Source organism: Gossypium arboreum, chromosome 3 (genome assembly GCF_025698485.1).
Source record: "Gossypium arboreum isolate Shixiya-1 chromosome 3, ASM2569848v2, whole genome shotgun sequence".
NCBI lineage: Eukaryota > Viridiplantae > Streptophyta > Magnoliopsida > Malvales > Malvaceae > Gossypium > Gossypium arboreum.
In genome coordinates, this window is record NC_069072.1 from 105,270,216 (window position 1) to 105,342,304 (window position 72,089).

General features: G+C 36.4%; 2 non-coding genes across 2 annotated transcripts; both read left to right on the top strand.

The window, feature by feature from the left end:
- The first annotated feature begins 6,660 nt into the window (after positions 1-6,660).
- LOC128291382 (small nucleolar RNA R71) lies at positions 6,661-6,767 on the top strand. Its single transcript, XR_008281156.1, has one exon. It is a non-coding gene; the product is annotated as a small nucleolar RNA R71 (small nucleolar RNA).
- Positions 6,768-17,374: 10,607 nt separating this feature from the next.
- On the top strand, positions 17,375-17,480 carry LOC128290711 (small nucleolar RNA R71). Its single transcript, XR_008280499.1, has one exon. It is a non-coding gene; the product is annotated as a small nucleolar RNA R71 (small nucleolar RNA).
- The last annotated feature ends 54,609 nt before the right edge of the window (positions 17,481-72,089 follow it).

Sequence of the window (72,089 nt, forward strand, 5' to 3'; positions counted from 1 at the left end):
AATCAATTTTCCCAAAAGAAATTCCCCAATTTTTTTTTCTATGCGTTCTTAGTCTAGTTAATTAGTTTAATAAACAACCTCTCTCTATTTCTAGGTTAGATAATAAAAAGATAGTTATTACTAGTACTTTTGGTTCCCTTGGGTACGATATCCCGGTCATGCCATTACTATACTATTGTTCGATAGGTGCGCTTGCCTGTTCGTCATGATAATAGTTAGTCTAGGTTTGACCTTCATTAAAAATATTTATTGCTTGCTACGAATCACACAATCACCACCTCAGGTGTTTAAATAGGCTTTAGACTACCTAAGAGCCCCTAAAATTGGTCTTTTCTGAATAGGGTTATACTTGGGCTTGGCAGGGACACGCCCGTGTGCGATTACTCCAACCCGTGGTCAAGGCTGTTGAATAGGCATGGGTGTGTAGTATACCCGTGTAAGTCGTGCTTCAATCCTGCCAAAGGGACACGGCCGTGTGACACGCCCGTATGAGAAAGTCCAGGCCGTGTTGCTTTCCCACCTGGGTCTATTTTCTCCATTTTCGGCCTATTTCTCACTTTTTTTACTCTCCTATGCTCTCTTAAGTGTAAAACATGAAATTAAAGGATTAGGAGCATCGAATTCACCAAATCTAAGGAGAAACCATTCAGAAATAGGCTAAGCATGGGATAAAAATATGTACAAATTACGGTTTATCAAATACCCCCACACTTAAGCATTTGCTTGTCCTCAAGCAAAATTCCTCAACTCATAATCAAAATAAATTCTTCTCAATTTATAATCCCTATCAATAATATCTCAAAATAATCCATAAGTACTAATACATTGAAAATTCAACTAAAAGTACATCAAAGTTTCAAACATTCCAAGTTGAGCATTTTATCACGAAAACATAGGTGTCTCCCCTCATCTAAGTGATTACCTTTGATCAAAATATCATAGAGTTTAACATCCTCACTAATGATTCACTCAAATCACTCAAGGTGTTTAAGGGCATCAATAAAAGCACTCATTAGTCAATATGAAAAGTTATTACCATAGGCTTGCTTTAAAATTAAATCTCCACCACTATAAATTGAGCTGATACATCAATCAAAGAGGTCTTTTTAGAGGGTTGTAACCTGACTTTGGTTAGGGGGTGTGGTCACAAGCTGAAAGAAGATGTTAGAATCGAGATTGAATTGAAAAATTACCTAGATAGAAATAGAACTAGTCATCAGTTGAATACAAGTGAGCTTCTTCTCAGAATATGGAATTAACACTTAGGCTCAAAAATGACGAATTACTACTAATATGTATGTAAGTATTTTTTTTAAGAACAAGTCAAATATTTAGAAGAACAAAACATAACTAAGCAATTTGTTCAAATCAAATCTCAACCAAAATAAGGATCAAATTAGGGGATTTCAACAATAATGGGTTATGGGTTAATATTGAGGGCAAATCAATTAATGGCTTTGCTAGGCTCAAAAGGGGTTCACTAAGGGTTAATTATGGAGGTAGGCTTTTGTGGAGTGAGTGGGTTAAACCTAAGTGCCTTTATCATCTTGACATATCAAATCAAATGGTGTGGTCTTGACATGCATAATCAAGCAAGTTTTAGAATAACAAATCAAAACTGACGTATTCATAGTTAAAGTGAGCATGAAAGGAATAAAATATGCTCTAAAGGCTTAAGATCTCACAAAAATTATGGCCTTTTGATGTTCAAGCTTGTGAATTTCAACTCAAGATAATACCCAAACTTAGGGAAACAACCTAAAAGTTTTTAATTCTTCAAAAATCAACTTATCATGCTTGATTCCCTAATGTCTTAAAGTTTAAACAATCAATGCATAATTACCTATATTTTAATTCAAGACATATCAATAAAAATCATAAATTAATCAAAATTCATTCTAATAGTGATATGAGTAATCCACGTGAGAATAAGACAAAATTTAGGGATTTCTAATGATGATATAAAAGACCCCCCACACTTAAGATGTACATTGCCCTGAATGTATAAAGAAAGATATATTGACAAAGATAGATTTATATTCATAAGATGGGGAGAGAAGTGAAACTTCCTGAATGATGAATGAACTCCTTGTATTGGAGTCATAGAGAATAAACAGCCAAAGCCATGATGAGGGTGGAGGAGGATACTCTAGTGGTGGTAGAGGTTGGGTTCCACAAATGCTGCGCCAAAAGAATATTATATCTCATGTTGGCTATGGTCGTGGTCGAGCAGGACATGGTAGTCGTGGAGAACCTTTCCTAGTGGAGTTCCAAGTTCCTAAGTAATAGTGAGCTTTGGAGCTCTTTATAACTGTGATAGAATCAGGAACTTTTTTAGGAAATACATAAAGAAGAATAATTACTCGTAATGAAATAGTCGAAATTAAAATTTGTAAAATAATAATTATAAAACCTAATACAAAAAAGCTTAAAAAAATAAAAAGTAGTAAAAATAGAATAAAAGTAACAACATAAAATAATAAATAAAAGTTTTTAAACATCTTCATCGCTAGATGGTTCGCGAGGTGGGGGTGGTGATGAGATGTGGAAGTGCTGACAAATCTGCTGTAGAGTAGCATCAATGTTATCGAAGTGCTGAAAACACTGCTGCTTGAATTGAGTAAGGCACTCAGATGGTGGGTCCTCATGACATGGAGGGACATCATCAGTAATATCCTCTGGATCCTCCTCTTCGGTGGACTGGACGAGGTGGTACTAAAGAGGGTAGGTGCAACATCGTTTCTCGATCATCCTCATACTTAGTATGCTCGAGATGCCCTGTGGGGACATCTGGCCGATGAGAGTGAGGGAGGATGATTGGGCTACTGTGTTGAAGAACCGAAAGTGCCAAGCTAGTCGTGTCACATAGGGCCTGGTAGACTCCGTCTGGTGGCGAATGGCAAGGGAAATAAAGTAGGCGAGGTTGATGACGTGCCCATTCGCCATACTCCATAAGAAATAGGCATTGTGAGTGGTGACGACGTCGGTGCTCTCTCGTCTCCCTATCAGAGTGTGAGCCAAGATGGCGTGTAGATACCACAAGGATGGAGGGAGAGCCGATACCTTGGAGCAGCTAGGGTCGTAGGTGGCCGAGGCTAGGACGAGGTCCCTCTAGCATTTTGAGGGGGAGTAGTGGATGTGGCGATAGAGGGTGTTGAGTTCATTATCGTCCATGGATTCCTCCATGTATAGCCCTAGTGCAATCCCGAACTCGGGTATGCTCAACTGGTGTACTAGACCACCAAGTCGGAACTAGACCGTTCCAAGATCGTCGAAGTTTGTCATGACGGTCTGAAGATGGAACGTCAAACAGAGTTCCAATGTAAACTCTAGATACGTCAGCTCGACGATCTCAAAAAAGAGCCCCCACAGGTCAGTAATTAGGAGGGCTCAGACTGCGTCTGCCAATTGAATCTATTCGAGCGCAGCCCGATCAATGCAGCGGCCCACACCTAGGGGTCGGGCCCATAATATCTGATATAATTCCTTTTGGGGTCCCAAGGGAACCTGAAAGAATGAGTGCTTAATCTCCTTGGTAGGACTCGAGGGTGACGCTACTCCTTTCCTCTTCTTCAAGGCGGGAACAGCGGTATTCTTCCCAAATGAGGATGACATTGTACCTGCATTGAAAAATCAAAGTTCAACCAATATGCCCCAAGAATAGTATGGAAAATCAAGGCTAAATATCAATATTTTATGAGATTTACGTACGAGATGATACAAACTAAAACCACTAAATATATCAAGTTAGAGGATTATGGAAATATTGAATGAATGCATATGGGTAAGCATAAATTTCATGGAAACAAGGAAAAATGAAAGAGTATAGCATAATGTAATAACTAAAATGACAAAAAATTTTATTAAACAAGCATGAGTATTTTAATATTCTAACTATGAATATTCATTCAAAATAGTTCAATATAGCAGAGGAATCATGAAATAAACAAATATTTAAAGAAAATAGAGAGAAAAGAGTAAACAAACGCAAAAGGAAGAAGCTTGGGGCGTCAGAATCGGTGTTGTAGGCGGCGCACGGGCGTGGGGGTAGGGCGTGTGAAGTTGCAGCGGCTAGGGTTAGGATTTTTTTTGGGGAGGGAGATGATGAATAGTGAGGGGTTTATATAGATTTTTAGGGCACACGGCCGTGGGACACGCCCGTGTGGCCTAATTTTTGCCCGTGTTTTGCAAATTTTAAATTTGGGCGCGTCTGACATTTGGCCCACACCCGTGTTCTTTGGGTGTGTGGGTGCACACGACCGTCTCGCACGGCCGTGTCTTGTTCCGTTCGCTTCTCCCATGCCCGTGTTCATTTTGACAGTGTTGATCGCAGGTAGATGGCACTGGCTTGTCTCATGCCCGTGTTACATTCTTAGTTTCAACCACAATTTCGAGGCACGGGTGTGTCTCATGCCCGTGCTATTTTGGCAGTTTTGCCCACGACTATGTCGCACGGTCGTGGAAAGTTATAGCATCCCGTGTTAGGGAAAAATCTTTCCCTATTTTCACATAGCCTAATGCACGCCCGTGTGCGTGGCTGTGTGGTCTTTTGAAAATCTGCGTTCCATGATTCGGTTAGTATGTTAGATGTTAAAAACTAAAACTTTAAAGAAATTAACACTGTTAGCACTCGGGTTGCCTTCCAAGAAGCACTTATTTATAGTCTAAGCTCGACTTACCTCTCTTCTGCATGGTCAAGATGGTGCAAGGAGTTTACACTCCTCATCCCTGCTATCAACTTTATCAACATAAGGTTTAAGATGGGTATTATTTACCTTAAATGTGCCAAATTTGGGATGAATTACCTCGTCTGTACCATATGGGAAAATACTGAGTACCGTAAGGGGAATTTCTTCATTAGGATCAGGAGTGGCAATGCGAGGATCTGCTACATCTAGTAGTACTTTGTCTCCAACCTTAAGTTGATTTGGTGAGGTATTGAGCTTGTCCTAGCTCGATTTCGGTTTATCGAGTGTTCTCGATTTCTGCATCTGCCATTCATCTAGCTCCTCAATTTGTAACCTTCGTTCTTCATAGGTAGGTCCTTTGTTGTTGTTTGGACACAACTCATATGTATTCTTCGAAACTGTTTCCTGCATAGAGGGTGTCACCACATGATCAATACTAGTAGAATAATTTATACCACCACCTTCAATTTTTGATGTGTTACTCGAATTACGAGCTTGAAGGGTGATTGTTTCGTCTCCCACATGAAGTGTGAGTTCACCTGTACCAACATCAATAATGGTTCTAACAGTCGCTAAAAAGGGTCATCCTAAAATTAAAGGTGCGTTACTATCCTCTTCCATGTGTAGAACAACAAAGTCTACTGGGTATATAAAGTTATCGATCTTAACAAGAACATCTTCAATGATACCCTTAGGAAATCTAATGGTTTTATCAGCCAATTGAATGCTCATCCTAATTTGTTTGGGTTTCCCAAGACCTAGCTGTTTAAACATTTTGTAAGACATAACATTAATGCTTGCCCCTAAGTCAACCAATGCATGATGAACATCTAAACTGCCAATTAAACAATGAATCGTAAAACTCCCCGGATCCTTCAATTTGTTGGGTAGCTTATTTTGTAATATGGCTGAGCAAACTGCATTCAACTCCACATGCGACGCCTCATCCAACTTTCGTTTATTTGTTAAAAGCTCCTTTAAAAACTTAACTGCATTTGGTGTCTGTGAAAGGGCTTCAATAAACAGTAAGTTAATATGTAGTTTTTTTAAAAGTTTAAGGAATTTACCAAATTGTTCGTCTGATTGGTCTTTCCTTGTCGCATTGGGGTATGACACACGATGTTTATATTCTGTACTCATCGACTTTAGGTCATTTTGGCCTACCTCATTCTTACCTTTGCTTACCACCGTTTCTGGCCTTGGTTTTGCAACTAATCCTTTCTCATCTTGAATGGCAATCGCGTTGAGTTGCTCCATTGGGTTAGATTTAGTGTTGCTTGGCAGGCTTCCTGATGGTCTTTCAAATATAAATTTAGCAAGCTGACCTATATGAGTTTCTAGCCCTTGGATTGACGCTTGTTTATTTTTAAGTGCTGTCTCGGTATTCTGAAAATGAGTTTCTGACACTGAGATGAATTTTGTTAGCATCTCTTCAAGGTTCAGTTTTTTCTCTTGTTGGTAGGGTGGTTGTTGGAAGCCTGGTGGTGGTGGTTTCTGATTCCCTTGGCCTCCCCATGAAAAATTTGGGTGGTTCCTCCAACCTGCATTGTAAGTATTGTTATAAGGATTGTTTTAAGATCGAGGATTGTTACCCATGTAATTTAACTGCTTGTTCTCCATGTTGTGGCCATAAGGTGGATATTCTGAATTGCTTGATCCACCTCCACTTGCTTTGCACTGCATTACTGGGTAAACCTGTGAAGAACCAAGAAAACCATCAATTTTCTAATTCAAGAGTTCTACCTGATTAGAGAGCATGGTGACTGAATCAACGTTATAAACGCCGGCTATTTTCGTTGGCTTTGTCCTCATGACTTGCCACTGATAGTTATTTAGTGACATCTCCTCTATAAATTCATAGGCATCTTCAGGTGTCTTATTATTGATGGTTCTGCCAGTAGCTGCATTAACCATCTGCCGAGTCGAAGGATTCAGGCCATTATGAAAGGTTTGAACCTGTAACCAGAATGGTAACCCATGGTGAGGGCATCTTCTCAAGAGGTACTTATATCTCTCCCATGCATCGTAGAGTGTTTCTAAATCCATCTGCACAAAAGAAAAGATATCATTTCGTAATTTGGTTTTTCTAGCCAGCGAAAAATATTTTAATAAAAACTTTTTGGTCATTTGTTCCCAAGTAGTGATTGATCCTCGTGGCAATGAATTCAACCACTGTTTAGCCTTATTCCTCAATGAAAAGGGAAACAACCAAAGGCGAATGGCGTCATCAGAAATGCCATTGATTTTAAAAGTGTCGCAAAACTCTAAGAAATTTTCCAAGTGAGCGTTGGGACCCTCGTCCTGCAAACCATCAAACTGAACAAATTGCTGTATCATTTAAATTGTGTTAGGTTTCAGCTCAAAAGTATTTGTAGCTACAACAGGTCTAACTATGCTCAATTCAGTTCCTATTGAAGAAGCTTTTGTATAATCATACATAGTGCACGGAGCAGGATTTTGATTAACAGCAATCGCAGGAGGTAGCAGATTTTCTTGGTTTTCAGCCATCTCCTTGGTTGTGGTTGAAGTATCGTCCTCTTGCTCTTCCTCTGTGTATCGTAAGCTTTGCCTTATTTCTCTTTGGTTTTTTCGAATTGTGCGATCGAGCTCACTATCAAACAGTAACGGTCCTGACGGGTTTCTTCTGGTCATAAACTAGAAACACCTGTCAGAAAAAAATAAATGAAGAATTAGAAAAGAAAATAAAAATTTAAATTGCAGTAAAAGTAAAATGGCTAAAGTAATAAAAATCGAGTGTTCCTAATATCCTAGTTCCCCGGAAACGGTGCCAAAAACTTGGTACGTGATATTCGTGATAGGTTTTAAAGATTTATGAAAGAATCATTCTGGAGACTAACTTATTATCACGATTAAGGCAAGTGTACCTATCGAACAGTAGTATAGTTCAGCAAGACCAGATTGTCAAACCCAAAGGAACTACGAGTACTAGTATTTACTTCCTTTTTATTATCTAGCCTAAAAATTAAGAGGTTTGGTTATCTAAACTAATTACTAACTAAGAATGCACAGAAAGAAAATTTCGGAAAATACTTTTGGGAAAATTCGATTGATTAAGACAATACCTAAGGAAAAATCCACCTAGACTTCACTTATTATTTGACTCTGAATCAGACGATTTATTCATTTGACTTGATTCGTAGAAATCCCTAAGTTATATTATTATCTCTCTCGAGACTAACAACGTCTAACCCTAGGTTGAATAATTGAAATCTCTTTCTAATTAACACCCTAGAATTGCATTAACTCGATCTATGGATTCCCTTATTAGGTTTCACCCTAATTCAACAAAATCTTATCACCCTATCTCTAGGCGTGCAATCAACTCCACTTAATTATGACAAATTTACTCTTAGACAGGGTCTATTCCTCCTCTGAATAAGAGCTTAACTTGTATCAATATCCTAGAATATCAAAACAAGAATTAAAAACACATAATTAAGAACAAGTCAAATATTTATCATACAATTCAGATAATAATAACAAGATCAGTCTTAGGTTGCATTCCCCTTAGGTATTTAGGGGGTTTAGTTCATACTTATGAAAGAAAACATCTCAAAAGCATAAAGATAACAAAACATAAGAAAACCAAAAACTCCTGAAGGAACTTGAAGGGAGATCATCAGTCTTGATGATGAATTCGGCTTCTAGGATGGATCAATCGGCTTTCCTTGAGTAATTTATTGTTTCCTACTCTGCGTCCCCCTTCTAAGTGCCTCATCAGGTGTTTAAATAGGCTTTAGAATGCCTAAGAGCCCTTAAAATTGGCCTTTTCCAAATAGGGTTATACTTGGGCTTGGCAGGGACACGCCCGTGTGACACACCCGTGTGTGATTACTCCAGGTCGTGGTCAAGGCTGTTGAACGGGCGTGTAGTATACCCGTGTAAGTCGTGCTTCAATCCTGCTAAAGGGACACGGCCGTGTGACACACCCTTGTGAGAAAGTCCAGGCCATGTTGCATTCCCACATGGGTCTATTTTCTCCGTTTTCGGCCCGTTTCTCGCTCTTTTTACTCTCCTATGCTCTCCTAAGTGTAATACATGAAATTAAGATTAGGAGCATCGAATTCACCAAATCTAAGGAGAAACCATTCATAAATAGGCTAAGCATGGGATAAAAATATGTATAAATCACGGTTTATCATAGATGAAATGAACTAAATACATTTAACTCCCTGCTTGTTTTGAGGACAATTTTCCTTAACTTGAAGTGGCGGTTAGACTATTATGCAATTTTCTCTTGGAGAATCTTATCATCTTTTGACTATTTCCTACGTTTCCTCGGATGTCCCGCCATATTAGCGAACTCTTTATTTCCTGTACTTGCATTCTTCCTTTCATTTATTCCTAGTGTTGGATTCTTCTTTTCATCATGTGCTTATAAGGTAGTCTTTCAACCTACCCTCCTAACAACCCTTTTAGTTATGGCCTTATTGGCAAACCTCCCACCTCTTATTAGTTATTGACAAACTTTTTTTCTTACCGTAGTGCTAAAGGACTTGTTGAGGTTCCATATGTTGGGCTAACTAATAAAGACCCACGTCACCCTGGCAGAACAAGTTCCACTTCTGTTGAATAGTGGTCAGATTACTTCCTTATAATCCTCCTTATTCACGATACCTTACTTTTAAGTGTAACATACTTGTTTGCTGTGCACTGCTTTGGCCTTCAGTACCTAGTAGAACATCATCTGTGTGATCATCTGTGTTCACGATTTCCCTCATATGCTGGTTCCCTATGGAACTAGACATTTGGATAGTGCTTTATCAATAGTTTACCTCTTGAAGAGGAATAGTATTGAAAAACATATCTGCCACTTGATGTATCCCTCTTTGAAACCCTCTCTGTCAATGGTTCTAACTAACCCCTCTCTTCCTTATAGACTAACTAACGTACTTTATGTTTAATTCCTAGCTTATAGGGTTTCTTTAAGCACCCTCTAGCAGTTTTTAATGGTGGATCCTTATATACGATCCTTGGTTAAACCATCTTTTGTCAACTGTACACTAGGTACCACTGTTGTGTCATTTCCCATGGCTATTTCTTACTGGGTTACCTTCTATATGCCTTACTAACTTTCAGAACTACTATTCTAGTAGTATTTTCCCAGTTCCATTACGTTTCCAATTCATTGGTGGATTCTTTCTGATCCTGATTTTGTGTGATAAGTTTTATAAATATATAATGAATTGTTCTTGAAACTTAACTATTATCACGATAAATGCAAGTGTACTTATCGAACAGTAGTATAGCTTTAGCAAGACTGGATTGTTGAACCCAAAGGAACTAAAAGTACTAGTAATGACTGTCTTTATATTATCTAGCCTAAGAATAATGGGGTTTGTTTTAACTAACTAATTAACTAAACTAAGAATTCATAGAAAATAGAATTGGGGAATTACTTTTGAAAAACTCGATTGAATTAAGACAATACATAAGGAAAAATCCATCTAGACTTCACTTGTTATTTGACTTTGAATCAAACGATTTATTCATTTGACTTGTTCCGTAGAGATCCCTAAGTTATATTATTATCCCTCTCGAGACTAACAACGTCTAACCCTAGGTTGAATAATTGAAATCTCTTTCTAATTAACTCCCTAGGGTTGCATTAACTCGATCTATGGATCACCTTATTAGGTTTCACCCTAATCCGGCAAAATCTTGTCACTCTATCTCTAGACGCGCAACCAACTCCGCTTAATTATGACAAATGTACTCTTAGACAGGGTCTATTCCTCCTCTGAATAAGAGCTTAACTTGAATCAATATCCTGGAATATCAAGACAAGAATTAAGAACACATAATTAAGAACAAGCCAAATATTTATCATACAATTCAGAAAATAATAACAAGATTCGTCTTAGGTTTCATTCCCCTTAGGTATTTAGGGGATTTAGTTCATAACTAAAAAGGAAAACATCTCAGAAGAATAATGAATACAAAATATAAAGAAAACCCAAAACTCCTGAAGGGAAATTGAGGGGAGATCTTCAGTCTTGATGATGAATCCGGCTTCTTAGATACATCAATCGACTTTCTTCGAGTAATTCCTTCCTTTCTCCCTGTGCCTCCCCATCTCTCTTCCTTTAGGACATATTTATAGGCTTTAGAATGCCTAAAAGCCCTCAAAATTAGCCTTTTCCGAATTGGACTCAACTTGGGCTCGGTAGGGACACGCCCGTGTGACACGTCCATGTGCGATTACATGAGCCCGTGCTCAAGCCTGTTAGAATGGCACGGGCGTGTGTTCTACCCGTGTGAATCGTGCTTCAATTCTGCCAAATTGACTCAGCCGTGTGGTCTGCCCGTGTGAGAAAGTCCAGGCTGTGTTAATTTCGTACGTTGGCCCATTTTCTCCGTTTTTTTGGCCCGTTTCTCATTCCTTTCGCTCTCCTATGCTCAGCTAAGTATAAAACATGAAATTAAGGCATTAGGAGCATCGAATTCACCAATTCTAAGGAAAAATCATCCATAAAATGTGTTAAGCATGGGGTAAAAATATTTATAAATTATGGTTTATCAAATACCCCCACACTTAAGCATTTGCTTGTCCTCAAGCAAAATTCTCAACTCATAATCAAAATAAATTCTTCTCAACTTATAATCTCTATAAAAAATTTATCAAACTAATTCATGAGTAGTCATACAATGAGAATTCAACTAAAAGAACATTAGAGCTTCAAACATTCCAAGTTGAGTATTTAATCATGCAAAACTTAGGCATCTCCCCTTATCTAAGTGGTTACCTTGATTCGAAATCCCACGGAGTTTAACACCCTCACTAAAGATTCACTCAAATCACTCAAAGTGTTTAAGGACAATGAAAGTAGCACTTATCAGTCAATATGAAAAGTTATTACCATAGGCTTACATGAAAATCAAATCTCCACCACTATAAATTGAGATGATACATCAATAAAAAGGTCTTTAGAGGGTTGTAACGAGGCTTGGTTAGAGGTTGTGGTCACAAGCTGAAAGAAAAAGTTAGAATCGAGATTGAATTGAAAAATTACTTAACTAGAAAAATTTTTAATCATTATTTGCATACAACAGAGCTTTTTCTTAGAATATGGAATTTAAGTACCTAAGCTCAAAAACAAAAGATTACTACAAATATATGTACACCTTTTTTTTTTAAGAACATGTCAAATAACATAGACTAACTATTAAGAACAAGAAATAACTAAGCATTTTATTCAACTCAAATCTCAACAAAAATAGGGATCAAAATAATTGATGGGGTTTCAACAATAATGGGTTAAGGGTTAATATTAAGGGTAATACAAGAAATGGCTTGTTAGCTCAACGGGGTTTACTAAGGGTTAACCGTGGAGGTAGGCTTTTCATGGCATGAGTGGGTTAATCCTAAGTGCCTCTATCATCTTGACATGTCAAATCAAATAGTGTGGTCTTGACATCCATAATCAAGCAAGTTCTAGAATAACAGTTCAATACTGACGCACTCATAATGAAAGTGAGCATGAAAGAATTAATAAATGCTCTTGAAGGCTCAAGATCTCACAAAAATTATGGCTTTTTGATGTTTAAACTTGTGAATTCTAATTCAAGATAATACTTAGACTTGGGGAAACAACCTAAAATTTTAAACTCTTAAAAATCAACGTATCATGCTTGTTTCCCTAATTTCTTAAAGTTTAAACCATCAATGCATGAATGCCTATGTTTTAATTCAAGATATATCAATAAAAATCATAAATCAATCAAAATTTATCCTAAACATGATATGAGAGCTTTTCAAGAGAACAAGGCAATCATTCAGGGATTTTTCTGATATTGAAATGAATACCCCTCCACACTTAAGATGTACATTGCCCTCAATGTACAAAGATAGATATATATATAAAAGAATATAAAAATAAGATAGGGAGAGAGGTGAAACTTCCTGAGTGATGAATGAATTTTCTTGAATTGGAGTTTTGGAGAATAATCGGTGTGAAGGTGGAGGACGATACTCCGGCGGTGGTAGAGGTTCATTAGTCCATAAGTCCTGCGCCAAAAGAATATTATATTTGAAGTTGGTTATAGTCGTGGTCGAACAGGACATGACAGTCGTGGAGAACTTTCCCTAGTGGAGTTTCGAGTCCTTGAGAAATAGTGAGCTTTGGAGCTCTTTATAACTGTGATAGAATTAGGAAATCTTTTAGGAAATATATAAGGAAGAGTAAGTACTCAATATGAATTAGCCAAAATTAAAATTTGTAAAATAATAATTATAAGTCCTAATAAAAATAAAGTTAAAGAAAAATAAAAAGTAGTCTTAAAATAAAATAAAAGTAAAAACATAAAATAACAAATAAAAGTTTTTAAACATCTTCATCGCTAGATGGTTCGCGAGGTGGGGGTGGCGATGAGATGTGGAGGTGCTGACAAATCTGCTGTAGTGTAGAATTAATGTGATCGAAGCGCTGAAAACATTGTTGCTCGAATCGAGTTAGGTGCTTAGAGATATCAGCGTATGAAGCCGCCACATGAACTGGACGAGAGGGTGGTGGTGGCTGAGACGGTGGGTCCTCGTGACGTAAAGGGACATCATCAATAATGTCCTCGGGAGCCTCCTCCTCGGTGGATTAGGCAAAACGATACTGAGGAGGGTTGGTTCCTCGGCGCTTCTCGATCATCCTCATACTAAGCATGCTCGAGATGCCTTGTGGGGACATCTGGCCAATAAGAGTAAGGGAGGATGATTGGGCTGCTGTGTTGAGGAGCCCGAAGTGTCCTGCCAGTCGAGTCACGTAGGGGCCAATGGAGATGACCCTCCTCCGATGCCGTTTGTCTAGTGGCGAATGGCGAGGGCAATAAAGTAGGCGAGGTCGAGTACATGCCCGTTCGCCATGCTCCATAGAAAGTAGGCGTCATGAGTGTTGACAATGCTGGTGCTCTCTCGACGTCCTGTAAAAGTATGTGCCAAAATAGCGTGTAGGTACCTCAATGAGGGAGAGAGAGCTGATGCCTTGGAGCGGCTCAGGTCGTAGGTGGCTGAACCGGGGACCAAAGCGTACCAGCACTTCAAGGGAGAGTAGTGGATGTGGCGATGGAGAGTGTCAAGGTTGTTTTCATCCATGAACTCCTCTGTGTACAGGCCCAAAGTTATGCCGAACTCAGGCACACTCAACTGGTTAACTAAACCGCCGAGACGGAACTAGACTATTCCAGGATCATCAAAGTTGGTCATGACGTCTTGAACATGGAATGTCGAGCAAAGTTCAAGTGTGAGTTCAAGGTACGTCGGCTTGATGATCGCAAAGAAGAGGTCCCATGGATCGGTTGTCAGGAGTGCTCGTACATCGTCAGCCAACTAGATTAGTTCAAGCGCTATCCAGTCAATGTAGTAGCCCACACCTAAAGGTAGGGCCCGTAGGATTTGGGATAGCTCTTCCTGATTGCCGGGTGGAAATTAGAGGTATGGGTGGCGAATTTTCGCGGTAAGACCCGAGGAAGATAACGTTCCCTTCCTTTTCTTCAAAGTAGGGATAGCGGCTTTCTTTCCTCATGAAGATGACCTGATGTACCTGTAATGGAAATTGAAGTGAAATGTGAATACTTTCCATGGGGCTTACATATTAACCTATACTATAATAGCCGAAGTAAATGTGCCAAATAACCCTTATGAGAATAAGTAATGGAGATATCTAAAGAATGAATTTGTGTGGGATTAATAACATGAAACCCATAGAAACAATAACCATGAATGAATGTAGCCTAATATACTGACTAAGAAAATAAAAAGGAATTACCAAAATAAAACTTAAAAATATACATTTATCTACTTAACTATGAATGTGCAAGTAAAATAGTCAAATGGAGCATAGAAATCAGGAAATGAGTAACAACTTCAACATGAAAAGGATGAAAACTACTCTAGATACGAAGTTTGAGTTATAAAAAGATGAAAATACCATGAAAAGTGCAGATTACTATGATAAATAGAATTAGAAATCAGTAAAATAAAAGAGAAAAGAGTAAACAAACGCTAGAAAGAGGAGAATGAGCATCAAAAATAGGGTTGGAAGCGGCGCACGGGCATGTTAGGGAGGTCGTGTGGACTTGCAACGGCTAGGCTTAGGGATTTTGGGTGAGGGAGATGATGAATAGTGAAGGGTATTTATAGATTTTGGGACACACGGCCAGGGAACACGCCCATGTGATTTGCGAACTTTGAATTTGGGCACGTCTGACAATTGGCCCATGCCCATATTCCTTGGGCGTGTGGGTGCACACGGCCGTGTCGCACGGCCGTGTCTGTTTTCGTTCGCTTCTCTCATGCCCATAGATGTAGGCCAACGCCCTTGTTAATCTAACAGGTTCGACTACAGTTGCTTGGCATAGGCGTGTTGCACGCCCGTGTTAATTTGTTAGGTTTGGCCATGGTTTCAAGGCACGAGCGTGTCGCAAGCCCGTGTTGTTTTGGCAGGTTCGCCCATGGCCATGTCACACGGCCGTGGCTATTTATCGTAGCCCGTGCTGGGGAAAATATTTGCCTTGTTTCCACACGGCCTAAGGCACGCCCGTGTTCTAGGCCGTGTCTGTGTGGGAAACCTGTATTCAAGAGCTCCATTAGTAATTTAGGTGTTAAACACTAAAATTTAAAGAAGTTAATACAGTTAGTGCTCGGGTTGCCTCCCGAGAAGTGCTTATTTATAGTCTAAGCTCGACTTACCTCTCCATTGAATGGTCATGGTGCTTCGAAGAGTTTATACTCTTCATTCCTGCTATCATTCTTATCAAAATAAGGTTTTAGACGGGTGTTGTTTACCTTAAAAGTACTGAACTTGGAATGACTTACCTCAACTGTACGGAATGGGAAAATGCCAAGTACCGTCAGAGGGATTTCTTTATTCAGTTTGGTAGTGACAATGTGAGGATCTGCGGCATCTAATAAAACTTTATCTCCAACCTTAAGTTGATTTGGAAAGGTATTGAGCTCATCCTGGCATAGTTTTGGTTTATCTTGTGTTCTCAGTTTATGTGTCCGCCATTCATCTAGCTCCTCGATTTGTAGCCTTCGTTCTTCATAAATAGGTCCTCTACTATTGCTTGAGAATGGCTCATGTACTTCTTTTAGACTCATTTCCTGCAAAGTAGGTTGCACCATATTGTCAGTTTTAGTAGAATGGTTTAGACGATCACCTTCAATTTCCGATATGTTGCCAGAATTGTGAGCTTGAAGGGTGATTGTTTCGTCTCCCACAAGAAGTGTGAGCTCACCTGTGCCAACATCAATACTCGTTTTAGTGGTTGCTAAAAAGGGCCTTCTTAAAATCAAAGGAGTGTTGCTATCCTCCTCTACGTCTAGAACAACGAAGTTAACGGGAAATATAAATTTATCGATTTTAACTAGCACATCTTCAATAATACCCCTAGGAAATCTTATAGTTTTATCTGTTAATTGAATGCTCATCCTAGTCTGTTTGGGTTTCCCAAGACCTAGTTGTTTAAACATTTTGTAAGGCATGACGTTAATACTAGCCCCTAAATCAGCTAGTGCATTAGTAACATCTAAACTACCAATTAAGCAAGGAATTGTAAAACTCCCTAGATCTTTTAATTTGTTGGGTAGCTTATTCTGCAGAATACCTGAGCAAACTGCGTTTAGCTTCACATGTGAAGGCTCATCCAACTTCTGCTTATTTTCTAAAAGCTCCTTTAAAAATTTCATTGCGTTTGGCATCTGTGATAGAGCTTCAATAAACTGTAAGTTAATGTGTAATTTTTTTAAGAGTTTAAGGAATTTACCAAATTATTCATCTGAGCGGTCTTTCCTTGTCGCGTTGGGGTATGGCATACGAGGTTTATATTTGACATTCACTGATTTGTTTTTATTATGACCTACCTCACCTTGACCTCTGCTCACCACAATTTCTTGCCTCGGTTCTGGCTCAGGTGTGACTAACCCTTCCTCATCTTGACTAGTAATCGCGTTGAGTTGCTCCCTTGGGTTAGATTCTGTGTTACTTGGCAAGCTACCTTGTGGTCGTTCAGAAATCAACTTGGCAAGCTGTCCAATTTGAGTTTCGAGCCCTTGGATCGATGCTTGTTGATTCTTAAGTGCTGTCTCTGTATTCTAAAAATGAGTTTCTGACACTGATATAAACTTTGAGAGCATCTCTTCAAGGTTCGGCTTCTTTTCCTGTTGGTTGGGTGGTTGCTAGTAGCCTGGAAATGGTATCTGATTTCCTTAGCCTCCCCATGAGAAATTTGGGTGGTTCCTCCAGCCTGTATTGTAAGTGTTACTATATGGATTGTTTTGAGGTCGAGGATTATTACCCAAGTAATTTAATTGTTCGTTCTCCATGTTGTGGCTATAGGATTGATATTCTGAATTGCTTGATCCACCTCTACTGACTTCACAGTGCATTAATGGATGAACCTGCGAAGAACCAAGTAAAGCATCACTCTTTTTATTTAGAAGTTCTACCTAGTTTGACAATATAGTAACCGAATCGACGTTATAAACGCCTGCTGTTTTAGTTGGCTTAGTCCTCATGACTTGCCACTGATAGTTATTTAGTGACATCTCTTCAATAAATTTGTAAGCCTCTTCAGGTGTTTTGTTATTGATGGTTCCTCCAATTGTTGCATCAATCATCTGTCTTGTCAAGGGGTTCACACCATTGTAGAATGTTTGAACTTGCAACCATAGAGGTAATCCATGGTGAGGGCACCTTCGCAGTAGGTCCTTGTATCTCTCCCATGCATCGTAAAGAGTTTCTAAGTCCATCTACACAAACAAAGAGATATCATTACGTAATTTGCTATTTTAGCCAGCGAAAAATATTTTAATAAAAAATTTTCAGTCATTTGTTCCCAAGTAGTAATTGACCCTCGTGGTAACGAGTTTAACAACTGTTTAGCTTTGTTCCTCAATGAAAAGGGGAATAACCGAAGACAAATGGCATCATTAGAAACGCCATTAATTTTAAATGTATAGCAGAATTCCAGGAAATTTTCCAAGCGAGTGTTTGGATCATCATCCTGCAAACCATCAAACTAAACAAATTGTTGTATCATTTGAATAGTGTTAGGTGTTAGTTCAAAATTATTCGTAGCAATAATAGGCCTAACTATACTTGACTCAGTTCCTGTTAAAGTAGGTTTAGCATAATCATACATAGTACGAGGAGTAGGATTCTGATTTGCTAGTTTAGCAGGTATCGCAGAAGGTAGATGATGTCTTGATTTTCAGCCATCTCCTCAGTCGTAGTTGAGATATTGTCCTCTTGCTCTTCCTCTGTGTATGTTAGGCTTCGCCTTATTTCTCTTCGGTTTCTGCGAGCTGTGCAATCGATCTCACTATCAAAAAGTAATGGTTTGACGGGTTTCTTCTAGTCTTAAACTATAAAAACCTGCCAAGAGAAAGAAAAAGTAAATTAATAAATAATAATAAAAATAAAATAAAATTAACTTGCAAGAAAAATAAATGGTTAAAGTAATAAAAATTGAGTGTTCCTAATATCTTAGTTCCCCGGCAACGACGCCAAAAAACTTGATCGTGATTTTGTGTGATAAGTTTTATAAATTTATAATGAATCGTTCTTGAAACTTAACTATTATCGCGATAAATACAAGTGTACCTATCGAACAGTAGTATAGCTTTAGCAAGACCGGATTGTCGAACCCAAAGGAACTAAAAGTACTAGTAATGACTGTCTTTTTATTATCTAGCCTAAGAATAATGGGGTTTGTTTTAACTAACTAATTAACTAAACTAAGAATTCACAGAAAATAGAATTGGGGAATTACTTTTGGAAATCTCGATTGAATTAAGACAATACCTAAGGAAAAATCCACCTAGACTTTACTTGTTATTTGACTTTGAATCGGGCAATTTATTCATTTGACTTGTTCCGTAGAGATCCCTAAGTTATATTATTATCCCTCTCGAGACTAACAACGTCTAACCCTAGGTTGAATAATTGAAATCTCTTTCTAATTAACTCCCTAGGGTTGTATTAACTCGATCTATGGATCCCCTTATTAGGTTTCACCCTAATCTGGCAAAATATTGTCACCCTATCTCTAGGCGCACAACCAACTACGCTTAATTATGACAAATGTAATCTTAGACAGGGTCTATTCCTCCTCTGAATAAGAGCTTAACTTGAATCAATATCCTGGAATATCAAGACAAGAATTAAGATCACATAATTAAGAACAAGCCAAATATTTATCATACAATTCAGAAAATAATAACAAGATTCGTCTTAGGTTTCATTCCCCTTAGGTATTCAGGGGATTTAGTTCATAACTAAAATGGAAAACATCTCAGAAGAATAATGAATACAAAACATAAAGAAAACCCAAAACTCCTGAAGGGAAATTGAGGGGAGATATTCAGTCTTGATGATGAATCCAGCTTCTGAGATGGATCAATCAGCTTTCTTCGAGTAATTCCTTCCTTCCTCCCTGTGCCTCCCCATCTATCTTCCTTTAGGGCGTATTTATAGGCTTTAGAATGCCTAAAAGCCCTCAAAATTAGCCTTTTCTGAATTGGACTCAACTTGGGCTCGACAGGGACACACCTATGTGACATGCCTGTGTGCGATTACTTCAAGCCATGCTCGAGCCTATTAGAATGGCACGGGCGTGTGCTCTACCTGTGTGAATCATGCTTCGATTCTGCCAAATTGACACGGCCGTGTGGTCTGCCTGTGTGAGGAAGTCCAGGCCGTGTTGATTTCGTACGTTGGCCCATTTTCTCCATTTTGTTGGCCCATTTCTCATTCCTTTCACTCTTCTAAGCTCACCTAAGTATAAAACATGAAATTAAGGCATTAGGAGCATCGAATTCACCAATTCTAAGGAAAAATCATCCACAAAATGTGTTAAGACTGGGGTAAAAATATGTATAAATTACAGTTTATCACTTTCAAATTGCTTGCTAATTATTGCGTGCCCATACTTCCATTTTCCTTCTAACCTGTTTTCCTTGTGTGCAAAATTTCCCATGATTACCATCCTGATTAATCACCTGGGCTTATTGTCTCGATATACTCCACACGCTGCCATAGCTGAGCTATGGTCTTACTCATCAGGTTTCATGTTTAATATCTTGGAGGACTATATTGGTTGCCATAGTCAAGCTATGGTCTTACACCTCATAATCCCAGTGTTTTCTTTCTCGGTGGACTATACTGGTTGCCATAGCCAAGCTGTGGTCTTACACCATATAACCCTATGTTTAATGTCATTGCAGACTTCATTGGTCACCATAATCGAGCTATGGTCTTACACCTTAAACCTCTTAGAGGTGTCACCCCGAAGGACTTTACCGTTGTTGCAATGTCACACTATAGGGCCTGTTGATTGCCTTCGTGGTGACACTCTATGGAACCTAAATATCATCGTCACCATACCACCCCGAAGAACTACTTGATATCATTTCTTTTCACATTTTACCTTTATGCTCGAACACTGAAGTGTCCCTCCGCAAGGCTCGGAGCTTTGCGCGCATCATGGTTTGTTCCCAACAATCCCAGATGGTGGAATCTTAATGGAATTCCAATTTTCCTATTCCTTCGCCCATTCCACCGTTTTGCCATTCCTAACCGTGATGCTCAAACATTATAGTTTTCTTTCCATAAGACCCAGAGCTTCGCTTATCATGGGTGCTCTCAGCAACATTGTATGACGATATCTAACAGAATCACCCTTTTTTCCCAATCTTAACTTCGTCTAACATATCGATGATTCCTTTCCATGTTCTACTATTATAAACATGCAATACAAGCATTTCATAGATGAAATACCATGGAATCATAATTAATTCATGCACACTAAACTAATACTCATATGTCTCTACAATCTTAAACATACTTAGTATGTGACAGCCCATGCACGACTTGACCCTCGGATCTAGGTATACAGCATCACGGGTTGTGTTGGGAAATGTGCCCATATTGTAGTAAATATGTAACGGTTTTCTATTTATTTGAATGATAAATAAATAAATAAAGTTAATTTCACATTTCACTATTATGTCTTTTGTATTTATGTCTTTTATATTTTGCATGCATAGAAAAATTGTGAGAAGTAAATATTAGCTTATTGATTGTCTAAAGTTCAAACTGAAGATAAGTGGAATTGTAAAGAATGTTTACATTGCGAGAAAGACGACTTACTTCAGTAGATAATCTAAATAAGTTTGTCATCCCGTAAAAGAATCAAAGTGAGCATTTGATTCAAATACTGAGAAGGATTATTATTTCATCTACAATTCCAAGTGGGGAGATGGCTAGTCTTGGCTATCAGAACAATTGACTCCACGAGTAGAGACATAGATGTATCCATTGGTAGAATGATACATTGGACTGGACCAAAGATGAATTAATTCTGAATTCATTTGTGAATTAATTCACTTGTGAAATTCATGGTGTGCATTCCCTAAATCCTGAGTTAGTCAATAACCATGTAACACCTCTTACCTGAGTCTGAGGCCGGGATTGGGCATGAGGCATTACCTGACTTAACCGCATGCATACAAACATTTCTGAGTTATGAAAACTAGGTCAAACTTAAAACTTTTCTCTTTTAATCTAAAAGTTCTTAATATGGGCCTATAAAGCCCAAATCACGTTTTGGAAATAACCCAAGATTAATCCCAACATCTTTGAAAACTTTGAAAAATGCCACTTGCAACAGGGAACATGCCCGTGTGGCCATTATGACATGGCCATTCTAAATACCCGTGTGGTTCACATGGCCTGGGCACAAGGGGACACGCCAGTGCCCCGAGCCTATTAATTAAATTCCAAATTCAAACCTACAGGGGTTTTCACACGGCCTGACACACATCCGTGTTCATGGCCCGTGTCCCTCACACGGCTATGACACGACCGTGTCCTAGTCCGTGTCTAAAAAACTTGACATTTTATTTCTGACGTCAGCAACAATTTAAGGCACATGGCCTAGTCACACGCCTGTGGCCAGAGGCCGTGTCTACACACGGTCGTGTCTTTGCCCGTGCATTTACTACCATGCATAATGACTTGCAAATTCGAGGTGCAGGGGACACACGGTCGAACAACACGCCCATAGGGTTGACCGTATGTCACACATAGCCTAGACACACACCTATGTGTCTACCCGTGTGGACGATCTAAGGCTATCTACCAAGCCCTTCTCCACCCTGAAACACAATCTAACACCATTCCTTATACCAAAATCTAACATAACATGATTTCTCAACCAAGCAACCATAACTAAGGTCTATGTACATTTCTTTTATTCAACCACACCAACAATTTCATATTCACGAAAGGTTTTCTTGCATTCATATAATAACTTTGAATATCGACCATTTTTCATGGCCCTATACAAAATGAGTTGAGTATTAAATTAAGCCAACACATTTGGCAAATTAACAATGACACAAAGCTCAAAAGTCAAGATCCTATACATGCCATAATGAAAATAAAAGAACTAACTATACCAAGTGCTTCATATGATAGTGTGACTAGCTTCTCTGACGTATGTGATGATCCACGGGCTACCTTGACGGCACTATAAGAAAATGGAAAGGAAAGCGGGTAAGCATAAAGCTTAATAAGTTTCATGAAAATAAACATCAACTAATTATCATACAACAATATGCTCATAACATTTCATAGCTTGTCCATGAATACAATGAATAGACATAAGTACAACTTACTCATCACCATCTAATACAATTCATATGGCATATATTGAGCCCACATCTCATACATTTCAAGTAGGTACCTGTACCACTCACCACATGGTCATAACTTTTCTCATTTCGATACAAATCATAACTTTTTCAGTGAATCATTTGAAATATTACCGGATACTCAATAACTCTGAACCTGGGATAAGCTGCCGATGCCATGTCCTAGACATGGCCTTACACTGCTAGCACATTTAAGTCGATGACGTGTCCCAAGTAGGTCTTACACTTACTTTCATATATCAAGGCCGATGCCATGTCCCATACAGCTTTACACTGGCTCTAATCTATCGGTGTCGATGCCATGTCCCAGACAGGTCTTACACTGACACACAACAAGTTGACGCCATGTCCTAGACAGGTCTTTCACTGGCTTATATATCCCGAGGTCGATGCATGTCCAACACATTTCTTACACTAGCTCTCGTCTCAATGCCGATGCATGTCCCAGACATGTTTTACACTGGCACTCATGATGTGGCCGATGCATGTCCCAAACATATCTTACACTGGCTCACATACCACTCAATGTCATGGTACAAATATCCAAGTCTATTCGAAATGCTCAACCGAAAGTCTTTACTACAGTAATTTCTCGACATGCATTCTCATAATCACAATCTAGCAATTCATGCAATATCAATTCAGTCATACATCATAGCAATTTAGTTGCATTTTTAACATACAACTTACCTTGGATTACAAAATGTAGACGACTAGATGATTTAATCTACTTGCTTGGCCTTCCCCTGGTCTAGGTTTAGATTTTGTATTTCTTGGTCTAAAATAATAAGAATCCACAAATTTAATCATTTTATCGATCTAGGTACTCAACAATTTATAATTGAGCAAAATGAACATTTTGCCCCTAGACTCAAAAATCAATTTTTATCACATTTTCTCATTAATCAAGCCTAGCCGAATACTTTTTATACTAAAAGCAGCCCACAATTCTCATTATTTCACACATTTATTACCTATTTTCAACTTATGCAAAATGGTTCTTAGTTAGGGTTTCCATGAAAACTATTTCACAAAAATTAACTAGGATTCATTTTCTTCCATAAAAACTCAACAAACATTACAACTTCTTTCATGGCAAATCCCTAGACTATCAACCATTTTGTAAAATTGTCCCCTCATTAGCTAGCTCATGCCATAAGGGTTCCAAAAATGCAAAATTTATCAAGAATGGCCATGAAAATCACTTACTTTCAAGAGTGAAGAGTTGCTGCTACTTTTGAGCTCCTAAAACCCCCAATATGGCTGAAATATTTGGTGCAAAAAAATGACACTATTGGTCCCCTTTCTTTATTTTATTTTTAGTCAAAATTGGTCACCACCTAACTTTGAAATTTTGACTCTTTCTTGACCCTATGGCCAGCCAAGCTTCCTATAAGTGTCTATTTGCATTTTAAACACCCCCAAATATGGTCCTTTAGCAATTTAACACCTATGGCTATTAAAACAAGACTCTTGCCCTTTATGCGATTTAGTCTTATTTTTGCAATTAAGCTCACAAACGCTAAAAATTAATTCACCAAGATTTTCATAGACTAATATAATCATACTATGACACCAAAATAATAATAAAAATAATTCTTCAACCCCAGATTGGTGGTCCCAAAACCATTGTTCTGACTAAGCCCAAAATCGGGCTGTTACAATTCTCCCACCTTAGGGATTTTCGTCCCCGAAAATCTTACTGGTGAATAGATTCAGGTATTGGTCTCTCATGGTCTCCCCAGATTCCCATGTGGCTTCTTCGACTCCATGTCTATGCCATAAAACTTTCACGAGTGCTATACTTTTATTCCTCAATTGTTTAACCTCTCGAGCCAAAATCTTAACCGGCTCTTCGCCATAAGTCATATCCAGCTGAATCTCAACCTCAGTTGGTGCGATCAGATGCGAAGGATCCGATCTATATCTACGTAACATAGACACATGAAACACGTCGTGAATCTTTTCCAACTTTGAGGGAAAGCCAATCGGTAGGCAATAGGCCCTACTCTCCCGATAATCTCATAAGGCCCTATGAAACGATGACTCAGCTTGCCCTTTCTACCGAATCTGAGGACTTTCCTCCACGGGGATACTTTCAAAAACACCTTTATCACTGACTTGAAACTCAATTTCCTTTCGTTTCAAATCTGCGTAGGATTTCTATCTATCCGAAGTGGCTCTCAAGAAATCACGAATCACTTTAACCTTCTCTTTGGTCTCTTTGACTAAATCGACCCTGTGAATCTGACTCTCTCTAAGTTCTGTCCAATATAAGGGCGTTCGACACTTGCATCCATACAAGGCCTTATAAGGTGCCATTTTCAAAATTGACTGATAGCTATTGTTGTAGGTGAATTCAACTAGCGGTAAGTACTTTTCCCAACTGCCTTGAAATTCAAGAACACAACACCACAACATGTCTTCGAAGATCTGAATTGTAACACCCCGAACCCGAGACCATCGCCGGTGTCGGACACGAGGGGTTAACAAGCCAAGTTCACATATTTTGCCCCCCAATTTGACATTTCCAGTCAGGCTGGAAAACTGCGTCACCGTCGCCTTAAAAATCATATCTCGAGTTTCAAAACTCGGAAACTGGTTTCGTAAATTTTCCCTGAATTTAGACTCATATATCCATCCATGGATTTATTTCTAGAATTTTTGGTCAGGCCAATTGGTACAGTTTATTAGTTAAAGTCACCCATGTTACAGGGATCGACTGCTCTGACCTTCGCGCGTTATAACTTGAATATCTCTCTGTACAGGGCTTTAATACTGGTACCGTTTGTTTCTAATGAAACTAGACTCAAAATGGAATCTGTACATATAAGGCATGACTCCTACTTCTTTCTGGATAATTTATAGTAAATTTTTAAAGTTGCGACAGGGGACCCAGAAACCGTTCTGGCCCTGTCTCACAATAGCTTTAATATCTCTTAACATGTAACTCCTATGAACATTTTGTTTCTTCCATATGAAAATAGACTCATCAAGGTTCATTTACATAGCTTATTCACTATTTAATACCATTCCTACAAATTTTGGTGATTTTTCACATTCACGTCACTGCAGCTGGCAGCATCTGTTTTTAAGGTAGGTCTTACCTATTTTGTAGTCTCCATGAACCAACTAGTCTTGCCATACATAGGTTCATATATGATCATTTTAACCATACCAATGGCTGATCATGTGACCAACATTCCCATCTCCAATCCATAATCACATCATGACACCATATATATATACAAACCGAAAATAGTCTAAGTTCGTACTTCACTTTTACGAGCCATTTTCGCATGGCCGTACACATATACATCACAGCATATTTAAACCAACAAGGGTAGTCCTATACATGCCATTTCAAAGTTCAACCAAAATTTATACCAAAATAGAGGCGTTGATAGTGTGGATGACTTCGACTTTAATGATCCCGAATCCGATTGCTATCGGCGTAATCTATAAAACAGAGCCAAAGCAACGGGTAAGCATTTTTATGCTTAGTAAGTCTCAAGGAATAAAATCAGCTTTAATTTAAGCAATACATTCACATAACCAAATGCATCATTTCATTAATACACATTCTCATAATCATTCTTACTTCACACTTCATCATTATATACTTTCACAAAGTATCAACCATTCCAATAGCTGAAATTGTTAGTCGATTGAGCGAATGTTGCTCAAATATGTCGACTTTCCAATGCACATATAAACGCGTACCTTATTCTTTGGGCTTTTCGAGCGTACTAATTGAATTTATTACAGCAACCAACACTCACCTCCAGCCCAAGCTTCTTGAATACAACCGGATATAACCACGTGCACGAATGCCTTGGTCTTAGCCGGATAGAATGACTCGCACGAATGCCTTGGTCTTAGCCGGATGTAGCCACTAGCACAATTGCCTTGGTCTTAACCGGATATAATTTCCAGCATAATTGTCTTGGGCTTAGCCGGGTATCATTCAATTTCTCATGCACACATACATCAATAATCATTGGACATACATATTTCATTTTCGTTACTAAGGCTCAAACACAATTATAATCACTAGCATAATCGCCGGGACTTAGCCCGAGTATCATTCGAATACTCATACACACATAAATCAATAATCAATACATCCATATTTCATTCCACATAATTCAATTAAGGTCACTTCTTGAGGACTTACCTCGGATGTTGTCGAATGGCTTTTACGGCTATTCGATTATTTTTCCTTCCCTTGTCCAATTGTGGCCCTCTAAGCTCTTGAGCTAATTCAAACAAATTCAATTTATTAAAACCTCATTGTGCTAGCTTATGGCGAATATGACAAGGAGTTTAAATGGTCAAATGGCCACCCTTTAGCTTGAATACACAATGGTCATGCACATTTTATACTACATCAAGCAATTCAATACAATTCATTCGGGCATCAAGGAAAAGCTAAGGCCTTCAATAGGCTACCTAAGGCCGAATATACATGTCCATGTTGAGGCCAATTATGCACTTAATACCACACAAAAACAGCATGCATTTTACTAGTTAATGCTTTGCATGTTGTAGCTCAAAACTTATAATATAGCATCAAGCACTCATATGTGTGCTAGGCGAATGTGCTTGCAATTTCACAAGCATTCTTCAACATCTTCTTCTTTAAACAAACATATTCATCACTTACTTCATAGCCAAAACATCATGTGCAAACATATATATACATATATGAGCATGGCGAATTTCAAGGTGTCCATAGCCATCTAAAACACAAATTTTAACTAACATGCAAGAAGCATGAACCATGCTCATGAATGCATCATGGCGAATACATCATAATCATGCCCTTTTATCTTCAATCATGGTTAAACAAAAGAAAACTCAAAGTCTTACTCAAGATGGCTACAAAGAAATTTCAAGAGTAGACAATCCATCATTGCATGCATCATCATCAAGCTTCACACTTAACATGCAATGGCTTTATCACAATACCAACCTTGACCAAATACCACTTCCATGGCATAACAAGGATTTGAACCATGGCTAACATGAACATCAAGTTGGCAACTAAAACATGCATGAATCTCATGACACAACCTCATACATACCTCAATCTTGATGCAAGTTTAGCCAAATATCCTTCTAGATCTCTTCTAAACAAAGGAAATGAAGCAAAATCTCTTCTTCCTCTTAGTATTTTTGGCCAAAAGGAGAGAACAAGGATGAACAATTTTTTGTTTTCTCTTCTTGGTTGCACGGCAATGGGGAATGCTACTCTCTCACACACATTTTTTCATTCTTTTCTTACCCATGCTTATTTGTTTATTATTTCTCCTAATGCCCAACAAAACATGTTTCATGACATGTTTAGCCCATATCTCTTTGTCATGGCCGGCCATCACTTGTAAAAGGGAATTTGACATGCAAGTCCATTATTTTGCATGCATGCTTTAATTAGTCATCACACATTTCCCTATCGTACTTTCAAAGTTCACTACTAAGTCCTTTCTTGTGGAATTCACCTTTATAACACTAAATCAATCCTCATAAAATGTCATACATGAGCACACACATATTATAGGCATCAAAATAAATTTTTAATTATTTTTATGCCTCGGTTTTGTGGTCCCGAAACCATATTCCGACTAGGGTCAATTTTGGGCTGTCACAACTTTGCTCTCTCTGACTGACCGTCGATCTGCGGGTGAAATACAGTGCTAAAATTCAATTTTTTTCCCAACACCTCTTGTAGCTTCTTCCAAAACCATGTGGTAAATCTTGGATCTCTATCTAAAATAATCGATAAAGGTACTCCATGGAGTCTCACGATCTCAGAAACATACAATTCAGCCAATTTCTCAAGAGGATAGTTCGTACGCACTGGTATAAAATGTGTCGACTTTGTTAATCTATCAACAATGGCCCAAACAAAATCCTTTTTCCTTGGCGTCAAAGGCAACCCTAACACAAAATCTAGGGTTACACGGTCCCATTTCCACTCGGGAACCATCATAGGTTGAAGTAAACCTGAAGGTACTTGATGTTCGGCCTTCACTTGTTGACAAACTAGACACTTAGAAATAAACTCTTAAATGTCTCTTTTCATTCTTGACCACCAGTACATTTTCTTCAAGTCATTATACATTTTCACACTACCCAGATCGATAGATAAGCAACCACTATATGCTTCTCATAAAATCTTATGAATAATCTTATTATCCTTGGGCACACAAATTCTGTCTTGGTACATCATGCAACCGTCGGTACCAACACGAAATTCTGATTCATTTCCCACCTCACACTGAGCCATCTTAGCTTGTAAGTCCTTATCACCTTTCTAAGCTTCATAAATCTCTTGAAGGAACATTGGTTTAGCTCTTATCTCAACTAGAATCAAACCATCATCAGTCACGGTCAATTGAGTATTCATAGCCCTCAAGGCAAATAATGATTTACTACTTAATGCATCAGCGACTACATTCGCCTTCTCGGGGTGGTAGTCAATCACCAACTCGTAATCCTTTATCAACTCCAACCACTTTCGTTGCTATAGATTCAGATCTTTTTGAGTAACCAGATACTTTGAACTCTTATGGTCAGTAAATAACCAACATCTCTCGCCATACAAATGGTGTCTCCAAATTTTCAATGCGAACACGATGATGGCCAACTCTAGATCATGCGTCGGGTAGTTTTTCTCATGTGGCTTTAGTTGTCTCGAAGCGTAAGCTATGACCTTATCTTCTTGCATGAGTACGCACCCCAATCCATTCAAGGAGGTGTCGCTATATACCATAAACTCTTTTCCCGATTTCAGTTGCACTAAAATGGGAGCTCCGATTAACAAAGCCTTTAACTTTTCAAAATTCTGTTGGCACTTTTCTGTCCATTCAAACTTGATATCTTTCTGTAACAACCTTGTCATCGGAGTAGCAACATTGAGAATCCATTCACAAATCTTCTGTAGTACGCCGCCAAACCCAGAAAGCTTTTTATCTTTGACACACTCATCAGTGGTTTCCACTCAATGATAGTTACGATCTTACTCGGGTTAACTCTGATCCTGTCACCCTACACAATGTGTCCCACGAATCCAACCTCACGTAGCTAAAATTCATTTTTACTAAACTTGGCATACAACTGCTTATCTCTGAAGGTTTGTAACACCATCCTTAAATGTTCCGCGTGCTCACTCTCGTCACGCGAATAAACCAATATGTCATCGATAAAAACGACAACGAACTTATCCAAATATGGTCAGAAAATGTGATTCATTAAGTCCATAAATACCGCAAGGGCATTAGTTAAACCAAAGGGAATGACAAGAAACTCATAATGCCCATACCTCATCCTAAATGCAGTTTTTGGAACATCTTGCTCTTTTACTCTGAGCTGGTAGTAACCGGACCTTAAGTCTATCTTGGAAAACACGATGGCTCCTTTCAATTGGTCAAACAGATCGTCGATCCTTGGCAAGGGATACTTGTTCTTCACTGTCACCTTGTTGAGCTGTCTGTAGTCTATACATAACCTCATCGACCCATCTTTCACAAAGAGCACTGGAGCACCCCACGGAGAGTAGCTCGGTTTCACAAAACCTTTATCTATTAGTTCTTGTAGCTGTACTTTCAACTCCTTTAATTCCGTTGGAGCCCTCCTATACGGAACAATCCAGATAGGTGCCGTACCAGGGACTAATTCAATTCCAAATTCAACTTCTCTCACTGAGGGCAGTCTCGGCAATTCCTTCAGAAATACATCTGTGAACTCACAAGCCACTGGTACTAACTCGAACTTCAATTTGTACACTTGAGTATTCAATACAAAAGTGAGGAAGCTTCATACCATTTTCTCAAATATTTCACTGCTGACATGGACGATATCACCATAGACAAATTATCCATTCTACCCGATTCAACCCGAAGAACATCCCCACCTTCACACTTCAACTCAATAACTTTTCTCCCACAGTCCACTACAACACTATGAGAAGTCAACAAATCCATCCCAAGGATTACATCAAATTCGTCGAACGGTAATAAGATCAATTTAGTAGGAAAACAATGACGTCTAATTGTCAAAGGACAATTTCTATATACTTGGTTAGCTAACACATGTTTGCCTAAAGGGTTAGAGACTTTTACCACAAACTCAGTGGACTCAACTATCATATTCATACGGGGTGTCAATTTCATACAGATATAGGAATGGGTAGACCCCGGGTCAATCAAAGTAACAACAGATATGTCATGGATAGAAAAGGTACCCGTAATCATATCAGGAGACTTTTCTTCTTCACGGGCACGTACAGCATAAGTCCTTGCAGGCGCTCTGCCCTCGGACCTCACAGTAGCATCTCTAGGCGCACCTTTAGTGCTAGCCCTACTTCTCGGGTTCTTATGTGGTCTACCCCTTGAAGAAGCATTACTTGATCTCACGCTTTAATCCTTATCTTTCTCGACCATTTTGGGATAGCTACGAATAAAATGGTCCAAGGACCCACATTTAAAATAGCCCCTTTCAGTACCTCAGCACTCACCAAAATGATGTCTTCCACACTGTGAACATTCTGGTCTATTAGGGCGAGCACTACCAACACTCGCGATAGATGTGGTTTGGGCTTTTGTCACTGTATACTGCTTATTCTTACTCTTGTTCGAGAATCCCAATGATGCTTTTGATCAAGTAGGAAATTCTCCCGATCTCTTGGATGAGGTTTGATGTGATTTCCCCATCTGTCTTTTCTTTGAGTCACGAGACTCGATGTCAGCTCTTTTCTTGTCTTTAGCTAACTCTTTGGACTTGCAAGCTCTTTCACCAAGCACCACAAATTCCCTTAGCTCCAAGATGCCAACTAGTAAGTTTATGTCTTTGTTCAATCCATCTTCAAACCTTTTACACATCGTAGCTTCTGTGGAGACACACTCCTGCACATACTTGCTGAGTCTCATAAACTCGCGCTCATACTCCGTCACTGTCATATGGTCTTGCTTTAGTTCGAGGTATTCTTTCCTCTTTTGGTCGATGAACCTTTGGCTAACGTACTTCTTTCGAAACTCTTCCTGAAATAATTCCCACGTTATCCTTTCTCTCGATAAGATCGACATGAGAGTATTCCACCCTTGGTAGGCTGAGTCTTGTAGGAGTGACACTACACACTTCATGCACTCTTCAGGTATGCATGATAGCTCATCAAATACCCTGATGGTATTTTCCAACCAAAACTCTTCTCTCTCTAGGTCATCATCAATATTTGTCTGAGATTCCTCAGCCCCGTGCTTTCTAATTCCATCCACTGGAGGTTTCTCTCTTCTAACCATTTCTGCTCCTTGAGGAGCTATATGAAAGGGTTGAAGAATTGGGGGAGATGGATGAGGTGGAGTATTCAGATTTGCACGAATAAACTTCGAGTACCAAGTGTCTATCATATGGAGGTAAGCTTCTCTAGCCCCTCCGCCCTGACTCATTGTCATAAGGCCACTATCTACTGGCGTGGTCCCTTTAGCGGGAGCCGGCACATTACTCTCCACATCATCTGCCGTAGCCACGTCAGGATCCATTTTCTCTATATAAAAAACACAATTTATCTTGTCAAGAGTCGTCACATTATCAATATAAGATTATGGCATGTATAGCTAGACTTGTACTCATGCTAGGTTAGTCCTAGAATTAACTAAACCATAACTCTAATTCCACTAAATGTAACACCCCTTACCCGAGTTTGAGGCTGGGACTGGGCACGAGGCATTACCTGACTTAACCACATGCATACAATCATTTTCGAGTTATGAAAACTAGGTCAAACTTAAAACTTTTCTCTTTTAATCTAAAAGTTCTTAATATGGGCCTATGAGGCCCAAATCACGTTTTGGAAATAACTCAGGATTAATCCCAACATCTTTGAAAACTTTAAAAAATGCCACTTGCAATAGGGAACACGCCTGTGTGGCCATTATGACATGGATGTGCTAAAGGCCAGTGTGGTTCACAAGACCTCGGCACAAGGGGAAACGCCCGTGCCCCGAGCCAGTGTGAATTAAATTCTAAATTCGAACCTACAGGGGTTTTCACACGACCTGACACACACTTGTGTCTATGGCCTGTGTCCTTCACATGGCTATGACAGGCCCGTGTCCTAGCCCGTGTCTAAAAACCTTGACATTCTATTTCTGACGTCAGCAAAAATTTGGGACACATGCTGGTGGCCAGAGGACACGGCTGAGACACACGGCCGTGTCTCTGCCTGTGCGTTTACTACCATGCATACTGACTTAGAAATTCAAGGTGCAGGGGACACACGGTCGAAAAAGATACCCATGGGGCTGACCGTGTGTCACACATGGCCTAGACACACGCCTGTGTGTCTTCCCGTGTGGACGATATAAGGCTATCTAACAAGCCCTTCGCCACCCTGAAACATAATCTAACACCATTCCTCATACCAAAATCTAACATAACATGATTTCTCAACCAAGCAACCATAACTAAGGTCTATGTACATTTCATTTATTCAACCACACCAATAATTTCACATTCACGAAAGGTTTTCTTGCATTCATATAATAACTTTCAATATCGGCAATTTTTCATGGCCTTATACAAAATGAGTCAAGTATTAAATTAAGGCAACACATTTGGCCAATTAACAATGACACAAAACTCAAAAGTCAAAATCCTATACACACAATCAAAATAAAAGAACTAACTATACCAAGTGCTTCAGATGATAGTGTGACTAGCTTCTCCGACATATGCGATGATCCACAGGCTACCTTGATGGCACTATAAGAAAATGTTAAGGAAAACGGGTAAGCATAAAGCTTAGTAAGCTGCATGAAAATAAACATCAACTAATTATCATACAACAATATGCTCATAACATTTTATAACTTGTCCATGAATACAATGAATAGATATAAGTACAACTCAATCATCACCATCCAATACAATTCATATGGCATATATTGAGCCCACATCTCATACGTTTCAAGTAGGTACCTGTACCACTCACCACATGGTCATAACTTACCTGTACCACTCACCACATGGTCATAACTTTTCTCACTTTGATACAAATCATAAATCTTTCGTTGAATCATCTGGAATATTATCGGCTACTCAAAAACCCCAAACCTAGGATAAGCTACCGACGTCATGTCCCAAACATGGTCTTACACTGGATAGAACATTTAAGTCAACATCGTGTCCTAGACAGGTCTTACACTAGCTCTCATCTATCGGTGTCGATGCCATGTCCCAAACAGGTCTTACACTAGCTTGTATATCTCAAGGTCGATGCATGTCCCAGACATGTCTTACACTAGCTTTCGTCTCAATGCCGATGCATTTCCCAGACATGTCTTACACTGGCACTCATGATGTGGCCGATGCATGTCCCAGACATGTCTTACACTGGCTCACATACCACCCACTGTCAAGGTACGAAAATCCAAGTCTATTCTAAATGTTCAACCAAAAGTCTTTACTACGGTAATTTCTCGACATGCATTCTCATAATCACAATCCAGTATTTCATGCAATATCAATTCAATCATACATCATAGCAATTTAGTTGCATTATTCACATACAACTCATCTCGGATTACAAAATGTAGGCGACTGGACGATTTAATCTACTTGCTTGGCCTTCCCTCAGTCTAGGTTCAAATTTTGTATTTCTTGATCTAAAATAATAAGAATTCACAAATTTAATCATTTTATCGATCTAGGTACTCAACAATTTATAATTAGGCAAAATGACCATTTTGCCCCTAGACCCAAAAATCGATTTTTATCACATTTTCTCCTTAATCAAGCCTAGCCGAATAATTTTTTTACTAGGAGCAGCCCATAATTCTCATTATTTCACACATTTATTACCTATTTTACAACTTATGCAAAATGGTCCTTAGTTATGGTTTCCATGAAAACTACTTCACAAAAGTTGTTTATTTAACAACTAGGATTCATTTTCTTCCATAAAAACTCAGTAAATATTACAACTCCTTTCATGGAAAATCCCTAGACTATCAATCATTTTGTAAAATAGTCCCCTCATTAGCTAGCTCATGCCACAAGGGTTCCAAAAATGCAAAAATTATCAAGAATGGCCATGAAAATCACTTACTTTCAAGAGTGAAGAGTTGTTGAAACTTTTGAGCTCCTAAAACCCCCAAAATGGCTGAAATATTTGGTGCAAAAAGATGACACTATTGGTCCCCTTTTTTTATTTTATTTTTAGTCAAAATTGGTCACCTAAACTACCTAACTTTGAAATTTTGACTCTTTCTTTACCTTATGGCCTGCCAAGCTTCCTAAAAGTGTCTATTTGCATTTTAAACAACCCCAAATATGGTCCTTTAGCAATTTAACACCTTTGGCTATTAAAACAAGACTCTTTCCTTTTATGCGATTTAGTCCTTTTTTGCAATTAAGCTCACAAACGCTAAAATTAATTCACCAAAATTTTCATAGACTAATATAATCATACTATGACACCAAAATAATAATAAAAATAGTTCTTCAACCTCGGATTTTTGGTTCCAAAACCACTATTCTGACTAAGCCCAAAATTAGGCTATTAAAAAACATGCGTATGCAACTCATGTACTTTGATATAAATCAAGGCTTATGCTCTAAAGATGATCGAGCTCATAGCCGATATGTTAGATACATGACTTGTCGATGGCATGACTTTACTAGCAACAATCTAGAATTAATGATATCCTCTCATTGGAACTATATGGATTGATAAATATGGAACGAGGCAATGGGTTGCGTATTCTCAAACTAGAAATTTATCAAAATCATTTGTTGACAGTGATCATATTAATCATTAAGAAGACACAATGCTAACAATGAGATAAAATAGGATTGTATTGAGTGAACGGATTTAACTTAAAATAATCAAGGATATCATATGACGGTAATGCACATATGATGAGGTCATTGGACGAAACAGTTGGATGAATTGCTTTCATAAAGATTATACAATAAGGAGTTTTCAATTATTGTATTTCTTGTGGACTGACTCCATGATTAAGTAATTGTGAATTATCGGAACGATGCTTCTAGGAATAATTGCAATCACAAGAGCCTAGTTGTATATATTCGATTTGTCCCTTCTCTAGTTTAACAAAAGCTCAATCGTACTGTATTTGAATCAGAAGAAAATCCTACAACCTTGGGAATAATTTAATTAAGTTAATCTCTTCGATGTGGAAGTAAATTAGGCGGTCATAAGAATTGTTCAACTAGAGAATTCGATTAAAGAATTTTCTTGAAAAATTAATTTGAAAAATCTAAGTGATTTTTGGAAAAATTAATTTTGATAAAGTAAAATTAAATTAATCAAATCAAGTAAAATTAATAATAAATTTTTGGAAGTTAATTTTCAAGTAAAAAAATTGGCCCAATGGGTAATCGAACTTGAAAATTGGACCTGAGATTGTAAATTGGGCTTGGGAGCCCAAAACCGAGGACAAGACCAAAAAATAGTCAAATTAGGCCCTGTATGTGAAAGTAGGCCGATGGTCCAATCGGTGGCTAGACCAGACCGGCCGAATCATCATTGATTCAGATCAAACTGGCAACAGCCAAACCGGCTCAAGATGTCGTAAAGGTGTCGCACTTGCATCATCGAACATAGTGGTGCTAGCGGTTGGTCGTCATTGGTTGAGCAGTGGAAGAGTTACACTCCTACTGGGACTCTAACAGAGAATTTGATTTAAGATTAATTATTCCAAAAATAATATTCTTTTAATAGTTTAATACTTATCTTAATAGTATTTTATTAATTTAATATTAAAGTGATTATCTTAATATTAAATTAAATTTATCTTGAAGATAAATATTCTATTATTTTAATAAGATTTAATATTAAATTTAATATTAAAGTGATTAAGTTTAATCATAGTTGAACTCTCTAAACTCTCCCCATATAAAAAGAGCTTTAGGTCATTATTTACACACACTTGAATTCAAGAGAAAATTGTAGAGAGAAAATTCTTTGAAGATATTGTTCTAGAAAATTTGTAAAGAACTTTTTCTAATTTAAAACTTGACCTAAAAGTTTAGAGAAATTGCAAAATTACCCCACTAGTAATTTTTGTGAAAAATTTTCTAATTCGAAGTGAGCCCATTGTCGACAGGCATGAACTTGAGGATACAGGAGAAGACTACTTGGTCGAAGCACTCATCTTAGACAAATCGAAAAGGTAAAATTTTGATTAAGTGTTTGTTACTTTAAATATCACAACTAAGATCTTGTTTTGGAAATTTTTTTAAAGCTCTGGTTTTTCTTTAAATTTATTTTCCGTTGCATTTTCAAACTCATTTTTTTCCAACAGGTTGACCTGATCTAAAAAGACGTGTATTCATTTTCCTTTCTAGAAGAGAACATTATCATTTTGGCAGATACCTTCTCCTCCAAAGTGGTAGTTCCCTTGTCTGACCTGTATTTGGTCGCATGATTTTTGTATAACAATCTAGCACATTTAAATACTTAATTATACTCGAATTACCTTTTTTCAACTACTGAATTTACATCAATGAATCATAAATATCGTTATGCCGTCAAGGCTTCCATTCATCATTCAACGTTTTCAAAATAACATTCAATACAAGTAAAAAAAAATTCCCAAGAGGTGGTATCTAACAAGGAACCTAACAACACCAGCAAATACATGTTAACCTTGAAATTAAGAAGGCTCACAAATGGCCGCTAATCTGGCTGTGTCCCTTCAGTCACCACACTTAACCTATGAACCTGAAAGGAAAGAGAAACTAAGTAAGTTCGTAAGAACTTAGTGAGTTCCTAGAAAAAATAATCCCAACTTAATTACTATCAGATAAGAAGGAAAAAGAGACTTGATTAGTTCACCACGTTTGGTGGATACATTAATCTGGTTATAAATGAACTCACGGATGATACCGCAGTTCAACTCAACCGGTTGGCGAACAATGTTGTTTCTACACTCATATAAGACAATCACGGGTACATCTGCTCAGTGAATAGCCCACTTGTGTGGTTTACTGATAACTCTTGAAAAGAGTTATAGTTCATAGTTTTAGACTTAATTATTTGCTTGTACTTAAGTAAAATTAGCTTTATTTTAGGTAATTGCATGATCATTTGTAGTCAATCGAGCAGTGCATCTAAGAACTTGAGATGGTGATTACTTTATTGTATCTTTACTTTTAATTACTTGTGAAAAGATCTTGTTGTGGCTGAATGGTAGGTTTAAGGGAGAAGGATAGCTAAAGATGAAGGTTTGCTGAGGCATTATGACAAGTTACTATGGCAATGTTGGTGAAGAAAATGACACAGTCAACAATGAGAGCACTTAGAATTTGGTCCCCAACATGCACGGATAATAGAGAATATTCACCTCAAAATTTGGAAGAAAATAGTCATTAGCTAACGGCTTTTACCATAGAGGACAACCCAAGTATAAAAGGCAATAAAAAGGGGAGAGAAGAGAAGTGGGAGATGACGATTTTTTTGAGCTAGGATAGAGGTCTTATTGTGGCAAGAAGGGCAAGTTGAGCTGACTATAAACTTTGGTGAAGTTGAGCAACAAGACACCGAGTTGGGGGATTTGAGTTTTGAAACCCATATTTCTTCCTCTGTATTTTGTTTTAATTCTTTTGTTCTAAACTAATATTTTGGATGATGTTTTAACTTCGATTAATGTTTATGGATTAATATGGTTCATATTACTGCTTTACCCAATGGTTGTTTTTGTTTAAATTCTTAAGAGAGAATTGATGAATGCTCAATAAGTCTTAAGGTAGCTTGACACCAACATGATTAGGTTACCTGGACTGAAGTTAGGTAATATAAGTGAGCGTTGAGTGAAATACTTGTGTAAACTCTAGACATAGAACCTTACTTTAAAGGGTTGAGCTTTAGTAGTAGTTGCTAATCCTGAGCCTATAGACATATATAGTGCCTTAGGGGTGAGTAACCCTAGGTCTTGCTTTTGACAGAGGTAAACCACATTAGTACCCAATCGAATAGTAAGTTCACCATAGTTTTGCCATGACATTGTGCATGGGTTAGAACAAATTCCTTAGTAATCCCAGCCTTCACAACCAATATTCCAACCTTGCTAATGTCCTTAATACTCTTATTTTATTTGTTGCAATGGTAACCTATGCTAGTATACTTCATTACTCTCACTTCTAATGTGTTAATCCCATTCTAATTTCATTAAAAATCATTTGATACATTTATCTTTTTTGCTTAATTGTGATAACTTAGACAAAGAGTACTCATCCAATCCTCGTGGGAACGATACTCACTCATCACTTTATTACTTGATTTGACATGTACACTTGTACAATTCACACATCATATTCACATGTAACATTTACCCACTATAATAGACAAGTTTACTGCTCATGTGCTCATGCAACGTGAAATACCACTTGCACCCTTTTTTTACGTGCTCCCTTCATTGTGCTAGTTTCTGATCCCTAATTCTAGAAGAACCAAATATTTCCTATATCTTCAAATTCACTCATCTGAGCTATGTACAACACTACCTCCTTATCCTCCTAACTCTCCTTGTATGAACATCTAAGTGTTCTCCTGCAAGGTCGAGTTTTCACCAACCATGGTTTGTAATAAGTGCCATACTAGAGGCAAATCGTATTATACTATTTATTCTATATCATTATATTCAATATCCTTTCAATACCTCCTTATACCCATTTGGATATGGAGCTTGTGCACCAAGGAATGAGTACTCGTATTGTATATATATACTAGGTTTTTCGGGTCTATTTAATCGTAATTAGCAATGCATGCTTTGACTCTTTGAATGAGATCTCTCAAACATGAACATCAGGAATAGATGACTAAGCCATTTACCTAACTATACACAGTTTAAGACTAAACAATTTAAGATAGATACTAGACACAAGGTACAAAGGAACTCACCATAATACTTTACTTAGAGCTTTATCTACACTACTAGTTATTTTCCTTCAGCACTGAAACCTTCTCCCATTTCTTTATCTAAATAATAAAAAAACTTCTTTCATCATAAAAAAAAAAACTTAAGATGCAGCAAGAATCTATAGACATGCAAATGATTTTTGGATAGGAGTTTCCTTCCTACCTATTATTCAAAGAAATTCCACCAATCTTTTCTTAAGTTAATCTCTATCTATTTGGAAAAACTTAAAAGAAAGGTTTAAGAATTTACTAGTAGACAACTAGCATCAAAATTATTTTAAATTTTACAACTAATACCCTTGCTAGTAGCAAAAAAACTCTTTTAGATTCTTCAAAGATAACAAAGTTTGGTGGAGAAGATGAATCAGAAATCTTCTCTCCATTACCACATTATCCTATTTATAGCTAAACCACGTCCAAATCCCAATAAGGATTATCTCTAATCATTATCTGGTCTTGCACGTTTCCACTAATTAATCACATCCTATGAGGCTCTACTAGTGTCCTAATTATTGACACGCTACCTTCTCTAGGATGCTAGGTGACTTAAATGTATCCTACAAGCCATTATATTCACCTAAGTAACAACATTAAAACACGGGTGGCGATTTTATTAGCGGGAATGTCCATCTATTAAGACTCTTGCCCTAACTATAATCCCGCTATTGTTCGGATTGGCACTCCACAGCATTAATGAAATTCTTCTTAACTCTCGACCATGAAGTCATCATCCTTACCCAGTCTACGTTTCACAACTTAGGCGATCTCTACTAGCGTAGTCTCTCAAACCGACCTGGTTCACCTAACTAGGGTGTGACAACTCCCCCACTGTAAAAATAAATTTTTTCTTTGAAATTTCTTACCTAAGAAGATATGCGAATATTTTTTACTTATGGTGCTTTCGCTCTCCCATGTAGCTTCGTTTACCTTGTAGTTTGACCAAAGCAACTTAACTAGGGAATCTCTTTGTTCTAAAGTATCTTAATTTCCATGTCTAGAATATATATAGGGTCTTCTTCATAGGAAAAATTGGGTTCTACCTCAAAAGTTTCCAACTGAACTACATAATTTGGATCTGAGCGATATTTTCATAATATTGACACATGAAATACATCATAAATTTTGGATAGTTCTGGTGGAAGGGCTAAACGATATGCCATTAGCCCGATACACTCTAAAATCTCGTAAGGATGAATGAATCGTGTGCTAAGTTTCCCTTTTAATCCACAACGAATAATCTATTTCTAAGATGAAACTTTAAGGAACACTTTGTCACCAGAATCATAAGATATATCCTTCCTTGTTCTATATGTGTATGCCTTCTGGCTATCTTGAGCAACCTTCAAGTGGTTTTTAATGGCCACTACTTTTTCTTTTATCTTACGGACTAAGTCTGGCCCAACTAGCTTCCACTCACTAAGCTCCATCCAATATATCGAGGATCTATATTTTCTTCTATATAATGCTTCAAAATGAGTCATGCCCAAGCTGCCTTGATAATTGTTATTATAGGTAACCTTCGCCAAAGGTAGATACTTCTCCCAATTCATTCCAAAATCAAGCACATAACTTCGAAGAATATCTTCCAGCACCTAGATCACTCTCTCTGATTGCCCGTCGGTCTGTGGATGGGAAGTGATAATGAATCAAAGCTTGGTTCCTAAAGAAGTCTATAACTATTTCTAGAATCTCAACATGAATCTAGGATATCGGTCAGACATAATTGCAGAAGGTACGCCATGCAAGTGAACTATCTCTAAAATGCATAACGTCGCTAAATTTTCCAGCAAGTAGTTCATTCGTACAACCAAAAAATGGCCTTACTTCGTCAGTCGATCCACAATTACCTAAACAACATTTTTCTTGGATACACTAATGGACAACCTCGAGACAAAATCCATTGTGATTTTGTCCCACTTCCATTATGGGATTTCTAGTGAGCAAAGTTGTCACATGTAAAATGATATGCAATTTTGTGCAAGTATACACATCAGTTCAAGTAATGAAGTGATGAATGATTATCGTTCCCACAAGGATCAAATTGAGGCACAAAATGGTCAAGTTATTATAATTTGGTTACTGTGATAGCAAGATTGATGAATAAGATGCTATAGCAAAAGTGAAAGCAGAAATGTAATGGCAATAACAGGAGTGATTATCTGAATAGAATGTTAACAAAGAAATAAGCAACTAAATATGTTGTGACAAGGATACTACGATAAAGAATAAGGATAGAGTGATGTTGATTCAAAAAGTCAGGATTACCCAGAATCGACCTTGACTGTCAATAATGCCCTGGAAAAATCGTATCTAGTTTACTGCACAGAATAGTTCTAAAATGGCCCGCCTCTTATGAGGGCAAAACCTGAAATTACCTTGCCCATGTCTTACGATTTTTAGGTATCTCGCATGGGTTCCTCCTATATGATTATGACTCTATGTCTAGAGTTGACTAAAAGTATCTATCGAATAATTGCTCATTTCATTTAATTTTAATCTAACCAATCCAACCCTTTTGGAATTAGAATTAGTTTATAGTATGCGAACAACCTTCTATGTCTAAAGATTGTTGCATTTTAAGTAAGAAATAACAACAATAAAATGAAAAAGTAAAGTAAATTAGATATATACGACATCGATAAAAATAGTTAAGGTTTCATCAAAAGTAATCCCAACCCAATGAGATTTAGCTCATAGGCTGGGAAATAAAATTCCAAACCAAAATATTATCCGACATTGCGTTCAACTACTTCAATTCAATCTTTCGAAGGAACACTAATGGAAATAACGAAAGAATTTTGGGAAACGACTTTAAACTTGCCCACACTTCAAAGAAAGACAACGTCTCGTGATTGGCTAAGAAGGACTGCCTTTGATGTAACACCCCTTACCCGTGTTAGACTCCAGAACAGGGTACGAGGCATTACCGGACTTAAACACAAGCAAACATACACTTCCAAGTCATAAATTTGGCATCAAATTAAAAAATTTCAACAACTAATTATATCATCCCTAAATCAAGCCTACGAGGCCCAAAACGTGCTTTGGAAGTGGTCCGGACTAAATCGAGAACTTTAGAAAATTTTACGACACTTAGAAAATTATTGCTAAAACAGGGGTCACACGCCCATATGGATATGGAACACGCTTGTGTGGGTAGGCCGTGTGGTCACACACGTCCATGCCCCTAACTCGTGTAGCACTCTGTTTGTCATCCAAGAACAAATTGAAGTCACACAGCCATGGCACACGCCCGTGTCTCGTGGCCGTGTCCTTCACACAGCTGAGGCACACGGTCGTGTCTCATGCCTGTGTGCTCGATACTGAGCATTCTATTTTGAAAAAATTTAGGTGCAGGGGACATACGGCCGAATTACACACCCACGGGGCTGACCGTGTGTCACATACGGCCTAGACACATGCCCATGTGTCTAGTCGTGTAAAAAAAAACAAGGCTATTTACCAAGCCATTTTCCACCCTTATTTGCACAAACACTTACACCAATTCAATGTCACAAAACATATTATATTTAGGCAACCAAAAACATACACAACAATGTCCAACAAATGCCAAAGTAATAACAACATGTATCATACTCATAACATTTATTATGCAATAACTTAATCATGCCAATTTCACTTTTTTTAAGCTATAGTTATTTCCTTTCAAGATACCTAATTGTACACAAATCTATGATCTCATCCATGAATCACATTTCCAAACATTTCACAATCATACTATAAATCACATTCCATCTTTCAACAAGCATACCATGACCACATCACCAAAGACATAGGCACATATATGAATATACTTAGGCTTACAACCATGTTAGCCAAAATAAACCAATTTACATGGCCAAATATCAAAGCAAACTCTTGAAAATTACAAGCCAATACATAGGCTAAAGTCATAATGACACATATGACCAAAAGACCAAGTCTCTATACATCCCATAAACTCAAAATACTTGAATTCATCAGTACCCATATGATAGCTTGATAGTGTGATATGATCTCTAGCGGTCTCCAACTGGAGCTAGCTTCACAGAACTAAAAAAAACATTGGAAAGGAAGGAGATAAGCTATATAGCTTAGTAAGTCTGTACGAAAATAATAAGAAACTCATATTAATCTTTTATTAAGTCCAACAATTTAAACACAAGATATTACAAATTGCTATGAATTTCACAGTTATAACTTATTCAATCATATTATTTGCTCTATAAATTTACAAGCATAATTTAACATGTCTTAACATTAGCCTAACAACCATAATCTCTTCATTACAATAGATTGCCACAATCAACCAATCATTTCAAATCTCATAATAAACATACACATTAATTACGAGTATTCACATTTCAAGCATATATTTTGACATCTTTCAATCGTTTAAAGCTCATATCCTCCTATACTTCTATAGTCATTTTAAAAGGTAATTTGCTAATCTTTCCTTTTCTCATATTTGATAAATTGCAATTCGTGTGAATAAAACATGTTATATCATAACTCAATTTGGCCTTCAAGCCAATCAAATGATCTTTAACCAAATTTATCCTGAATTTCATACGTCACTAGTATAGGCCAATAATCACAAGGCTTTCACAAAAATATTATCTTGGAAACCGTGAACTCACAATATCATGAAGTTAATGCTTATAAACTTATGTACATACCTGTACAAATTTCGTAACACTTACATACTCTTTATCTTCTTTGACATACCCATTGAATTTCTTGTTAAACCCCTTGGAATACTAAAGGATACTACAGAATCTCGTACTCACAGTACCGTACCAATGCCATATCCCAGATATGGTCTTACATGTAATCTCATATCAATGCCAATAACCCAGCAGTGGTCTTACACGAAATCTCATATCGATGCCATATCTCAGATATGGTCTTACACGAAATCTCATAGATGCCATATCCCAGATATGGTCTTACACGTAATCTCATTAACCCTAATGTTATGATATTTGTATCCTATCTATTCTTAAGGTTCAACCGGGACTTTCACTATATCGAACCTCAATTGGTTATTTCCAGAGCGTCGTACTTAATACATTCACATTTTATTTCAATAATATAGCATTTACCACAATCATATTAATTAAGCAATTATACATATATAATTTAATGCTTATTAAAAATACGAACTTACCTCGACATAAAAATGGCGAAAAGGACCTAACCGTCAAATACGCGTTTTTCCCCATTTCTAGTTCTTAACCTCATTTTTCTTGATCTATAATATCACATTTAACTTATTTAATCATTATACTATTCAAATCAGCCCAAAATCATATTTTGGAAAAAATTACATTTCTACCCCTAAAGTTTCAAATTTTTACATTTTAGTCCCTAGGCTCGTAAAATGATTTTCATCAAATTTCTTCATTACCCAAGCCTAGCCAAATCTTTATTGTACTCATACCAGCCTACATATTTCATTAAAACAAACTTTTACTACTTATTTTATAACTTTTACGAATAGGTCCTTTTAAGCATTTTCATCGAAAATCACTTAGCAAAAGTCATTTATCAAACATCAAACTTGTATAATCTACCATTAAACATCAAAATACACAAATATCCATCATGGGTAAAATTTTAGACTTTGATTATGTCTTAAATTAGTGGTAGAAATAGATAGATCATGTTGCAAGAATTTCAAAAACATAAAAATCATTAAAAACAGGGCTAGAATGGACTTACAATCGAGCTTGGAAGCTTGAAAAACCCTAGCCATGGTTTCTCCTTGTAAAATTCAACCATGGGAGAAAGATGGAAAAAAGTTGGCCTTTAATTTTGGCTTTTTAATTCATTTAATTACCAAATTATTAAAATGCCCTTAATGAAAAAATTTAGAAACACACCTAACCATGTCCATTTTTGTCCAACAACTTAACCACTGGTCTCATTACCATTTAAGGACCTCCAATTTGAAATTTCATAACAATTAGACACCTCTAGCTTATAGAACTCAAGTTTTGCACTTTTTGCAGTTTAGTCATTTTGACCAAATTGAGTGTCCAAACGTCAAAATTTTTAAACAGAATTTTCACGAAATCATTCCATAAAATTGTAGACCATAAAAATATAATAAAAATAAATTTTTTTACGTTAGATTCATGGTCCAAAAACCATTGTTCTGACTAGACCCAAAATCGGGCTGTTACATTCGACTTCTTTTCTTTTGCGTAGCCGGCCCTTATTCACACCTAAAGATCTCTCCCACTTTTTTTCGTCGTTTGTGAGGTCTTCTTCATTGATTTTTATAGATAGATTATGCTAGGGTCAGCTAACAGCTCTTGATTATCTTCTCCTCTTTTAGGGGGATTTATTTGGTACAAGTTTAAATTTGAACTTGGACTACTGAATGGAAAATGTTGACTTGGTCTTCCAGGCATTGCCACGGCATCCGGTCTGGCAAACTATCCTAAAATGCAACAAAATGTACTTAAGTATAATCAATTAGCTAGGTCTAAAGGCATGAAATATAACTCCTTTCAAGAGTTATGAACAACTTATCCGAAGGAACATGGTGTTTTGCATTGACCTTCTAGCAGGTTAAACACTTCATTACAAACTTTGATATTTCTATTACAAACTTTGATATTTCTCTTTTCATTCCTAGCCACCAAAATAACTACTTCAAATCTCTATACATCTTTACACTTCTAGGATGAAGGGAGTAGGGTCATTGATGAGCTTCTTCATTGAGAGCATACAACCTTTCCATGAAGCATAACTCTCCTTTATCAAGGCTAAAATTATTAGCGTTCTAAGACAAAATGCACTTTTTTATTTCCTCATATATTGTGTCCTTCAATTGGGAATCCAAAATTTTAGATAGGAACATGGGTTTTGCCCTTAATTCAGTGAGAACAATCCCATGGTCCTCTAAACATATTCTTGCTTTCAAAGAAGCTAAATTTGTTACAGTCTTACTGCTCAAGGCATCAACAACCACATTAGCTTTGCCTGGATAGTATTCGATGCTCAGGTCATAATCCTTTAGCAATTAGATCCATCTTCATTGATGTAGGTTCAACTCCTTCTAGGAGGGTAGATACTTTAGGCTATTGTGTTCAGAGAATATGTGACATTTCTGCCCATATAGATAATTCCTGCAAATCTTCAGGGCTAATACCACATCTGCTAAATCAAAATCATTAGTTGGACAGTTCCACTTATGTGGCTTGAGTTGGCGTGATGCATAATAAATTACCTTTACCTTATGCATGAGTACACACTCTAACCCATTCAAATATGCATCTGTAAATACAACATATTCCACTCCTAATTCTGGTTAACTAAACACTAGGGCTTCTGTCAATGTTTTTTGCAACTCATCGAAATTGCATTGACATTACTCAGTCCATTGGGACTTCTCATCCTCCTTTATAAAACCGTGTTAATGACGCTGCTATTAAAGATAATCTTTTTACTAACCTTTTGTAATATCCTGCCAGTCTAAGGAAACAATGTACCTCAGTAGCACTTTTCAGCAGATTCTAATCAAATACAACCCATATCTTCTCGGGAATCTACTTTCATTCCTTTTGTGAAGATAATATGGCCTGAGGAATGGAATTCCTTTAGGCAAATTTCACCTTGCTAAATTTTGGGTACAACCTATTCTCTCCGCAAGTGTTCCTTATACTCTACCTAACTCTTCAAGTGAACCAGAATGTTGTCTATGAAGACAACAATACAATGATCAAGATAAGGTTAGGATACTCTATTCATCAGATCCATGAGTATTGTTGGCGTGTTTGTCAAACAAAAGGGCATGACTAAAAATTCATAGTGACGATAGTGTGTATGGAACTTAGTTTTTGGAATGTTGTCCCCTTTTATCTTCACCTGGTAGTATCCAGACCGCAAGTCAATCTTTGAACACACCTTGGCTCCACTAAGTTGATCGAACCTCAATCCTAAGCAATGAATACTTTTTCTTTATGGTCACCTTATTTAGATGCCAATAATCAATACACAACCAAAGGGTTCCAGCCTTCTTCTTGACAAACGGCATCGGTGCACCCCAAGGTGAAACACTTAGTCTGATGAACCTTTTGCTAACAGTTCTTGCAGCTGAGTTTTCAACTCTTTTAATTTTACTATGGCCATTTTATAAGGCGCACTTGAGATAGGAGTGATTCCTCGGGTCACATAAATGAAGAATTCCGCATCTCGGAGTGGATTGTTGATGGAGCATGTCACAAAATTCTTTGACTTGACAATCTCGATAGAGCATACAAAAAATTGTTGAGTACTCAATCATGTCAGAATTTAAACCAAAAGTCACTCATGATGCTATGGCTTTTAACTAAAAATATGGATGGAACATAAAACTACCTCCTTAGCTACTCAACCTTTTGCTATAGCGGAATGCCCCTAAAATTATACCACAAGTTATTACGTAGGTCCTCCTTTTTAATCAATAGAATGATGGAGCAAACAAAGTGATGTTGATCTACTTAGCAACTCTAAGCATTAGAGTGCATACATATTTAAACAAAATGTCGTGGCAATTTAACTAATGTTTAGTTTCAAAAATGCTTAAGCAAATTAAAAAGATACTATATTTCGAAAATGCATAAAAAACACAGTATAGAACATTCTATTTTTAGAAATCAATTTCCAAGTAACTTAGCCTAAGCCAACTTTACCCAATCCATTGTTACCTGTTCTAAGTATATCGAAAAAAATTTTAAGCTCATCATTGAACATCATAAAGTTTTGGCTCTAAAAATTGTCTACCAAACAGTGTCTTAGGTCATCCCTAGGTAATTCCATGCATGGATTAAATCAACCAAGTGTATCAATTTCTACAACCTATAATTCAATTAAACATGCATTCTATTTATATATCCATTTCCATTTGGTATACTTAACATCTTAAATCTATTCATAGTGGAATAAATTGAACTAATTAGTCTAAAATTAGGTTATTTAGAATAAATTATTATCAAACTAAAATCACAGTTTATTCACAAAATCCTATTAACATGCTCCTAACCCATCACTTGTACTTGTACAAGCTCAATAACAAAGAAAACACATAATAAAAATTTAAAAATTACTAAAAACAAAACAAAATAATAGAAAATTTTATATATTTTCCTAAGTCACCCCCACACTTTATTAGGTAAATTGTTCCTAATGTGAAATAAAAGGTGAAAGAAATAGGTTACCCGATTGACGTGATACATGCAACTTAATTGGTGGGACTCCTCCTCTTTGTTGTTTTGGGTTGAAGTTGTAGTTGCTTAAAAAAGTATAGGGTTCCAACAAAGAAAAACTAAGCACAAACTATATATATATAAAATACTAAAATCTTAACTAAAAAAAAAAGACTCATCTGAAATAAAATTAATATACAAGGACCAAATTAAAAAAAATAAAATGATTTAGAATTAGTCGGAATTAGGCTCCAACGCTTTATTTGCTTTATCTGGATCGCCCTTCAAATCTTCCTCTGGATCTTCTTCAAGATCATCCTTACCTTCTGATTCCTCCTCTTTTTTCGTCTTGCTCAGTTCAGCCTTTACCTCGTACTTAGCTACAGGAAATTGTGGCAGCTTTAACCCGCCTATCCTCGCATAATCCTCGTAAATTGGCCTAGCTTATTGCATCAACTGAACTCTTCATTCCAAATCAGATAACACATTCTCGCCTTGATGTGGTTTTGTCTTTATAGCTCTTTTCCATTTCCTATGCCCTATCAGATGTTCCACACTTGGTTCCAATATCATAAACTTTATTGATTGTAAAAAATGACCTAATCGTCCCATTGACACCTTTGTTTGTTTGCTTAAGACTGCCATGAAGTGCGAGAAAAGTAATTCCACTTCTTTTTTCCTTGCGCATTGAAGCATATACTCTGATATATCCTTGTCCCTACATAAATTCTTTACTTCTTTAAAATCGCATACAACAACATTGCCTAAAACATATTGATATTGGACATGTCTAATGCTAGATAGATTCGAGTGCTAATAAATTTCAACCACATTTTGGCCTTCGAAGTTAACTTCTTATGAGAGAACAATATAAGAAATTCTTTTCTTAAGTGGCATTTCCACTTACCCTTTCTGTCCGTTAGGTGATTAATTACATAATTCATATTTTCTTTTAGGAAATGCATTAGATTAATTTGTTGTATAAAATCACAGAGATATAATGGAACATCATAAGACCTCACTATCTCGGGAGTTGAGATAGAAATTTCCTTCCCTTGAACTAGTATCTGTATCCATGGTACATCCATTGGTCTATTTGCATCTATCTCATTTAACGTGACATAAAATTCATGTAGAATCAAAATGTACATTCGAATCAGTTGGGATTGAATATAATTTCTCCCATCGATGAAATTGAATCATCTCTCATGTTTCTCTTTTCAATGCGCTTATGGATTCGAAACCTTGTTCTTTTAGAGGGATTTTCATTAAACTGCTTAAAGGTTATTTTCTAGCACCTTTTCTCGGATGTTGGCATGATTATCTACTATGGATTAACTATCAGAAAGGTTGCTACGTATGATTTTGAGGCTATAGAACAAGTGAATGGTAGAGAAGTCGTAGATTCTTAAAGAAGAGGGTAGCAAAAGGTTGTTTGGTGAACACCTCCGGACGTACCAACATCTAGAGTAGAAATCCTACACAAAAGATGTGAAAATGATATCTGCAAGTTTATGGGTTAGGTTGTAATATAGTTACAACGGAGTAGGTGAGTACTCCAAAGATTGTATCCAAGGGCGGCGAGCACTAAATTAATTGTAATCTAAACATAAATAGATCTAATCAATACTTTAATCAAATTATACTATGAAGAGTTAAAAGAAAGGTTTTTGATAAATTACACCAAAAATAATAAGGTACATAAAATAAAAGTAAATAAATGAAAAGCAATAAATCAAATAAGTGAATATATATTTGGTCTGTGCATAGGTGATTAGCTCGCTTTTGTAATCATAATCAACTGTCATCTTGGGCTTCCTTGTCAATCAACTAGTCAATACCTTAACAGGATCTTCCCATACGTCTAGTAAAATATTGAGTTGGCAAGAACTACTTATCTTCCGACCTCACAGTCTAGAACAGTTCAAGGTTAATGTGTTCACAGATAGGCAATAACAAATTTGGGTTAATTCCCACCTTGATAACTTTCTAAGGTAGCCAGGCCTAGGGTTTAGATTCTTCATTTTCTAAACAACTGATCCGTTAAAAAATCCTTACAAAACAATAAATTATTCATACCTTCACTTACTAATCCTCCACAATAGGATTAGTTCCTCATAGATCTAGTAAATAATATAAACTTGAATGGAAGAATTAACATAAAGAACAATTTCAAGAATAGAGTTCATAAGAAGCCTGATTGGTATTTAAATTAAACCTAGAATCCTCACAGAGTTTTGTAGTAATTCAAGAATTTGAGTTTTTAACATAAATAAATAACAACAATGGGAAAAAAATCTAAAACCTAAGAAAAAGGAAAAATCAAAAGACTAAAACTAAAGAAAAAATTATATCATTTTAAAGGGTGTTTGTAACATGTGCTAAATGAGCCTATTTATAGACTTTAGGGTGGTCGTCGTCCTCAACCCTAGGTCAGTTTCTTTCCTCGTGTTTAATGTTTGATTGTGTGGACTAAAATGCCCCTGGCTCATAATTATTTCCTGTACAAAGGCAATGTCACAACACATCAGGTCATGTGTCACGATATCAAGGGCAATATGCTCAACTTTAAGGTGTCTTCAAGGGTATGTCGCAACATCCTCAGGCTGTGTCGTGACATTGAAGGCAGTCTTGGAATTTTCTTATTTTGCTCCATATGTTGAGACATCCTATGCTTCGTATTGCAACCTAATAACCATTATTGAGTTAATACACCTTCTTGTGGTCTCCTACACATTCACAAAGTATATTAGCTCACCTTTAGGCCTCATTCGGCCCTTAAAGTCAATATAAGAATCAAATTAGATATTTTATTAACTTAATTAATACTTACCAAAATGTAATTAAAACTTAATTAAAATGCTTATATTCAAGCCCTTAAAGTGCAAAAACTAGTTTAATCTGCTACACCAAATTACAACAGATCAAACTCCCCCACACTTAAGTTATTAGTTGTCCTCAAGCAGAACAAACAAAACGATAAATAAAAAGACAACGCTTGAGCAAGTATAGTACAAGTGTTAGCTTTGGAACACATGCATAGGCATTTCATACTTACATATAATCTTGGCATGAGATATAATTGAATTACCACTTTTGATATCAAACACCTAAGTTCAGTATATTATAAAGCATACAAGCATTAAAGGTATCAAGTGTGAGAATCCATCAATAAATTATACAATTAATTTGATTATCCTAGAAGAATACAAATAGTAATGAATGTACTCATTCAGTATGATTTCGAGTTGTGATTAAGTCTACCTAGATCAAATAGGGCTTTTCGACTTGTAACGTACTAGGGCTTAGGACATGTATGGATTTCAAGAATGGTAAGCATCAAATAGTTTCAAGCACAAAAATAGTTTTGGACATCATATTGTCCCCTATTCTCCCCCTTAGTAACCTTTTCCCACTCACCGCTTTATGTCTCATTCTCTCACCTTCCTTATTTCTCCACATAGAAACTCATAGTCTAATATAACAATCATAGTTAGCTCATGAGTTTTTGTGCACTAATGAACAAGCTTTTCTACTTTTGTGACTTTATCACATTTTTTTATTTTTTAATACATCTCATTCACAAAATCTTTTACTTTTTAGGTACTTTTTCTACTCGTTTTGATTTTCATCTTTATTTTTTTCTTTTGTTGCACTGACTGTCTCCGGACATACTAATGTCTAGAATATGAAAATTGTAGTAAAAAATATATTAACAAAGCGGTATCTGTAAGTATACGAGTCTAGTTTTAATATAGTTACAATGGATTAGGTGAGTACTCCGAGAATAATACCTAAGGGAGGCGAGTGCTAGATCAATATGAACCTAAACACTGAAAGATCTAATTAGTACTTTAGTTTAGTTATAATATGAAGGTAAATAAAAGGAGAATGTTTTTATAATAATAAAAATAATATAATATAAATAATGAAAATTCAAGAGATTGAAGAATAAAAATAATCAAATCTAATTATGGGTGACTAGCTTGCTTCGGTAATCCTTATCAACTATCGCGACATCGAAGGCAGTTTCTTGATTTCTCCATTCAACTCCCTATATTGTGACATCAAACCTTCCATGTTACGATGTTGGTACACTTTCTAATGGTCTCTTGCACACTTATAAAGGTCATTAGCTCACCCTTAGGCCTCATTCGGCCCCTAAGGTCAATAAAATACTCAATTTGCACATTTTATTAACTTAATAAAAACGCTTGTCTTCAAGCTCCTAAAGTACGAAAACTAGTTTAATTTGCTACGTCAATTTGTAGCAGATCGCACTCCCTCATGCTTAAGTCATTGCTTGTCCTCAAGCAACATAAACGTAAGCAAGAAATAGAAGAGACGTCCCTTGAGCAAATATCATACAAGTATTGACTTTGGCGCACATGACTTAGGCATTTCATATTTACTAACAACTTTAATATGATGAATAATTAACTTACCACTTTTGACCACAAACATATAAGTTCATTATAGTACAAAGTATAGAAACATTAAGGGTCTCACCTATAGGGATCCATCAATAAATCATACAAGTACTTTGATTATCCGAGCAGAATAAAAGTGGTCGTTTATGAAATTGTTCAGAATAATGTACATGCATGCATGGGGATATTTAGGTCACGTAAAATTTTTCGGCTTGTAACGTTCTGAGGCTTAGAACAAGATGGAGTTAAAAAATAGTAAGCATTAAGAGGGTTACAACACGAAAATAGTTTGTCACATCATTTCGGTCCCTATTCTTCCCACTTAGTGAGCCTTACTTGCTCACCGCCTTTTTTCTCCTTCTCTCACCTTCTTTATTTCTCCACATAGTAAATCATAGGATAACATAGTACCTACAGCTATCCTACGAGTTTCTATGCATTAATGAATGAATTTTTCTTATGCCTGTGACCTTGTCGCCTTTCTTTTCTTTTTTTCATGCCTCTCATTCATGACTTCTTTTTCATTGTTTCAAGACTTTTTCCACTCATACCACTTTTGCTTTTTGCTTTCATTTTTCATTTTCAGGCTAACCTATAGTTACCATATCACACCATTCTTTCCTATTTTACTTTATTTTTACAAAATTCACTATGATGTATCTACTTAGCCCTCAATACGTATGGTCAAATGTCTATAGTCGTGCAATATAGAACCAAACAAAAAGGTAAATACAAATTAATGTTTTTAGGCTCGAGGTTTGTAACGAGGTTCATCAAGATGTGTCAACAGGCTCAAAAATTCGTATTAAGTTGAATATGAATAAGTCAGCTTTTTGGCTTTGGATGTGTTCCAAATAATACCTTAGGTCATCCTTTAATATTTTAATATGCACAAATTCAATCAACCAAACAAACTTATACTCAACTATTTATCATTCATACTAGCATGCTTGTTTCCTTATATTTTCTATATCATTTGATTCATGTAACACCCCAAACTCGGCCCAGATGTTATGGCCAGATCTGACGTGTCACATGGACTTACGACTTAGTATGCATTCGCTGGTTTAAGTGATTGGGGTGGTTTTTGTAAAAATAGCGGTTGAATGAAAAGCCGGTTTATCAATCTTTAGGCTATCCATTTGTTGTGCTTGTTGAGTCTTGAAAACGTTCATTAATTTTGAAAACCCACGTAGCCTAACACTAGCAGTTTTGTCATAGTATAAATATAATCAGAAAATAAAACCATAGCGGAAAAAAAGAAATTTAAATAGCGGCCTTATTACAACTTAAAGCCCAAAATTAAATCAGAATATAAAATAATAAAATAAACTAACTTAGAAAAACCAACTTTGCAGATGATGTGGCCACTCCGAATCTCTCACAGCTCCAAGCCCACTATGGTTGGGGATTTCTTGTAGAGATGAAAATAAAGGGTGAGTTCGGTAAACTCAGTGTGTAACATAACCCAACCATAGCCCAAAACAGATCAAACCTCAGAGTCAGACTTATCTGGGCCTTGGCTCAGTACAGAAATCAAAATGAAACCTATAGGCCCATAGCAGATACAGAACAAATATATCATGAATGTAGAAATCCCAACCTAGAGCCATCCATAACACCCCCGTACCAGCCTTACCCCATGTGGGGAGACTACTCGACCCACCCAACCACTGCACACCATAGAAATTGCAGCGAGGCTGCCAAATATTGTGACAAAGTCACCAGATACAGATATTGTGGCTAGGCCACCAGAACAAATATATATATATATATGTGAGTGTGGCGAAGCCACCAGATTGCAGCGAGGCTGCCAGATATTGTGACGAAGTCACCAGAACAGATATATGTGGCGAGGCCACCAGATTGCAGCCAAGCTGCCAGAACGCTTCCTCCATCAATATAAACCCATGTCCCATGCAACAGAAATAATATGTCATGGCATACGTATATAGAAACAGAACATCATGCTTTTCAGAAAAAAAATCGTAATTTTGCATGCATAAGGGTATTTCAGTAATTATTACCTATTGCTAAGGTTTCATGCTCATTCTAACGTTTACCAAGTAATCAGAAGTACTTACCTCGTCTTTTTACCAAAGTGGGCCCGTTGGCCCATTGACCTGTTTTTGGCCCATTAAGCCCAAAAATACCGTTGTGCATGAAAATGCACACTCTGTACTCTAATCATCCAAATGCACCATATTCATTAACAACTGTCTCACGAGTGCTCGCACGCTCGCGAGTTCACAAAATACCAACGTTTCGATATTTCGGCTTTTACCGATTCAGTCTAAGGGAGGGTGCCGTTTACACACCTGGTTGATGACGATTGATGACGATATCTCCCACGCGATAATCCTACAATTGATCACTAACACATTAGACTTAGGAATTAATGATAACTAACATAAATCCACGTCAACTAACCCAATCATCACAGAAGTTAGACATTTACGCACGAGGGGCAAAATAGTCATTTTATCCTCCAGGGGTAAATCGGTAGTCCTACCCTACAGGGGTATTTTAGTAATTTTACAACTTATCCACTTGGGCCTACAAACCCATTGGGACCACATGGTCCATTTCAGCCCATCGCGGCCCGAAATAGCCGTCCTACTGCTAGAGTAATGAGAAATACACACTTGTTAGGAGACTGTAGTTAATCCGCGCTCCAAACACTCTTAGCTGATGCCCAACCCAAACGAGCACGTCACAAAGCGAATGGGATTAGCCAAGAAGGGTATGCCTACACTCCTCATGGTTTGCTCTATTTAAAACCATCTCTCCATCTACTCTTATGTTAGCTTCCCGATGTGGGATCCCTTCATCACCAGAGTTTAAAACCAACACCAACTCTTGCCGTCCCAATATAGCAAAATAATCAACCTTTGCGTGCCAAGGGATTCGACCCAAAGTCCTCTCACATGCCAACTCACGCCACCACCACTAGGCCATCAACTCACTTGTGTCATAAATCCAACACATTAAACTTTAAAGCGCACCTACTTGCTTTCAGATTTATTGAAAAGAAAAACCAAAATATATTGCAAGAGCCAAGACTTGAACCTTGGACACCTTGCTTCCTCTATGGCGTCACTTTCTTGTCCCCTAAGTGGCACCACCTTGCCACTACACCACACTCCTTTTTGTGTCATCTTTTACCCCTTTACTCTTAAAAGCCCAAACGCCAATTGCATCACCTGTTCATAAAATTAAAATTCCAAAGACTACCACGGATTTAACTTAAGTTTGGGCCTTCCAAAGGCCCACTAACCTACTAAAATATATATTTTAACCAACCAGAACACACAAAAATTTTAAAAATCACAGAAACACAGAAAACCCAAAAATTAGGGCGTTACAGTTCAGTTGATTACTTAATCCCTATTTACAGTGTAACATATAGAACATAGTAGTCTATTAATAAAAAATTTAAGATCACATATCATCATGCCAAATTTATTTGCAAACACAAGCAACCTATACTTGTATTTCTACAAGCTAAAGCACACAAAAGACAAGAAAAAATCAAGGAAAAAACGTAAAAATTTGCAACAAATTTTCTATGTTACCCCCTTACACTTTAGTAGACACATTGTCCTTAATGTGCAGCCCATAAAAAGATGAGGAAAGAAATGACCCAATTGATCCTAGTTGCTTCATCTGCTAAGGGTGGGTATTTCCTCTTTTGCTCGATAATAGCTCAATTTATTGTTTCTTCTTTTTATTGGGTCCCTACATAGAAAATTTTAACAATCTACAAAACAACTAAATGTTTCCTGGTTCTAAAATAAATTTAAATCATCCGTCAAGATATTAATACAAACCATAATAGAAATACTTAATTCAACTATTAAAAAAACAAATCCCTAATAAGAAACATATTTACTTTTCCTAAATTCATCCACTCTTAAAAATAAAAATCCTACTATCATAATTCTCAATATTATTCATCATCTTCTTGAAGTCCTCTTTTTTTCCTTCCCTCTTTCTATTTTGTTTACAGGAGAACAAATTGCTTGAATATGTCATTACCGAGTAATTTTCTTGGGGGATTCATGGTTTTATCCATCCGCTCAATAGGGACTTGTGCTCTTTTACACAATTCTGTGACTAAATGAGGAAAAATACTCCTTTTCCTAAATTCTTTATGTAATCAACCATATTCTTGTATATCCATGTACCAATACATATTTGTTTCTATTGAAGGATCCCATGTATTATGATAGCTTGAATTGGGCCAATCTTGGACATATTTAATGTAGGCCATATTCTTGAATAGACAAACATCTGCATTTTGGCTTTTAGTGTCATTAGCTCTTGAGTGAATGTCTTAGGTATTACTGTTCTTGTCTGATATGTCCACATCTTTTTCCCTTCTGTTAAAAATCGCAATATTTCCTTTGAATCTATATTTTTGAATTCCTTCAAATCCGTTTTATAGATATAATTGCTATAATAATATGGTGCATCATAAAATTGGAAAATACTCATCTTAGTTATTGGAACATTAATCCCTATCACCTTTACAAAAGAATGCATCTCGTAGAATAGTCTGGTTGCTTCCCTTTGTTTTAATGCTAGATAAATTCTTACACCATCTAACAGCCTGTTTTTAGTTAAATCAAAACAGTGGTTTTGGGACCACAAATTTGAGGCCAAAATATTTACTTTATTATTATCTTAATGTCTACAGCATGATAGTATGATTGTGTGAAAATTTCGTTAAGAAATTTTATCGTTTGAGTGTTCAATTTGATAAAAAGGACTAAATCACAAAAAGTGCAAAAGTAATGTTCTAATACCTAAAGGTGTCTAATAGCTATGGAACCTTAAAATGGAGGTCCTTAAGTGGTAATTAGACCATTTTTAATGTTAGTGGACATTATTGGATATCATTTAAGTGAATTTTAATGTTTTAGTTAAGGTTAATAAGGTAATTTATTAAATTAAATAAGTAAATTAATAAAACAAAAAAAGCTACCATCTTTTAATCCATCTTCTTCCACTAAAAATAAGAGAGAAAAACCTCCATGGAAGCTATCTAGGGTTTGGCTACTTCATTGTTAAATTGGTAAGTGATTTTTGTCCTGTTTTTAATGATTTCTATATTTTTTAGATCGTTGTAACCTAATCCAGCTAGCCTAGGGACTATTTTGCAAAACTATTAAAGGTTTAGGGTTTTTCCATTGATGACTATGTGTGTATTTTGATTTTTGATGATAGAAAATGCATGGTTGTTGTTAGATAAACAACATTTGTAAAGTGATTTTTGGTAAAACTGCCAATTAGGTATTAAATTGTGAAACGTGTAAATTTTGTGGTTAAATTGTGAAACAAATGAAAAATATGGGTTGATATGGGGCTATATGAAATTTGGATAGCATGGGTAGGGACTTAATTGCATGAATTTGTGTTTTTATGAGCTAAGGACTAAATTGTAAAAAAGTTGCCATAATATGCATTTTGGGCTAAATTGAGTAGAATGATAATTAAATAAGTTAATTTTGATTACATATAGATCAAGAAAAGTGAAATTCGGATTTAGTTCGGGGAAAAACTAAAGGTTGGACTTATTGACTCATTTCATCATTCTTACATTCGAGGTAAGTTCGTATGTTAATAAGCATTTGAATAATTGTGTTTTAAATGTTTTATTATTGAATTATTATGAATATGTCCTTGCAGATATATTCGATGAAGATTCGATATTGAAAAATCCGGTTGAACCTTAGGAATAAATTAGGATATGAATGACATGTCATTAGGGGTTATGTGATTTGGATGTTGGTCCGTACATCCTACTAGTGGCTGAGTTGTCCGGCATGTGTTGTGGATTCTCGTCAGCTTGTGTGAGCAGCACTGCGTAGCTATGTCATGACCGTCAGCTTATGTGAGTAGACCCGTTGATAGCTCGAGAGTGAGCATTATATGTGATATGAGATTTAGATAGCTTCGACTGTGTATTGGCACTTAGGGTGCGAGATTCCTGTGTATCTGATAGTATTCCAAATGGTTCAATGGGTATATCAAAGATATGGATGAGTATGAGGTCGATACGAGTTTGTACAAGTATGTACATGAACTATAGAATCATCGAATCGAAGTAGTTGATGGAAATTGTGTTTAATCTTATGCTTCAAATTTGAATTGTAATATGTGATGTTTATGTTATTGAATTATTGGTTGATAAGTTTTATTTATTTAGCATATAAGCTTACTAAGCTTTATAGCTTACCCTGTTTATTTTTTCGTGTTTTATAGTGAATTGCGAAGTTAGCTTGGATTTGGGAATCGTCAGAGATCTCATCTCACTATCAAGCTATCACTTTGGTACTTTTGAACTTATGTTTTGGTTATATGGTATGTATAGAAATTATGGTCATTTTGGTTTATGGTTTGGTAATAAATTTAGCCATTTGAATTATCTTGTAAATGTTAAGTGTTCGGTTTTGTGTAGAGCCATGAAAGTTGGCTTATTTTGGTATTTTTGGTGATGTATATATATGTGTAAATGGCCTTTGTTATGTATTTGGTAATTGATATATAAATGCTTGTGGTGAATGGTTGTTTGTGAATTGGTAATTTGAGTATCATATAGTTGATAATTGAGAATTGGTATGCTTGTGATTTAAGTAAAGTGATGTATAAATGAAAGTGTATATATGAAGTTAACTAGTTAAGTGAATTGAGAATGTGAATTTGGTATAAAATTGAATAGTCTAATGTGGTACTTATGTGCCTTGTTTTTTTTGGTACCTAGTTGAGATTGGTTAAATGCTTATTTATGCCATATTATGTGCCATTTAGATTGTATAGATGTATGAAAATTTGGGTGAGAAAGATGGCTTGATAAATAGCCTATTTTTTGTCCACATGGACAGAGACACGGGCATGTGTCTCATCCATGTGTGACACACAGTCAGGTGACACGACCGTGTGTCCCCTGGTGTTTAATTTGAAATCAAGTCACTATGCTCCACACGGCCCAGCACACAGGCGTGTGACTTGGTTGTGTGGCATAAGTCAGTATACCCTACATGATTGGCACTGCCTGGCACACAGGCATGTGAGGCCATTTTGAAGAACACACAGGATGGTCACACAGGCATGTGGTTGGCTGTGTGACCCAAGTCAGAGAGTTACACGGGGTTAGACATGGGCTAGGAAATGGCGATGTGATCCCATTTTGATTGTCGACATGGCCTATGACACGGGTGCGTCTTTGGCCGTGTGAGAGACACGGCCGGGCCACACAGGGTGGGTCCCTGTATTTTGAAAGAACTTTTAAGTTTTTTTAAAAGTTTCCTGAGTTATCGGTTTAGTCCCGCAGCACTTCTAAAGCATGTTTTGGGCCTTGTAGGCTCGTATTAGGGACTTGATGAATGATTATGAATAACTTGTATTTGAATTTGATAATTGTATGAGAAATGAATGTTCAATTGTATAATAAGTCCGATAATGCTCCGTAATGCTATTCCAGTGACGAATATGGGTAAGGGTGTTACACACTATAGGGATTATTCTAGGCTCTTCGGATGGTAAACAAAACTTTGTCCCTTCTCTTTCAGTTTGATTCTCGAATCCCTACTCTTGAATAAAGTTATACGGCTGTAGTTGTTGCAAGTATCTATCCATGTCGCTTTCTTGGAACTCAACAATTGGGCTTGAAGCGCTTACATTGAAACTGGCCATTTGATAATCTATTCGTGCTGAAACTCCCTGCACAAACTATTATGCCTGCACTTTGATTTTTTTTCTCCTTTCTTTGTTGGTGATAAAAGAGAAGATCAATGTGACCTATTTATAGATTAGAAGGAAAGAATAAAGTATTTAAGAGTTATAGTTTATTTCTACTAAGTAAGGAGTTAAAGAATTAGAATCCTAATAGAATTAAACTTGAAAAACGTCAGCAATTATTGTTAATTCAGAAAACAAATTATGCAGTGATGTCGTGACATCAAGAGCAGGTTTTATGATCTGAATATTTTCTGTTGCCACGACATTCGGAAGGGGTGTCGCGACATGCAAGCTTGACTCCTCTATATTTTGTAAAATTAACACTTTTTTCTTCTTCATCATAATCACTCTTTATGGTTGTTGATTTTCCCTTAGTTCCTTGTAAATCCCATAGTACGTTACAATGCAAGATTTGTTCATCGACAACTGTGTTGATTGTTCCTCCAAAATAATGTTTTACTCTTTGGCCATTTACCAGAAATAGTTGTCCCCTTTTTCCGATCAAATCTATTGTTCTATGAGGAGTTACTTGGTGTATGGTATATGGACCTGTCCACCTTGATTTCAGTTTTCCAGGGAACAATTTTTATCTTGAATTGAAAAATAGAACTTTCTTTCCAGGTAGAAATTCATGCTTTCTAATCTTTGCTTCGTGTCGAAGTTTGCTCCTCTCTTTATGCATTTTAGTATTTTCATAGGCTATAAAATAGAATTCTTCCAATTCCTGAAGTTGAAATAGTATTTCCTTCTTATCTAACTCTAGGTCTAGATTTAATTTTTTGATTGCCCAATAGGCCTTCTTTTCCAATTCAATTGGTAAGTGGCAGTTCTTACCGTAAACTAGCTTATACAAAGACATACCTAGAGGAGGCTTACACACTATTCTGTAAGCCCACAATGCATCGTCTAGCTTTGCTACCAAATCCTTTTGACTTGGATTTACTGTTTTCTCTGAGATCTATTTTATTTCAAGATTAGACACTTATGCTTGCCCATTAGCTTATGGGTGATAGGATTTTGTCATTCAGTGTCTTATGTTGTATTTAACCAAAGCTACTTCAAATTGCTTGCTACAAAAATGTGATCCTTCATCACTGACCAATGCTCGTGGTGTACCAAACCTAGTGAATATGTTTTTTTTTCTAAGGGACCTTTCTACTAATTTTGTATCATTGGTAGGTAAAAGGACAACTTCAACCTATTTTGAAACATAATCAACAGCCAGGAGAATGTATTGATTCCCGAAAGAACTTGGAAAAGGTCCCATGAAATCAATCCCCCTAATATCAAATACTTCAACCTCAATTATCCCTGGCCTTTCATCCCTTTTTGATATATTCTCAATTTGTTGACATCTATCACACCCTTGTACGAATTCATGAGTGTCTCTATTCATAGTTGGCCAGTAAAATCCTAATTGTTGCACTTTCTGGGCTATCCTTTTTGCAACGAAACGCCCTCCGCATGGAGATGTATGACACCCTTGTAAAATATTGTTTATCTTGTCCTCCGCAACACACCTCCAAACCAATTGATCCACACATTTTTAAAGCACATATGGTTCTTTCCAAATGTAATTTTTTGATTCGTTGGTTACATTCTTTTTTTGTTGCCAAGATGCATATGCGAGGAAGACCTCTATTGCAATAAAATTAACATAATCTGCGTACCACAGTGTTAGATGCTTACCAAACCTGATCTAACAGATGTCTATTCTAAATAATTGCTCATCTACGAAAGTCTCTTTAATTTCTTCAATGTTCTCTGCTTTCAAATTATTCTCGATCTTAGATAAATGATCTGCAATTTGGTTCTCAGTCCCCTTCCTATGCATTATCCACCAATCAAACTCCTGAAACAGTAAAACCCATCTCATTAGCCTGGCTTTTGTCTATTTTTTCCTCATAATGTATTTTAATGTGGAATGGTCAATGTACACATACACTCTATTTGCTAGAAAGTATGGTCGAAAATTTTAACAAGCAAACACTGTTGCCAACATCCCTTTATCAGTTGTGGTGTAATTACATTGTGTCGTATTCAATATTTTTCTTGTATAGTGAATAACCCCAAATATATTATTTCTCTTTTTTTCCCAAACCTGCACCTACTGCACAATCACTATCATTACACATAATAATAAAAAGGTTCTAACCAGTTAGGGGTGATGATAATTGGAGTAGATATGAGTTTTTCTTTTATTACCCGAAACGCTTTAACACAGCTTTGGACAATATGAAAGGTGTCTCTTTCTGGAGGACTTGACTCAAAGGCTTAGAGATGTGAACAAAGTCTTTTATAAACCTCTGGTAAAATCCTGCATGTCCTAAAAAATTTCGATCCCCTTTAATATTTGTAGAATTGGAAAGATTTTTTATAACATCAATTTTTGCTTTATCTTCTTCCATACCTTTTCCTGATATTTGATGCCCCAATACCAATCCTTCTTTTACCATGAAATGATATTTTTTCCAATTAAGTACTAGATTAGTCTCTTCGCCTCTTTTTCGGATTTTCTCTAGATTTCCCAAAAATTCTTGAAAAGAACCTCCATAAACTGAGAAGTCGTACATGAATACATCTAATCCTTCTTCTAACCTATCAACAAAGATACCATTCATGCATCTCATAAAGGTTGTTGGAGCATTATATGGGCCAAAAGACATTCTTTTAAAAGCATAAGTACCAAAGGACATGTGAAAGGGGTTTTCTCTTGATCGTCAGGGTGGATTGGGAAATGATGGTACCATGAGTAGCCATCTAGGAAATAATAGTAAGCTTTACCTGCTAAATGATCTAGCATTTGATCAATAAAGGGCAATGGGAAATGGTCATTTTTTGTTGCATCATTCAATTTTCAGTAGTCAATACATACTCTCCAACTGATGACTATTCTTGTTGGAATTAACTCATTCTTATAATTTTCAACAATAGTTAAACCTTCTTTCTTTGGAACACACTAAGTAGGGCTAAGCCATTCACTATCAGAGATGGCGTAAACAATACTTGCATCAATCCATTTAAATAGTTCCTTTTTTACCACTTCTTTCATAGTTGAATTTTGTCTACGCTGAGCATCAACTATAGAACTTTTTCCCACTTCTAATTTGATTTTATGCTAAAACACAAGATTAGTTCCTTTAATATCAATAATCATCCATCCTATCACTTTCTTATGCATTTTCAAAACACTTATTAGAGCCTCTTTTTGGTTTGCTTCTAGGCCTACAACAATAATCATTGGTAGAGTATTTCGTTCTCCCAAAAAATTGTATTTTAAATGTGTGGGAAACAACTTCAATTCTAATTTAGGAGGTTTAATAACAGACGAGACTAATTTTATTGAATTTGGGTTGATTTGTTTTGGCTGTTCCTTACTCCACCTCCACCAATTAAGTTGGGATACCATGTTATCATTTTTCTTTCTCATCACTATCTCCATCTTCTTCTGTCTCACAATCATTTGATTCTTTTATAATTGACTCCAATTGATTACATTCTTGCTATTTTCCATTTTTTCTATATTCCTGTAACAACCCATTTTTTAGTAGTATCAGAAACAATAGTTTCGGGGCCACAAATTTGATGAGTGAGTTTGTAAATATTATTTTTAATATTTACGAGTCAAAATAATATTTTAATAAATTTTGATTTGATAATTTATGTTATTTGAATGAATAATTAGGTTTAAGTGGTAAATCATTAAAGTTAAGTGGTTTTATAAAATAAGGTATTGGGACCTTGTTTCTATGAACTGAGCCCGTAAATATTTTATTATATATTTACAGAGTGTTATTAGGGTTATCTTAAAATTTGGTTAAGAAATTTTAATGTTCAAATAGTTAATTAATTAAAAGGATTAAATTGTAAAAGATGTTAAAACTTAATCACTATAGCTCTAATTTTATTAAATTATAATGAAACCATGAATTGAGGGTTTTATTTTGTAAATATACCTATGTTGATGCTGTCGGACGATTGGTGGGTTTTAATGAGGAAAATTTTGATGTTTTAAAGGTTCAACATATAATTTCATAAATAAAACAAAAATTAAAAGAAACTAAAATAGGTTATCATCTTCAAAAGGACTATCACCACCAAAACTAGTAAGAAAAAACTCCATTTTTGAGTAAAAGCATTCGACCAAGCTGATTTTTCATGCATGGTGAGTGATTTGATTCTGTTTTTAATGATTTTTATGTTTTTGAGCTCGTATTAGCTTAATCTAGCTAGCCTGAAGGTCAATTTGTACAACTGTTAAAAGTATAGGGACTTGACATGAATGGTTTAAGTGTGTGTATGGATTTAATTGATAGATTATTAAGCTTTGTTGTTAAATAGAAGTATTTTTTTGAGTTTTTTTAGTAATTTAAATGTTAAATGATTAATTTGTTAAAAAGGTAAAATTTACGGGATTTAATGTGAAACTTTGATGATTATGGACTGTTATGTGACTAGGAGAAATTCCACTAACTTGGTGGATGGTTAAAAGTAGTTAAATTGCAAGTTTTGGTTTTAGGGACTAAATTGTATAAAGTTAAAATTTTGGGGGTAAATTTTAAATTGATAATGGAAGGGTTTAATTCCATAAAACTACTTGTTAGAATGCGGGAAATGTACTAATTGGGTTGAATTCTTATTTAGATAAAGAAACATTGTAATTGTATTTAAATCAAGTAAAGCTGAAGTTCTGAACTAGTTGTCGACTCTGTTTTAGTAATCGTTTCAGTCAAGGTAAGTTCGTAATATATGTAATATGTCATATTAAATTCCTTGATATTTCTTTTATGCTAATAATTGTGATTTTGTAATTATTAAATGTTGGTTGATGAAAATTAATCATGAAATTAAGTTATATTGGAGATAGTGTATTGGGCCTTGAGTCCAACAGGCTTTATGCTTGTGTATATTATCAGGATTTGTGCCTAATAGGCTTTGTGCCTAGCAGGCTTTGTGCTGATGTATATTATTAGGCTTTATGCTTAGCAGGCTTTGAGTCGGTGTATTATATTAGGCCTTTAGCCTAGCAGGCTTCCTGCCGATTTATTGTATTAGGTAACTTGTACTGAAAATTTTATTACAAGTATCCAATGTTATTTTATTAAGTTCAATAAGTAAGTAAAGCTTTAATAAGTAAATGGATACATCAAATGAACCATGATTTGGATTAATGATATGAATTATGAAGATATGTGAATTTGCAAGGAAAAGATGAAGCATGATATATGTAAGAGCAATGAATTATGAAATTGAAATGTTTGATATGTTATATGCCTTGTTTGGTTGGATATATATATGTATTGCTTCACCTACTAACCTTATAAGGTGTTGTGTATAGGAAAAGGAAATTTGGCCTATGACTAAATGGAATTATTCATGGTTGTTTAATTTAATGCATTTGGTAAGTTTAAGTTCTTTATACCAGCTTACAAAGCATTAGTTGCTTACGTAGTTAATTTTCTTTGTTTCTGTAGGTCATCAGAAAGCTCAAACGATTGGAATCAATGTTGGAGCACAATCACACTATCCATCGATCCATTTTGATAGATTTTGGTTATTTTTGGAAAATGGTTATAAATGGCATGTAATAGGGTTGATGGCATGTAATAGGGTTGATGATTGGTTTGTTTTCAAGTGGTGCCAAGTTCATTTATGTTTATGCCTTTTGATTGAGGCTTGTAAATGATTTGTGAGATGATAGTAAATATGCATGCCCTCATGTGAGTAGGAAGAAAATGGTTCTGTGATATGTTGTAACACCCCTAACATGTAACCGTTGTTGGAATAGGTTAGGAGGCATTACTTAACCCATAACACAACTTAGAATATTCGTATATCAAATATCAAATCATTACAGTAAATGTCATTCATTCACATTCATTAAGAACATAAAATCGAGCATACGATACTTAAACGTGCATTCGGAATAAATTGATAACATATAAAAGTTTCAGAACTTATAAAAATTTTCAAATTTTCAAAAGGTCAATCACCCATGTGAACAGGCCATGTGCCTCACATGGCCTTAGACACACCCGTGTGTTTAACCCGTGCCAAAACATGGCATAGCTACTGACTTGCTCACATGGCTACAAGACATGCCCGTGTGCATTGGCCGTGGTCGAGCCTGACTTGGGCCACACGGCTAGCCACACGCCCGTGAGCTTTGGCCGTGTTCGGGCCTAACTTACAATTGTAGGGTACCCCAGGGACACACGACCGTGCCACATAGCCATGTGTCGCACACGGATGAGGCACACGCCCGTTTCTTTGCCCGTGTGGACAAAAATAGGTCATTTTAATAGCCAATTTGCCACCCCAAATTTGGGTCAACCTGCAAGCAAAGAATCAAGCATATATGCACCACCATTTCAGCCAATTTTATGCCAAAACATAAAATAAGATCATACCAAAACATTTCATTCCATACATCATTCAATCTCAAACTAAACTTGCCAAAACTTACCTACTATAACATACCACATTTGCATATTAACATCACATACCATAAGCCATTATCAATTATGAGTTTAAACACCAACTAGCCAAATCACATGGCTAAGTATATGCATAACAGAACATGATCCCACAACCACTAGCCTACGCATGCCATACTTTAAAAAATATACATTCTTAAGAGTACCAAAATGAGGTTCGATAGTGTGGTGACGATCCTTGAAGATCCCCAAGCTTGCAGTAACGTCGATATCTATAAAACAATGCAAACATACACAAAGTAAGCTTTCAAAAGCTTAGTAAGCTCGTACCAAAAATCATCAATACATAAGTACTTACAAATTCTCTAATCATCTATCAAATCTATACCAACACAACCCATATGTTCATACCAAATCAATGAGCTTCCCATTCATAGTATCATCTACCACATAGGTACGTACATACCTGAATCTTCCCGTACTTATTCACTTTCATTCTCACATTTTGTTTAAATATTTTAAGACTTTCCATAAGTTATTAATGCTTTGAACATCCACACACTTAGTGCTGCAATAGTTAGCCGAAGCTAAAACAATTCCGCACACTTAGTGCCATCTCAATTAGCCGAAGCTAAGTCGGGATCGCACACTTAGTGCCTCATATAGTCAAGCTAGTTTAAATCACACACTTAGTGCCAAATACTATTGATTTATTGTCATATTCATCCAAACTAAACATATATACAATCTAGGTATAATCACAACAGCAAAATATATTTATAACACCATGTTTTATGTATAAACTTACCTCGTACTCTGAATTGTCGACTCGGACTGTGTACTTTACAATCTTCAACTTCCCTCGGTCTAAATCTGAATTCCTCTTTTCTTGATCTAAATGTATTCAAAATTAACCTTTTTATTCACCAAATTATTCAAAACAATCCATGAACACATATTTGGAGCATTTTGCAAACTAGCCCTTACATTTTCACATTTCGACACTTTAGTCTCTAATTCACAAAATCACAAAATACACAAACTTTGCTTATACACAAGCTTAGCCTAATTTTCATAGCTCCCATACAAGTCCATACATTTCATTTATTTTACATTTTAGTCCTTCAAAATAATTTTTTTACAAATTAGCCCAAAATACTCAATTTCATCAAAAATCCAAGAACAAAACATGTAAACCAAATATCAAACTTTGATATTTCATCTTATAACATCACAAAGATCATGAATCCATCCATGGCACATTTCAAAATCATCAACAAAATCAGAAATTGAGGCATGGGTTCCATAATATACGGAGCAACGATTACAAAAACATAGAAATTATCAAAAATCAAAGTAAAAACATACCTAAATCAAAGCTTGCAAGTGCCGAACCCTAGCCAAAGCTTTTATCTTTTCTTTTTCTCTTATTTTCAGCCAAGAACATGTATAATGCCTTATTTTCAGACCTTATTTTAATTATAATTCATTTTAGAATTAGTTTACCATTTTGCCCTTAGTATAAAACATTAACAAACCATTTTACAAAGCTCATTGATGTCCATTAACCTTTTAAAAGGCATAATAACCACATAAGGATCTCTCATAAACAAATCCAATTCAAATAGGAACTTTTAACATCTAGCACACAGCTTTTACACTTTACGCGATTAGGTCATTTTTGCAAATTAAGTACACATACGATTAAATTTTAATACAAAACTTTCACACATGCTAATTCACATATCACAAGCACAAAAAATAATGTTTGAAATATTTTTCTAACTCGGATTTGTGGTCCCAAAATCACTATTCTGACTGGGGTCAAAACCAGACAGTTACATATGTTGTGATACGGTTATTTGGTATGTATAAGTCTAGTTGTTAATTTGGTAGTGTTTGAGTTGAGCCTAGCTTGTGCATGTTTTAAAAAACCTTATGTTTTGATTTGTAAATGCATACGTAAGTGTTTGCTTGTGAGATATATTATGTGGCATATAATTAAGTGGCTTATAACTACCTATAGCAATGAGTAAAATCAATAATGTATATGTTTGTATGGTGAACGTTTCAAGTATGTGAGTGGTTTGACATGTATTGAATTGATGATTGAGTTGTGGTTCCTTTGAATGGCATACAAGTTAGAACATGCAGGATGTTTGAAATAGTATGTTTTGCATGCGTTTGAGGTTTGTTTTGGTCATGTAAATGGGTGGGAGAAAGATGTATCTTGGTATGCATGCATACATCTTGAAATGACTTGTTTCAGGGGCTCAATTTGGAGCACATGACCTGAGACACGGGGCATCACATGGTCGTTTGAACACACGACTACTCCACGCGATTGTGTGTCTTTTTATTTACAAGTGTAGGTTTGACACGGTCTGGCACATGGCTTGCGACACAGCCGTGTGACCCAAGTCAATGAGTTACACAGTTTGACACATGGACTGGGACACAACCATGTGTCCCATAGTTTGAACACCCACACAACCTGGGTTGTGTCACATAGCCGTGTGACCCTTGTTTCACAAATTTTTCATGTTTTACATGAAATTTATGATTTGCTTCGAATAAGTCCTTGATTGTTTCTAAACTATTTTTACGGCCAATCAAGCTCGATTTAAATCCCGTAAAAGTATTTATATCATATTTAAATTATATTATCAAATATAAATATGTGATTTGCATGTTGATCCATGTTGATCCATGTTGTAATTTTTAAGGTCTATTTTGTACTGTAATGCTCTTTAACCCTAATCTGGTATTAAACATAGGTTAGTGGTGTTACAGTTCTAGTCCCTCGATTTCCCCTTCATAGTATTTCTCCCAGGAAGATTCATTAATGCTAAACTTCTCCAGTATTTCCATAACTTCCACCTAGGTTTTTGTCCAAATACTTCCCCTAGTCATAATTTCGAATTTTCATCTATTTTGACCATCTAGCCCAAAATAGAAATGTTGTGTCTGAACTGCAAAGTGTATACCCCCGCCTAATATGGATATGAGAATCATTTTAAACCTTTCCCACTCTTGTCCCAATGTTTCAGTAATACACTGCTTAAAATAAGATAATTGTGTATAAGTACTGAGTACCTTTATCATGGGTACTTCTCGGCAAAGAAATAACTACACAAACTCAGTCCAAGTAGTAATGGTGTCTGGGGGAAGCATGTCTAGCCATATTTTTACCTTCTAATCTAGTGCAAAAGGAATTAATAATAATTTAATAGCATCTAGTGAAACACTTGTGTATGTAACGACGCTACATATATGATCGAATCTCTACAAAAACACTATAGGGTCGCCAGTTTCACGATCAGTAAACCTAACATTTTTAGAAATCCATGTTAGCAAGGAAGAATTTAGTTCAAAATGTGAGTTATGAATAACAGGACGAGAAATGCTGGGCCGTAGATAGTCTATATCAAACAAGGTTCCTAAAACCTACATAATGTTTAATAATTTTACTTTCAAATAAATAAATTGCATCTATAACTTTAAACAATTTCTAATTATTCCTTCTGGATGCAAACATTAAAATTCAACTAGTGATGTTGCCTCCCCGACAACAACACCAACAACTTGACTGCCTCTAGACGTACTAACATCCAAAGTGTGAACACTGCAAAAAAAGATGTATTAACGAGGCAGTATCTACAAGTATACGGGTCCAATTGTAATATAGTTACAATGGAGTAGGTGAGTACTCCAAGGATCGTACCCAACGGAGGCGAGTGCTAGATCAATTTTAACCTAAACAATTAAAAATCTAATTAGTACTTTAGGTTAGTTATAGTACGAAGGTAAAATAAAAGGAGTTTATAAGGTTTTTATAAAAATAAAATAATACAAAGAACTCAAATTTAAGAGATTGAAGAATAGAAATAATCATTTCTGATTATGGGTGATTAGCTTGCTTCGCTAATCCCCATCAAGTAGTCGCTATCCCAACATGATCTTCCAATCTTCTACTTAAATAAGGAATCAACAAGAACTACTTATCTTCCGACCTCACAATCCAAACAATTTAGGGTGAAGGTGTGTATAGATGGGCCATACCAATTTTGGGTTAATTCTCAACTTGATTACTTCCCAGGGTTGTCAAGCCTAGGGTTTGTTTCACATTCTTCCTTTCCCAAATAGCTAATTCGTTGAGTATCCCTACAGAACAGTTAACAAATCATGCCTCCACTCGCTAATCCCTCATAGAGGGATTAGTTCCTCATGATTTCTATACACAATATAGAATCAATATAAAAAGAAAAGATGATAAATAAATCAACAATATAGAGTTTACAAAAGAGCCTGATTGTATTAAGATTGATAGCGAATCCACAAGGTTTGATTGTCTCTACAATATAGAATAAGAACGAATGAAAATAAAAACTAAACTGAGATTAAAAGACTAAATCTAGGCTAAGTGAATGGTATCCATAACATGTGACAAAGGAGCCTATTTATAGATTTTAGGTGGTCGTTGTCCTTAACCCTAGGTCAGCTAATGTTCTCGAGCTGTAAGTTTGATTGTGTGAACCAAAATGCCCCTATTTCATGTTTAATTTCCATCTAGTGTCGATGTCGTGACACACCAGAACCTGTGTCGCGACATAGCTGTCAGTGTACTCCTCTTGAGCTATCTTCAGGGGTATGTCGCGACACCCGTAGGTTGTGTCATGACAGCGAAGGCAATTTCATGATTTCTCCACATTGCTCCCTATTTAGCAAAATCGAACCTTCTGTGTTATGAAGTAGTGAGCCGTATTGATTTGGTACACCTTCTAATGGTCTCCTGCACACTTATAAAGTTCATTAGCTCACCTTTAGACCTCATTCGATCCCTAAGGTCAATAAAAGACTCAATTTACACATTTTTTTAACTTAATGGAGACTTAAGAAAGTGAGGAAACTATTTTAATCTGCTACA